The 59,999-nt window shown below is 31.6% G+C and overlaps 4 protein-coding genes and 2 long non-coding RNA genes across 8 annotated transcripts; all 6 read right to left on the bottom strand.

Annotated features, from left to right (window-relative positions):
- Positions 1-5,439: 5,439 nt before the first annotated feature.
- LOC108322075 (zinc finger CCCH domain-containing protein 43) lies at positions 5,440-9,730 on the bottom strand. The gene is made up of 6 exons (XM_017554043.2): positions 9,031-9,730; positions 8,341-8,406; positions 7,474-7,605; positions 7,082-7,354; positions 6,056-6,325; positions 5,440-5,832 (listed from the first exon to the last, which is right to left on the bottom strand). The coding sequence occupies exons 1-6, from the start codon at positions 9,532-9,534 to the stop codon at positions 5,629-5,631; spliced, it is 1,449 nt and encodes a 482-aa protein (XP_017409532.1). The 5' UTR covers positions 9,535-9,730; the 3' UTR covers positions 5,440-5,628.
- Positions 9,731-15,665: 5,935 nt separating this feature from the next.
- LOC108344973 (uncharacterized) lies at positions 15,666-18,227 on the bottom strand. Of its 2 annotated transcripts, XR_001833601.2 has the most exons (4): positions 18,018-18,227; positions 17,738-17,909; positions 17,296-17,420; positions 15,666-15,828 (listed from the first exon to the last, which is right to left on the bottom strand). It is a non-coding gene; the product is annotated as an uncharacterized LOC108344973 (long non-coding RNA). The 2 variants fall into 2 exon arrangements; XR_001833600.2 differs by lacking the exon at positions 15,666-15,828 and having other exon boundaries at positions 17,153-17,420.
- A 457-nt stretch (positions 18,228-18,684) lies between these two features.
- LOC108344960 (lysine-specific demethylase REF6) lies at positions 18,685-27,039 on the bottom strand. 2 transcript variants are annotated; one of them, XR_001833599.2, is made up of 8 exons: positions 25,920-27,039; positions 25,767-25,845; positions 25,607-25,674; positions 25,319-25,469; positions 23,408-24,099; positions 21,946-22,575; positions 18,911-21,392; positions 18,685-18,823 (listed from the first exon to the last, which is right to left on the bottom strand). XR_001833599.2 is itself a non-coding variant. In XM_017583506.2 (7 exons), the coding sequence occupies exons 1-7, from the start codon at positions 26,695-26,697 to the stop codon at positions 19,180-19,182; spliced, it is 4,611 nt and encodes a 1,536-aa protein (XP_017438995.1). In that variant the 5' UTR covers positions 26,698-27,039; the 3' UTR covers positions 18,685-19,179. The 2 variants fall into 2 exon arrangements, 1 of the variants encoding a protein (XP_017438995.1); XM_017583506.2 differs by having other exon boundaries at positions 18,685-21,392.
- A 5,161-nt stretch (positions 27,040-32,200) lies between these two features.
- LOC108345357 (MA3 DOMAIN-CONTAINING TRANSLATION REGULATORY FACTOR 1) lies at positions 32,201-36,200 on the bottom strand. Its single transcript, XM_017583959.2, has 3 exons — positions 35,952-36,200; positions 34,562-34,656; positions 32,201-34,315 (listed from the first exon to the last, which is right to left on the bottom strand). Exons 1-3 carry the CDS (start codon positions 36,169-36,171, stop codon positions 32,522-32,524), a joined length of 2,109 nt encoding a protein of 702 aa, XP_017439448.1. The 5' UTR covers positions 36,172-36,200; the 3' UTR covers positions 32,201-32,521.
- A 6,527-nt stretch (positions 36,201-42,727) lies between these two features.
- LOC128194742 (uncharacterized) lies at positions 42,728-43,256 on the bottom strand. Its single transcript, XR_008246079.1, has 2 exons — positions 43,046-43,256; positions 42,728-42,976 (listed from the first exon to the last, which is right to left on the bottom strand). It is a non-coding gene; the product is annotated as an uncharacterized LOC128194742 (long non-coding RNA).
- Positions 43,257-43,263: 7 nt separating this feature from the next.
- LOC108325208 (protein STICHEL-like 2) lies at positions 43,264-48,100 on the bottom strand. Its single transcript, XM_017558238.2, is given in 7 exon segments — positions 43,264-43,375; positions 43,378-43,986; positions 44,991-45,209; positions 45,347-45,532; positions 45,670-45,889; positions 45,984-47,613; positions 47,879-48,100. Coding segments are annotated over 6 exon segments (2,850 nt in total). The 5' UTR covers positions 47,562-47,613; positions 47,879-48,100; the 3' UTR covers positions 43,264-43,337.
- Between the last annotated feature and the right edge of the window lie 11,899 nt (positions 48,101-59,999).

Below are 59,999 nucleotides of genomic sequence, written 5' to 3'. Positions count from 1 at the left end.
TAGGAGGAGCAAGCTGTGCAATGGATGACTGAGAGTGTTGAAAAAAGGCCTTGGTAATCGTTTACAATAGCCTGGTAAACGATTACCCGAGAGGAAATTGGATTTTGTACAGAAAGTCCAACTGAGGTAGTCAGTCAGGTAAACATGGGTGACCATTGGAAAAAACAGTGAGTTTTAGGCACTTTTGCACTTGTCTTTGGCTGGTCCTGGTGTTTCAGTGATGGGAGAGGGTGGTTAGTGATGTGATGATGTCCCAAGAAGTGTGAAGTGACCCCTCATCAGTAGGAGGAGCAAGCTGTGCAATGGATGACTGAGAGTGTTGAAAAAAGGCTGTGGTAATCGTTTACAACAGCCTGGTAAACGATTACCCGAGAGGAAATTGGATTTTGTACAGAAAGTCCAACTGAGGTAGTCAGTCAGGTAAACAGGGGTGACCATTGGAAAAAACAGTGAGTTATAGGCACTTTTGCACTTGTCTTAGGCTGGTCCTGGTGTTTCAGTGGTGGGAGATGGTGGTTAGTGATGTGATGATGTCCCAAGGAGTGTGGAGTGACCCCTCATCAGTAGGAGGAGCAAGCTGTGCAATGGATGACTGAGAGTGTTGAAAAAAGGCCTTGGTAATCGTTTACAACTTCCTGGTAAACGATTACCCGAGAGAAAATTGGATTTTGTACAGAAAGTCCAACTGAGGTAGTCAGTCAGGTTTACAGGGGTGACCATTGGAAAAACAAAGGTAACAATTAACTTCAAAACTTTTGTATGACATAAACAAATTCATTATAACACACCATTAATAGAGATTCAGGTACACAACATACACAACAATAATACATTGTACGTTTGCTAGCTATTTTACTGATAACTTTTCCCACCGACCTCCAAATGATGTGATTCTTTTTTTATTAGAAACTAGACTCAAAAATCTTTCCAATGACTACTAATTTGTAATTTTTGGACATCTGAGTTGGTACAGTTTATTCTTTCAAGTTAGCGTTTCATATATTTTTGCCAACTCTGACCTTTGCTTGTTCTTTTGCTCATAACTTTCTCCACCGAACTCCAAATGAGTTGATTCTTGTTTTGTTGGAATCTAGACTCAAAGACCTTTCAAATTATGCCTTGGAAATCAAGTTTACACCTTTTTTGACACTGTAATCGATTACAAGGACACTGTAAACGATTACACGAACAAAATTCAGGATTTGTACAGAAACTTGTACTTGAGGAGTCAGTTGTGGTAACCTAGGTGACCATAGTCAAAATTTTTAATTTTTTGGCATAAATCCCATGGTTTTCATTTTATTTTGTTGTTAAGTGTGAGTATAGGGTGAGAAGTGATGTTTTGGCACCCCATGATGGAGGAAAAAAACAATGTTTATGAGATGAACAACTTGGGTGAGATAACATGCTCTCAACTTTGACCTTTGCTGGCTATTTTACTGATAACTTTTCCCACCGACCTCCAAATGATGTGATTCTTTTTTTATTAGAAACTAGACTCAAAAATCTTTCCAATGACTACTAATTTGTAATTTTTGGACATTTGAGTTGGTACAGTTTATTCTTTCAAGTTAGCGTTTCATATATTTTCGCCAACTCTGACCTTTGCTTGTTCTTTTGCTCATATCTTTCTCCACCGAACTCCAAATGAGTTGATTCTTGTTTTGTTGGAATCTATACTCAAAGACCTTTCAAATTATGTCATGGTAATCAAGTTTAGGCCTTTTTTGCCATTGTAATCGATTACACGGACCCTGTAAATGATTACCATAGTGTTTTTTCTGCATATTAGCTCTGCACTTGTCCAACTTGGTCCCCTAAGTAAGAATGACTTCTTCTCCACTTCTTGGGGTCACCTCCCATGACTTTCCACTCTCTACCACCACTGAAACACCAACACCAAGTAAATACAAGTGGACTTGTGCCTGAAAGTAACAATTTTTGCCAATGATCACCCATGACACCACAGCTGACTACTTCAGTTCAACTTTCTGTACAAAACAGTGATTTCTCTCGTGTAATCATTTACCAGGCCACTGTAAACGATTACAACAGTGTTTTTTTTGTAGATTAGCCATGCACTTCTCCAACTTGGTCCCTTCAGTAAGAATGGCTTCTTCCCCACTTATTGGGGTCACCTCCCATCACCTACCACCAGTCAAACACCAACACCAAGTAAATACAAGTGGACTTGTGCTTTAAATTAACAGTTTTTGCCAATGATCACCCAGGACACCACAACTGACTACTTCAGTTCAACTTTCTGTACAAAATAGTGATTTCTCTCGTGTAATCGTTTACGAGGCCACTGTAAACGATTACGACAATGTTTTTTCTGCAGATTAGCTCTGCACTTGTCCAACTTGGTCCCCTCAGTAAGAATGGCTTCTCCCCCACTTCTTGGGGTCACCAAACATAACCTCCCAACCAGTAATGATCCTTAAATTCACTTGTATGGTTTTTTGGTCAACAAATTCCACAACTTATATTCATTTCTGAAACCATTGCCTACATTTTAAATACTTATTAATATTCTGCGTTCTTTTTTCAATATAACACCTTTATTCATTATAACACACATAACGTAAAAATAATTAAATTCATGACACCCAAACCGCCACCAGACTTCGAATCAGAAAAAAGATACAAGAATAGGGTTAGAGAAGATAGAGGTTAGATCGAGAGAGAAGATAAAAGGGATGAAAGAAGTGTAGAGGTGAGAGCGAAAAAACGAAAACCGTGAAACCAAAAATGTTAAACTTGTAAACTTTTCTTCCAATTTTGCCCTTAGTCTGATAATCTCTCTCTTTTTTCTTTATGTTAAATTTGACCAATGCAAAGACGCCACTTGGCGTTGTCAAATTATTGGCAAAAATTCGTTGTTGACATATCATTTTCCTATATATAATAAGAATGTATAATCTTATGCATATGAAATACTATATTTAATTCAATGTTGGTTTATATAAAGTTTCACCTAGAGAATAGGTATTCTTTTTAAGTAAGAGCTTATTTCTTTGCTAGTTTTAATTAAAACTTAACGAGAGTTTTAAAAGATGCACCTAAAACAATAAACATACCCATGATTGTGTTACCACTTATAATATTTGAATAATAATTTTTAAAAATTTTCACTAAGTGAAAATTAATATCTAGTGTATCAAAAGTCAATATTAACAAAAAAAAATTGATGTTAAATAAAAATCATGGAAATTAATTTATTAAGCATTGATACCGATTCTGATTAATATTAACTAATTTATTATTATTATTTTTTAATTAAAATAATTTAACATCAATTTAGTTGATTTTAAGTCGTTTTTATTACTTTTGTAAATAATGTTTAATTAATATTAAAAATTAAATAATGTTAATATTCACTAACTCAACAATAACCTTATTTTTAAAAATTTTATTTTAATCTTTTGAATAGTTAATTAATCCACGTTGATTTAAATAAAATAAATATTAAAAATAAATAAGGTTATTAAGTCAAACAGACACTAATTTATTTATTTTATTTAGTATTTAAATTCCAATACAAACATTTATTTAATAAAAAATTAAAAATAATTTTGCGTTTAATTTATCGTGATTAAGTCATTTAACTCTAACATAAATATATATTTATGAAAAAATTTAAAATAATTTGACTGTTTTTTATTTTTTTAAAATTTATTGTTTCATCATATTAAAGTCGATTAAATCAATATCAATAATGTTGCAATTTGGCTTATGCTAATATTTAGAAGTTAAATTAACATTTTCTTGTAATATTTAGAAAATTAAAATATATTAAATTTTAACTATTTTAATTTTAATGCTTTGTCAAATATTTTGTATCGAACAAGTCAATTCAAATATATTGAGTTTAATTTTATTGTTTAGATAAAATATTTAATTAGTATCAAATTTAAAAGTTATTCTAATCGACATCCATCGAAAAGTAGTTTTGTTGAAATTGGTTGAGAAATAATTTTAATTTATTTTTTCATTAATGTTGGAAGAGAAACATTACTAACTAACATCAATTGAAAATAACTCTAATTGAATATATGATATTGTGAGTCTTTGTACATGTTGACTTAAGAGTTACGCGTTATTTTGTTTCTGAACTTGTTCAACACTTGTCTTGTAGAAGACATCAAATCATATAGTTCTTTGACTATAACAGTAGGTATTAGAAAGAAAATGTTATCTGACATAATTTCTTAATGACTAAAGTAAGAATCAGAATGGAGATGGAATATGACACAGTTCCTTCATTATCAAAGTAGATATTAGAATATAAATGCGATATGATTGAGTTCTTTATATTAAAAGTAAGTATAAGAAACAAGATAAGATATAACGAAATGGTTTTAGTTTTTCATGATTATATTTATTGCTATTATCTATTTGCTTATTTGCTATTGCTGTCATTTTCAGAATGATGATATTTAGTAATCATGTTCATACTAACAGTAATTTTTCACAAAACAATAAACTTTTATCTACGTTAAAGACAAATCTATTATTGAAATCATTCACTACAAAATATTCTTTGCTTCCCAATCTCATCATATAAGGAAAGAATCAATTTTTCATTCACTACCAATGTTAGTTTTGATAGTAAATATATTTCACGACATTATGATATTCATTCTTCAAAAAACTTGCTTTCACGACATATAAGTATTAATCTATATATACTTAGATAATCTTGTATTAATTCTATGACGTAATTAGAAGTTTACCTACTCATCTTAAGATAAATTTTTTACTCAACATTAGCAATGGAGAAAGGTAATCAAACATGATGTTATACTTCTATTTTACTAATTGCAAAATTTCGTATGTGTAGGAGCCTAATTGAATTTTTTTTTCTTTTATAATAATAAAGTATTTGATTGATAATGGATTAATTCTTTTTTTGCTTATCTAATAAAATAAACATTTTGTTTTTACTTTTTTTATCTTTGTTTAGAATAAGCAGTTTCAGATTTATTCTAATAAGAAAATCCTGTCTTTTTTTAAATAAATGGTTATTTTAAAAACAGTTCATTTCAAAAATCACTTCAAAAGAATGCAAATATAAGGAGAGAAAAAAGGATGATAAGAATAGAGAACTATTTTCAATAACTTTTTAAATGTGAGAAAAATAAAGTGTTTAGTTAAAAAAAATAGACGAAATGGAGGGAAATAAAAAATAAGTAAAAATGTAAGAAATAAAGTTTAAAAAATTATAGTAATACAACTTACTTTTTAATTATTTTTTCTATTTTTTTTTATTAAAGACCCAAACCATAAATCTAGCTAAAACTAATAAACTATCATATAAAAATAGAAACTTCAAAACCAAATTGACAAATGTAAAATAAAAAAACCCACAAGAAACTTTTCAAACCACACTAATTATAATCCAACACTTATCCAACAGAGAGAAACAAACGAAGAATATAAGAAAATCTACACATGCAAATGTTACTTGTGATAAATACATATAAACTGTTTGACATATATATGTTGCTATTCTTTGCAATGCTTGTGCTGCATTGGACAGTGCTAGAAAAAAGGTTAAATAAATTTATCATGTTTAAGAAGAAAACTACAGATTTGGTGATAGCTAGAAGATTCTCAAAGACATGTTTACACAGATTGCTGAATTGTTACATCAGTTTCAGCTGTACTTTCACCTATCCCAGCCACCTCCACACTAGCTGAATTTGAGTATGACTGGTCCCCAAGTCCAGACATCATCAAGGGCTGCAAGTTTACAGGGTGGTCAAACTTACAAGCTGGTCCAAATTTGCAAATTCCATAGCGACTGTAATGGGAGCAGACACTTTGGTCCTGGATTTCATCACAAATAAAATTGACATTAAATAACAGACACTAGTCAATCAAGCTTGTAGTCCCATTTGACTAAACAAATTAAAGGAAATATCTTTTCAGAATCAGAAACAATCATCTCGTTTTAACAATGCCATGCTTATTCCAAATATTTTAGATTACCACAACCACATGATAAACAAAAGAAAACAATTTTTCCAGCTTTATAGATATAAAAACTTACAGGTCTCAAAGGAAGACCCTTGTCACTGAGGTTGCATGGAGGTAATCTTGCAATCCGATTCTTTGGATGGTGAAATTTACAATTAGATTTGAACTTGCAATCCCCAGTTTTTAAGAAGTAGCTGCATTCAGGTTCACCAGGCCTTTCTGGAAACTCTTCCACGGACATCTGCTTCTGATGGTGCAAGTAAACATTTGTATCGACTGCTGGGTTGTTCAAGACAAATGTAGAAGGTGGATGCATGTTCCTCTCAGGTAGGTAGACAGATGCCTTTAAAAACCACAAATGGGTCAATTTAATCGGAAAACAACCTTTTGCATGAGTTCAGCAGACAGAATAGTTCGTTAACTAGGGTGAACAAGACCACTCAGGTCTTGCATCGCATACCAAAGAGTAAGATGCTTCCCCATAAAAATCAAGGCAACAAAAAAATAATAAGAGACACTAGGGAGGAAGGGAAATGGGGCTGTAGAATGATTACAACAAATCTAAAGATTAGATGCCATAATCATATTTTGATTCTTAAGGATCGGTAATAGGTGCAACTTCAAATTCACTTTTAGGCATAAAGCCAAACATACATTGCTTAATATGCATGATTCTTCAATATATTTGCTAGTGGCAAAATAGATCACACACCAGATCAACAAAACTGCACATTCTAAATCACAAGAACTGTTTTTGTACTAATTGATTTGGGTATATATCACTCAAACCTCAAATGGCTTAATATTTATTTTATTACAGTATTCAGTGTGCTTATAACAAAACATGTAAATTAATGATAAGTCTGCAATAGTCAACAGGTGACAATGACATTATCACACAATTTACGAAGTTATTTAAAAAACATAAGGAAACCAATGACAGGACAATATCAATTTGCAAAAAGGGAAAAAAAAAGTGAACGCAACAATGCCAAAGTATCTGCAGCAACAGAGAATTAACATTGCACTACTCCAATACTAATTATATAATAGATTGCACCTTGCCAGATGCTTATTGGTATTGAATCTATCTATTTACCTGGTATCCATTCCAGTCAGAACTTTGGGTAGAAACTCCTTGAGTAGGTGAAAGCATCATTGGCACAAAAGGAGATGCTTCGTTTAATGATCTTGGAGAAGACCAGGAGGGTACAGATGGTCGTGATACACCTTGTAATGAAATAGGTCCTCCATTACCAAACCCTGAAGGAGGATCACATCCTCCAACTGTAGGGTCAGGATGGTTGAACTTGCAGTTTGCTCCAAATTTACAAGAGCCAGTGCGCATGTAGTAGGGGCACTCCCTCTCCCCCTATCATGAAACATGACCTTATTAATATCTAAGAAACAACTATTTTAGAATACTGCAGAAAGAAGCGAACATCACACACATATATATCTTTTGTTATAGGAAAGTAACTAAAATTTTACCTGACGAATAGGCAGGCCAAGAAAGTTAAGTTCAAAAACTGGTACCGGTGCTGGTGTTGTTGAAATTTTTCCTCTTGTGTGGTTATATTTACAAGATTTTCCAAACTTACAACCCCCAGATCTTTGATAATACTGCCATTAGATCAGGAAAATAATTGTTATGAACATGTCATGAATGGTGAAATTTGTTGATTTTACATGGTTTGAGCAAGAGAAAAATCATATACAAACTTGCTTTTTCCCATCAGTTGCCTTTGAAGTTCCAATAATTTTTTCAACCTAACAATTGATATCATTTACTTATAATTTTTTTATCTATTCATTTAAATAGAATCAATGTCATTGTCAGGGTAAAATAAAGCAAACCAGAAAGAGCTAATCAACAAAAATGCCACAAAATAAACCAAACCATCCATCCTGACAGATATTTCACCGTTTTCCCTATCCATGTCTAATGGAAACTATTAAGATAGCATACACCATCACAATCCAAAAACAAGTGATCAAATATTTATTCCAAAAAAAAAATCTAATTTAGAATACAATCTATTTATATTACCGAACTGACATCCCACAAGTCCAGAAATGACAGAATATGACATCACCCAAAATTGAACATATAGCATATAAATGATCAATGATCTCAAAGTCGCGTAAGGAAATGAAAAATATAAATTATAAATTAGGTTGAATCACCTTGATTTGACCTTACAGTGACTAACAAACAATCTTCCATGGCAATTCAAATAGCTGGAGGAACTTGTATTTAAATAGTTACAATATGAACATTAAAGCCAAAATGATAATATGCTGAAATGACAGACGTGAGAATTAAAATTTGCTTAGAAGCATAATTGTGAGAATAACCTTGCATTCTGTTGAGCTTGATCTGTCTGTGGGTTCTTCTCTTTCTCCCGCCTTCTCTCTAACAGCCTTTGTTGATCGTTAAAACATCCACACAAAGAACAGCATTTTAAGAAGTGAACATTGTATAATAAGTCTCGAGGCATAAAATGGTGAAGAGAACCACATTGATATTGATATACTCAATCACCAACACCTTATTAAGTCTGAAGAGGTCATAAAGGAGACCTCACAAAAATAGGCAAATTTTGAAGCCTTAATAAGTCATTTTGCAAAGCTATAGAGTAAAAAGACCGACCAAAACAGACACATTACAAAATCATAAAAGCAAACTACCAAAAATAGCACTGCCCCCCAAAATTACAGTTCAATATCAAGTACCTACCAGCCACGATGTAACAGTTCTGACCATTTACCAGTCACGCCAATCAAAAGTATGCCTTCAGCAAAGGCAAACTACTCTTGTTCTCAATCCAGCACCACAAATAATACAATGTCACCGTAAAGGAAACCTCGGAGAAAAGATAACCATTTACACAAGTGAATTGTTCTAAAGCTTAACCTCCAACAATGCAATATTGATCACTACTAGATATCAATGCAAACAAACCAATCATATAAAAACAAAAAGCATCACTAACAAACATAACATCTAAACAAGGAATACATAGAAGACAAAGGCACAAGAAGTACCTGGGTTTTCCTTCTAATGGGGTGATTAAACTTGCAGTTAAACCCAAACTTGCAATTCCCAGTTTTCATATAAAATGCACAATCCTCAGCTTCAGGCCTCAAAGGGTAGTGGTGAGTAACATCACTGTTTCTCTCTTCCTTCATCTCCTCTCCATCATCACCATGAACATCACCAATACCAACACCATCTTCATCAGCACCAACACCCACTTCCTCATTCCAACTATTTGAGTCCGAACCCCTACTATCTCCATCACCCTTAGCAGTTTCTTCGTCGCAAACTCCTCCACCGTCGTTCAAGTCGGAAACTTTGCCCTCACTTTCATCCTCAGCCTTCAAATCCAACTTGCTCTGAAGCTCCCCAGAGAGTATCTCATGCTCGGCGGCGTGATTGAGATCTGAAGATTGAGGAGGAGGAGAAGGAGGGGGAGAAGAAGCCCCCAATTGGGGATCTTCGCCATTGGAAATGGAAAGTGGCGCAGAATCGGATTCAGAGCCTTCCATTCTCCCTCCACATTTCAAACCCTAATAACAGAAGGTGGTTTTTGTTGAAAAGAAGAAAAGAAAGGGAATAAGTCGCAAAGAGAGAAGAGAAGAGAAAGGAGAAGGAAAAAGGTTGCGTTTTTATATGAGGGGAATCAAAAACCAGAAGCAGTGTAAGTGAATGACTGAGTGTGAACATAAAAAGAGAGAAAAAAAAGTGTCCTACTTTGTAATCTTGATGTGCTCTGTACTGTTTCTGAAACCATATTGCCCTCTGTTTTATTTTACTTCTTGTTAATAAAACCTACTTTTATTTAGATTCTCATCACCTTATAATTATCAACTATTTACATGTTTTGATTTTGATTAATATATCATTTGAGAATTTGGTTGATTTTTTTAGTAAAATTATTTTACCATCTTTTCTTTTTCTTTCTACAATATTCAAACATGGATAATGTTTATATAAATATTGAAATAAGATAGTTTAGAACAAAAACAAGTGTTTGTTCTAGTTTAAGTCCTAGTTTGCGAATCAGGATAATGAAAAATGAGAAAAATTGAAGAAAAAAATAAAATAAATTATAACGTTTATTTTGTTCATTAATAATAGGGTGGATTTTTGTATTTTTACCAATGGAAAATGTGAGAATGTATGATGTAATATTATTACATCAATATTTTCTTTTGGGTCAAGTTAAAATAAAATGTGTCAGTTTTACATCCAGAACAATGGAAAGTATTTGACAATTGTAAATAAAGAAAATACATAGGTGGATTTATGGTCTAAATTCATAGTGGCTTCAACAGAAGTAACATCCAACTCAGTTTTATTTTTTTTATTATTTTTTTTGCACACTTCATTTCTTTGTATTATAAAGTCAAGCATTTCATTATTAAATTATATGATATTATATGATATTTTTCAAAACAATAATATTAATGATTATTATTTTGGTTGTAGGTGAGAGCATCTCAGTGGTTGAGTGTTATTTGGGCATGTCAATTCTATTTTTTTTAAAACAAAATACTTATGATTTTCAGTTTGGGGGAACAGTTCATAGTAATTTCATGTCCATTTAAAACTGCATTTGTGTGATTTCTGAATGACGTCTGAAGAAGCAAAACAATGAATTGGGAGTGTTTGATTTGATTGGTGTGCTTCCACCCTTAATTTAATTTACCTATCATCTTTAATTAAGATATAAAATTAAAATTAAAATTTATTTTATAACATATGCTTATTTAAAAGTAAATAATTTTAATATAAACATACTATCATATCATATTAAATAATATATTGCAAATAAATTTTATTATTAATATATAATTAATTAAAAAAAATTAAAAGAATATAAACCAATAGATTTCAAAAGAATATAAATATAGCTCAAACCAAATCTTAAAGGGTCAGAAAACACAAATCCAGAGTTTAATCTATCAAAAATATATAAAAAAAAATAAAAAACTATTTTAAAAATTTAATCAAAATTATATTTTATTGAATGAAGTATTTTAGTTAATTCATATTATTTGAATGTTAACCATTATGTTAGTAACATTTTTTTATTTATTGATATGAATTGAATTGACAAAATATATATACAATGTGATTAGTATACCACCAACATATGCTTCTTTGCATTAAAGAAGCTCTTTGATTTACCAATACTCTTAATAGGAACCTTGACTACTTCCCTTCTAACCTCTAAGTTTGACACATATTAAAAATAATTTTATGCAATACCCTTAATATTAAATAAATTGATGTGAATTGTTCTAAATTCTAATGAAGTTGGCTGACTTTTTGGTATTGAATATGACATTTAATGTGTTAAATATTAGTAAATGGTGTCCCTAAGAATAACTATTTTACATATCTAACAGACCAATTTAAATATCCCAAAACTTTTGTATTTTTATTAATTAGATTCAATTTTAGTAAATAAATAAGTTGTTATTGTTATGTAATACATAAGAAAATTGTTATATAAGTTCAAAGAAAGTTAAAGAAAACATGGTATCTCAAATTTATATACTACAATTATCATTATTTTATTATCACAGTAAATTCCTGACTTGATAAAAAGTGACTGAAAAATGAATACTTAAAAAAAAATCAACATTTTTCTATTTTGATACGTGTAACTGTCAGAATGATAAAACAAAATATTACTTTTCATTAACTTTCCATATTTCCTGACACCCATATAAAAATATAAACAATTAATAGTTTTCAAAATTATTCTTCTTATTCCTGCTGAACAACAAGTACTTAAATTTAATATATTTATTTCTTTATTATTTTAAAAATAATATTTTTTTCTTTGTTTGACTTCACTTTTTACTCTACAGAACATAATAGTAAGAAAACATATCAATAAAATAAAATGTATAAAATAAGATGGCTAGTAAAAGGAGTCAGACAGTTTCATTATGACTGGTGAGCAGTTTTAACAATTACTATTAAAATATAATAATGTATTTACTTATATTTTGGGTTAGGAACTGTGAAAAATAAAGATAGAAGTATGGGAAACTTGACTTGGTATATTTTTAAAAATTAAAAAGTGAGCAGTTCTTTCATGACTTTAAAAATTATTTTACAGTTATTTGCATATTTTAGAGCGTTTAAAATGGGAAAGTTTTTTTATTAAGAGTGGTTATGTGTCAGAAATATTTAAGACTAACTAGAAATAAAAAATATTGATATTGGAAATTATAATTAATGTAGTTTTACCAAGACTATAAACTGCCCAATTATGATAAACTTCAACTGTTCATGTAACATTACGTTAAAAAATGAAAAACTTAAACAGTTCATGTTACACTACGTGAGAAAAAAAAACTTTTCAACCACATACGTACAAACAAAATAATATCAAAAAATATTTATAATTAACATTTGTTTTGGGTGTTCACATGAATAAAAGCTTAAAAACAAATTTAATCCTAATATTTTTTCATTAAATTAATTATAAAATTATATTTAAAAAAAGTTTCAAAACATATTTTTTAGTACTATTATATCTTCATTAAATTAATTATAAAATATGTTTAAGAAAAAAAAAGTTTCAAATTCTTTTAGTAGTCATATATCTCTATTAAATTAATTATAAATTTATGTTTGAAAATAAAATGTAATTAAATTAGTATCATGTCTTTTAATTTTATTATATTAAAAATGACATTTAGTGAATTAAAATATTTTTTTCAATAAAATATAATTTTGTTTAGAAAAAAGAAAATATTATAAAATAAAGTTATAATAAAAATAAGAAGAAAAAGGAATAAGAGATATAAGAGATAATTGAAATTAATTTATATATGTTTTATTACTAATAGAAAAAATCATATTTATAGAAAATGTAACCAAAAATAGGATAAAAATCAAATAGTTAATGCAAATATTTAAATATCATACAAAATAAATATTGTAAATATTTAAATATCTTATAGAGTAATAATATTACAAATATTTAAATATCATAAAAAATAATCAATATTACAAATATTTAAATATCACAAAAAGAGTAATTATATGAGTAAGTGTAGCAAATCAATCAATCATACGAGTAAATGTAGTATATTTATGGACAATACATAACACTTCCCATTAGGTGTCCAATGATCATAGAATGTCCCTTGTTAAAATCTTATTAGGAAATTTTTTTTGAAATAAAAACCTATTGAAGAAAAAAAAAGATCATTATTTATTCTTCAATACAATATTATTCATCACATATTTTGTTTCTCTCGATGAAATTGTTGTGCCATCACATGTGAACAAATATTTTATTTATGAATAATCATTGTGAGATATGATAAATAACATGCACTTGCATAACTCATTAGATCTGATTTTTACTAATTTGGATAAATAAGCTCATATTCACAGTACCTTTAAAATAACGAAGTATATGTTTTACTCTAGTTCAATGTCTTCTTGTAAGTGAAGAATCATACCTTAGTTAACAAATTTAGAGCAAATGTTATATCAAATCGAGTATAATTAACAAAATACATTAGTGTTCTTATTGCACTACTTATAGACCAAGAAGTTTATCATCCTTTTTCTTATGTTTTAAAAGGCATTTATCAACATCTAATGCCCTCATAGCCATTAAAAGGACGTGACTTGTCCATGTAGAACCTCTTTAAGTACCTTTTTTATATAAGCTTCTTGATACAAAAAACACCTTTATTTAAATACTCAAGTTCTAATCTCAAATAAAAATTTGTATTTTCAAGATCCTTCATCTCAAATTTTTTCTTTAAGCAATCAAATGTCTTTGTGAGCTTATTAAGAGTTCAAAAGATCATCTACATAAACAATAATTATGGCAAATTCATTTTGTAATTTTTCATATAAATATAAGAACAAATATCATTCTTTTAACAAGTACTCACTAAGATGGTTATACTATAATCGTCTTTATTGCTTTAATTCACAAAGGAACTTATTCAATTTTATTGAATAATCCTTTTTAGAATTTGTTTTGTTGGGCAAATTAAATCCTTCAAGAAATCTCATATAAATATGATTTCCAAGAGAATTGTACAAATAGGTTGTAAGATCATCTCTTAGATGTAAATGCACACCTTTTTGTACAACTAGGCTAATCAAATATCGAAATATTGTTGTATCTCATACTAGTGAATATATCTCTTAACAAATCAATATCAGGTCTTTGTGAAACTTTAAGCAACTAATTGTGCTTTGTATCTAACAATTTACCATTCTCGTTTTATTTTTGCGCAAAACATCATTTGTATGCAACGAGTTTTACCCATAGGTGTGCGAACTTCAGATCCAAAAACCTTTCATTTAGCAAACGAATATAATTATGCTTCTATTGCATCTTTCTATTTTGACCAATCATTTCTTTATCCACAAGCTTCAATGGTCATTGGTTCTTGATCTTCATTGTCACTCATCGCTATATTAAATGTAAAAGCATCATCAATGTTAACTTCACTTTAGTTGCATATTATCTTATTCGTGACATAATTTATTGAGATCTTATCATTTTTAATAATTATGTCAAATAAATCTTTTGGAATTTTTACCTTTTGGATTATATCATCTTGTCTTTTATTTTATTTTCTCATTCAAGATTTTTTATCTTTGGAACAAACAAACTTACTACTCTTCAAACAAATATGAATAATAAATATAGCAAATCATTAATTCATAACAGAGAATAATTAGTTATTATATTCTCTTATAATCAAATTTTATTTTTCTTTTCTTCTTTTATCTTTATATGATTTCATTCCTTGACTCTCCTTATTTTCTTTACTATTATAAAGTTTTTCTTTTGAGAAAAAAATCATTATTTAAATCTCATACAAACTATGTATACTAATATTTTTATTTTTATTTCTGGTTAGTATATTGTGAGGAAGTTTTTCTATTTTACTTTTTAGTACTTTTCAATTAATGGGATTAAAGAGTTTTTCTATATATATATATATATATATATATATATATATATTAATGAGAAACTAAAACTTTTGCTTGAATTAAATATCAAAACTATTAATTAGATTAAAGTTTAATTTTTTAATAAATAATGAATAAACTATTAACACAAGTTGAAATTGAAAAACGTGTCAAAATTAAATAAAATTAATTACGATGATTTAATAAATAATTTTATATAAAAAGTTTATAAATAAATTGTAACTATAAAATTTCATTCTTAAATTTGTTTTAAGTTTCTAAACCCTTGAACCACTCATATATGTGTGTGTGAAGTTAAAGGCAAGGAAAAATATATACCGAAAAGGTTTGAACCAAAATTTAAATAATTATGAAATACAAAACAAAATTATTTCCTTTAGGAAAGGCCGAAAAAAAAAAGGAATTAAGAAGCGTTGGGAAATAAGTAGCAAATTTGTAGATTTTAAAAATTAAAGTAGGTAGTTTTAACAATGGTTTTAAAAATTGATTTATTTAAAAATATAACAGGGCATTTCTAAAAAAAAGTTACTTGACCAGAAAAGGATTTAAGATTGAATTATAGATTAAAAAGTGGAAATTATCAGTTAGCTGTTACATTTTTTGCAAGAATATACACCATCAACAACTAGATTATGTACAACTTACATATAGCTTATTTAACATTATGTTAGAAAGCAAAAGCCTTAATTTACAAATATAATATTATAATAATAAATAGAAAATATGTATTCACATATCAACACATAATTGAATCATTAAAACCTAGATTTGAATGCAAATGAACAAAATAGAGCATATGGCTGGCGAGGACAAAGAGCCAACTAATTTAGGAGCTAGTCTTTCAAAATCTGCATCCGAAATCACAAAATCTGAAATTACGATTTATTCCGTCAAAATGCCGACGGGCATGACACGAATAATCAAAATAATTCAACTAAATCACCCTATATCCATTCAAATGCTAACACTAAATTATGAAGGCATGTAACTCATTATAAATAAAATTCAAGAATAACAAGTTATTAATATTGAAATGAGATATTTTATTAGTTAAATTATAAATCTAATATAAAATATTATATGATTAGACCTGATTTATAAAAATCAGATACTATAAGAATATTAATCAGATACTATAAGAATAGAATATTCTGTATATAAAAATATATGAATGAGAAATCATAGAATAAATCATATTTTCCAATTTGTTACCAGAAGTTCGAATATTTTTTTCATTCCATAAATTATTGGATCTCTTTACTTATAGTTCAATATAAAACTATCTTTAACATAAGTATCATTTTAAATGAATTCAACTATGACGAATTATCACAAATAAATGAAAATGCACATTGGAAAGGAAAAATTGTCCCTTATCCTTGGAAAGTGGAGCCTCAAGAAAAGAAAATGAGAGATAATTGTATGCTGAAAATCAAGAAGGATATCTGTCACAATCCACAAACCAAACAATTTTTCAGAAGACCTCGATATATTTTTCCCCATATCTGAAATTTAGGGGAAGAGTTATGATAAAATTCAGATTTTTCTTTTAGAAGAAGTAGATAATGAGTTCAGATTAGAGAAATGGGATTAACAAAGTATATCAGAAGATGATGAGAGCATGTAACAATACGATGAAAGTGCAATAATTTGATGATCAACAACCACGTAATGAGAAAGAACTTGAGGATGTCGAGATCGAAGGTTTGCTTGTTTGATGCCTGATAATATATCACACCAGTTGTATCCTCAAGAACCTAATATAATAAAAAAAAATTGCCTAACTGTGTCACTATATATTCCTAAGCCTACTTATGATTATAACCTCACCATACCCTATCAGTAACTACATTTGTAACTAAAATCTGTCTAACTCAAATATTATATTTATAAGTCAATTATCTACTATATTTATTTCTAAGTAAACTTTAGCTGACTCCACGTGAGAATTGATATATTTTCTAGTTGGAAAGAACCAGCTTATGATAGTATAAAGCATGTGAAGGTTGTTAGTTTTTCATCCAAGAATAACTTGATAAAGAACACTTTGGAATTGCCAAATATTGATCTGAAAACCAGTTTGCAGATATTCTGACCGGAAAGCCAAATTTTTGAAAGATTATTAGACAAGTTGAAAAAGTACTACGACCATTTACCAACTTGAGAAAAAAAGAAGCGGAAATGAAAATATTTATTAGCTAAATTATATATTTGTATGGTGGTACAAAATATTGTATAATCAGATCGGTATAGAAAAATATAAATGAAAATCATATATTTTGTAATTATGGTAAAAACTATTATTAGAAACATACACAACTTCTTTAGTGGAGGATGGCAGGTGTACTAGTCTTTCCACACCTTGGCAGCTTATCGGTGAAACCTGCCAGTGAATCCCCGTCATTTTGCATCCTTAAATTGTTGCAAACCTGCATTACACCTATGAAAACAAACAACCATTTCAGGCGACTCTATCACTTTAGTGAAACTTTAAAACAAATTTTTCGAAACAGTGACAACTCAAAGAACAGAAACTAAAATAAACTTTAACCATTTTGGCAGACAGATTATCCATGATGAAGGGGCAATAACACAAGTAGAAGAAAGGGTCCAATTAAGAAATTTGCACCATAAAAAGAACACGGGTCATGCAGGAGACATATCAACGAAACAGCTAAAATAATTGTTAATTCAGACAGCTCAGAAGTTTTGTTGCGTTAAAATCTAAGACCTGAAAAAAAAATTGGATTACCCTACCTTAAGGTTTACCATCTCCTTTTAGGAAAACGTACAACATGATCTCCTCTGTCAGGAGCAACATGCACAAGTTCACAGAAATAGTCTCATCCTTCGATAATAAAGCCCCATTCTCAGGCTTAAAACGTTTCATTTAATAGCACATGAAACAACTGAATCCACATTGCCGCTCCTACAAGACAGACAGCTCTTAACTATACAATACTTACACTTAATAATTGAACGGCATAATTTCAAATAGGAAAAAAAAAAGAAATTCTGAAGCTAACGGTATCCTCACCTTTAACTGATCATTGTGATTTGAAGTGTTATTGATAATGAATATGAAGAACAGCAGCAATCAACACAAAGAATAAGCATCAAGCACACCATCAGCAGCACTGAATCCAACACAAAATAATGGTAGAAGTGCAGATACTTCTTCTGTTAAAGTTCTCTCTCCCATTGTCCATGACTCGTGTAGGAATCTACAATCACCTACCAACAGGGTCCTGATAAGAAAGTTCCAGGAAAAAGTATCACACGGTCACACGTGATCAAGCAGAAAAATGTAATCCGAAAGAATTTACAGAGGAAACCAACTCCTACTTGATCAATTTATCATCATTAATTTTACAACAGATTCAACACAATTTTAATTAAGAAAAGAGAGAATCAGTGAAATAGAGAGAAACAAAGGCATAGACACTAGCCTGGTTGTTTGAAAGACAGATTGTTGGCCAAGTGAACTTAAAAACACTCAAATGACATTATTAATATTGAACCATTTTCATGTATCTTTATCATCCTCTTCTTTCCTCATTTAAATCGCCATCACAGCTCTTTTTCTGTTTCTGTAATTCAAATAGAATAGGGGTCAAAATAAAGTACTAAAAGTAGTATGAAAACGGGAAACATGGTAAAGAAAAAGGAACTGTAAGCAAAGAGTATGGACGAGAATAGATTACTAAAAATGACCACATGCTGATCTTAAGAAGATTCTCCATATGCCACTTCCACTTCAATCTATTGGTGATTGGAAATTCGTCATCCAATGAGTTGGTGTAGGGTAAATAGAAGTCATGACCATGCTACAGAAAAATGTGCCTGCTACCATTCCAAAGATCAGACCCATAAAATTTTGTGAACAGTTGGAATCAAAAGAGCATGACTTAGGTATCTCATGAGTAGGACCTTCTAGCTTGGAATATGAATTCCGCACCAAGCAGGAGAGATATGCGATGAATGAGAATCATGTTTCTATATCTAAGAAATTGCTTTGCTTGCTACTATAATAAATGGGTACAAAAACACCTTACCAAGCAGAATTAATAGTTATTCCCAATGACAGATTCAGGGAATATATCCTAAACAGTTAATTAACACCTAGTCCTAGACGACATTGAGCAATATATTAATAAATTTGTCAACAATGCTAACATCTATCACTAGCGCACATGCTATCAACAATTCTTTTTGGTTGCATGACCAGTCTTTCGCTTATGACGACTGAAATCAGAAACAAATCTAAATGTTTGCCCACACCCTGGCTCAGCGCACACATAAGGACGAGCACCAGTGTGGACTCGAATGTGCTCAGTGCGTGCCCATGCCCACTTGAAACTCATCTTGCACCCTTTCCAAGGGCACTTCAATGGGCGGTCATCCTCATGAACTCGACGATGCTGCACTAGATATTTGTGTGAGAAAAACTTCTTTCCGCATCCTTTCACAGGACAAATATTTCTCTTGTGTTGCAACAGCTCCTGTTTAGACCCAAAACTCATGGTACATCCCTCGATGTCACATTGATATTCTGATTCCTCATCCTTTGTTTTGGCATGGCCAACTAAAACCTTTGCAGCAGTTGTATTCTTCTCCTTTTCCCTTTTGGTTCTCTTTTCTTTCAATTTTCCTTCTGACTCTTTTTCTAGGACTCTCTTCCTAAGTCGCGTGCGAGGTCCACCATCTTCCTCCTCTTCCACATGTAATGTTAAGTCTTTGGAGTTACCAGATTGATTCTTTGTCTGCCGAGCAGCCTTTGATTTCATTTGCGTATGAACACCTTGTTTCTGTTTGGCAGGATGGGATGTCTTGTTTCTTGCATGGCGTGGATTAGTTTGTTTCGTTTGTTGAAGAATCTGTGCTTTAGACTGCTTACTTTGAAGAGTTCTTTTGTGCTGCTGATGCAAAATATCATCCATTTGATCATCTGAATCTATATTGTCCTCGTCCATACCTTTAACTTGCTTCCTTTTACGAGTTCTATACAGTATATGAAAATTATTTTCTGCCAAGTCATCCATAACATCTTTATCATTGTATTTATTTTGCCTGCTCCTTCGAGTACTTCTTTGGGGCTTCTGAAAGTCATCCTTCAACTGGTCATCAGACATTACATCTTCCTCCTCGATTAACTTCACTTGCTTGTTTTTAGGAATCCTTCTTTGACACTTGAAAAACCGACCCTCCATTTGGTCATCAGATGTAATATTCTCTACTGCAAAGTGCTTGTCTTGCCTGCTTCTCAGATTCCTTTGTTGCTGCTTCTGCCTATGGTGCTTCAGACCATCTTCATTTTTAGCAGAAAGTGATCTTTGTCTGCCTTTAGATATCTTCCCTCTCTGCTTCCATAAACAAACCTCCCTTTGGTCATCAGAAATCACGTCTTCTTCAGTAATGTATTTATCATACTTGCCTTTGGGAGTCTTTCCGTGCAGCTGAAGAGAACCAGCACTCAATGAATCGTCTGAAATAGCATCTTGCTCATTGCTAAGCTCCCCCCTCCGCAACCAATCAGAACCATAGTCCATTGTATCATCTGAAAACACATCACTGTCAATTAATTTAGCTTTGTTGGTGTTAGCCCTCCCCCGATGCTGTATACAAGAATCATCATCCAGAAAATCATCAGACATTGCATCATCTTCACTAGATTCTGAATGCTTGGTTATAGGCTTTCTATGAAGTGGCAGAGGAGAATAATCCCCTTCCGAAGCAGTATCATCTCTCTCAATATGCCTGGAGCGCTTACCCCCAATAATCCTCCTTTGATATTTATTGGATTTATCTTCAATGGAGTTATCTGAAAGCCAACCTCTCTCAACAAAGCTTTCTTCCCAGATTCCTCCTTTCTCAACAGATTTTTTCCATTTCTTACCAGATTTTCGAGTTGAGGTATTGCTTTTGTGGTTGCTTTCTGATCTCTCAATTTTCTCATCAGGCAATGGCCACCCATGTAAGCTTGTTTCATCCTCAACATCTTCAGAATCTCTTTTGGCTAAAAGAGGATGGACTTGATTGGACATCCAAACTTTGCCACACCATTTCCCAGCAACTAGCTTTTTCTGCTTGATGGTCCTTCTCTGATAGACCTTGGGCTCTGTAGGCGAGCTTCCTGGAGAGCTTTGACCAAATGCTTTATATATAACAGAATTGTAAGGAATCTGCTTACTGTAAAGTGCTGAACGGCTAAGATTGGCACTATAAAAGAGATTGATTCCCAGCTTTACAGCCCAATCCCCATTTCCAGGAATAGCTTCCTCACTATCCAGAGCTGATTGGATCCTCTCTTCATCTTCCCTGTTGGCCTGCCTGTATACAGTATTCTTCCACGTATAACCAATCCCCAGTTCTTCTGCCACAAACTTTGCTTCAGCCTCTATCTTTGGATAATCTGTAGAAATAAGCAAAACAAATCATGAAAGATTGGCAAGGAGGGGAAAACGAGTTACAGTATGCTTTAAACACTGTAAAGACAAACTCACAAATATGAAAAAATGCAAATAATGACCGAACATCAATCAGTAGCAATGAGTTCAAACACTATACACAAATTACTATGGATACTAATGGTAGCAAATGTTCACTCAAACCATGAAATAGGTACAGTTTGTCCATGTAGAACCATAAACATCAAACTTCATATGTGTTTACATCTTCAAGGATAATGGATCAATCAGACCACTTGAAGTTTCCTTATTAGCATACTTGAACAGACTTATCAACAGGGGGAAAAACTCACATTTATTACCATGCAATCTAAATTGAACAAATATTCCAACAAAGACTCCCGTGCTTAATGACCAAGGTGGACTTCAGACAAACAAGGCAGTGTATTTTTCCGAAGAACTTGGGCTTGAGATAAAAATGCAGTACAAAATGTGTTCCATTTTTTATAAAAAAAAAAAAAAAAAAAAGGGGAGTACTAAATTATTGAAATATTAGACCTGGATGACATAGGAGCAATATGTGTGCTCCTCCGATTGGACGAAGTTGCTGCTCTGCTTCTACAGCATGCTCTAAACAAAAGATATGCATTCTAGACGAGTCTTCATCAGTGTGAGTATCTTGGGAACAATTCAAGGTGGGATGGGGCACAGCCCTAGTATTTCTAAATGCCACCCCTGAAGTGTTGTCATGATCTTCTGACTTAACAGAATAGTCAAAAGGAGTCATAATTTGCTCAAGTCTCTTATGCATATAATACTCATAATTGTCTTTTCTTCTTGAATGAATATCATCTCCTTTATTAAGTCTAATGACTCTAACCATGGGACTAGTATGGGGATCTTGAAAATGAGAAGGCATACTAGACATCTCCTGAGATCCATTAGAGGTTGAATGGTTTACTGCATTCAATTCATCATCATCAAGTGCAATATCTAATCCCCCCCGATCTTCCTCAGAGTCAGAAGAATTTCCATACGCTGATGCCAATAATGCAAGAGCTGTATTGCCTTTTTCTCTTCCAGAATTTAAAGCCTCCTCATAATTTTGATCAGCAATCTGTGCATGGTGCTTAACAGATTGAATGGGAACACCATTTGAATCATGTTGGGCATTTTGTTTACTCCATCCTGCATTGTGGAACAAGTTGTGTCAGTGGTAAGGAAGATTGAAACTAAGAATTCATATACAGAAAAAACATGTTAGAGAAAAAGTAAAAGAGATACAAAACAAAAGGCATCTGGCTGCTTAGAAAGGTAAGTTGCTACTTTTCATATGCACATAATAAAGGCTTTGCCATATTCATGCACATTTTTTCTCTCTCATTATGTAAAGAATGATAAGCACATGGCAGGACCACTCTGTGATTCAGCATTCAAGAGACAAAATGTATAACTAATCAACTCAAGGATCTCCCTTGTCTACAAGAACACTGCTGGACCCATACCAGACAGGACTAAAGCCAAATGACTTTGCCCTCAGCTAATATGGTACTATCAAAGGAAATATTTGTTTTAAAGAAAAAAAGAAGATGAAGATCATGTTTCAAAAAATAGTTGCAAGAAAAATCTACTCACACCACAACCAGAAGAAGGGAAACAAAAGAAAAGAACAGGAAATTATAGTGGCATAACAAAACTCGGTAAAAGAATTGATAATTCCTCTATTTATTGATAACAATGGAAAACATCTCCCACTTTACGTTCTCTCTTCACTCGTAAACTCTTCAACTCGGGTAAAAAAGGTCAGGAGAAAACAATCATTAAACCCCAAAAAAATGCACATAACAAAGCTGGATGGCTCTAGCTCATGCTAATGCAAAATGTATGATTTTTCTACAGCAGAAAGTAGTCAGTACAAGCTGTACATGAAGCTCAGCTTTCACATATATTTCCTAATGGGCATATGACACACCGTAGTGAAAAACCCAAGGATGTGTATTCATTAATAAATAGAACCTGCCTGTATATGTTCTTGGCTTGGGAATACTTGCATCTTCATGGGCAATTGAAAATTTATTGCTAGTTACTCCAGAACCAACAATCCAATCATTAAAGAAACTACAATCAGCCGACATAAGGTACGTAGCTGCTGGTTCTCTGGGCTGCACAATGGCAACACAGGAAAAGCTTAATATTCCACATGTGACACATGAAAATAGTCTATGATCTGACAATCCATCTCCTTGATCTGTTTCCTTTTCACTGTCTCGTTGCAGTGTTTTTGAACTTGAAGTGTATATGTTCCCATTTGAACTTAATGGCAGAACCCTGTTCCTTTCACACAACGTAACAAACTTCTCTTTTACAGAATAAAAACTTTTTACTTGTTTGATTCCATGATTCCTGTTGAACATAAGGTCATTAGAAATAAAATCTGAGGAATCCATTCCCTCGTAATTGTATACATTGAGAGAAAAGTCAGGGTTCACTTTTAGTTGTCGTGACCCAACGCGTAATTTTGAGCAAACAGAAAAATCAGAAGAGCTACGAGGGAGAAGTACTATATCAGATCCTTTGCTGAGTGTGTGAAGCAGATCATTGTTCTCTACCACGTCCTGTACAAATAGTTCTTTAATTACAGTTTCTCCTTCACCATTTCTCTTATATTTAAGCCGAGAACTCCGTGGTTCAGCTCTAATGCCTCCAGGGATTCTGTATGAAGATTTCACAAGAAATTACAGGGTGCATCTATTACAGCAATAAAAACTAATGCTTCTAAAATCAGACCGATCATTGAACTAGTCAAGGTTAAATGATTCGATTGTGGTTGAATCCATATCAAGCCGACATTAATAAAATAATGGTAATAATTCATAAAATAATATTGATGAAAGATAATATCATAACTTTATACTAACAAAAAATGAAAAGTAAAACATGGCTTTATTGGTTCTTAATATTTAAAGTATATATAAAAGTTCAAATACATTATATTTCCTCTAGTCCTATTTATAAGACCATTTTCAGAAAATTTGTTAGAATAATGCATTAATTATTTATTTCCTAAAATACCCAAATCAATTGAACTGTTTTCCAATAAAAAAAATTAACAAATATTTGAAATAAGTAGCATAAAATTTTTCTGTCCTTATATGAATTGAGAAAGTAGTCACGGAAATCAAAGTCTCATACAACAACTTTAGCTTTAAATATAGAACTTCAGAACAACAATACAAATTATTGACCAATTTATTGTTTTCAACTAATTTAGCTAATTTTTTTTTTTTAAAAAAGAGCAAATTAGTTGAAATGGTGTTATGAATTTCAACAACATACATCATTATTTAATAATGATAATAATAATAATAATACCTTTATATTCAGAATGAAAAAGAAAATAGAAAACATTTTAAGTCTATCTTTATTCTTTTTAAGAAAAAATACCGATATGGTATTATATTAAGCATTTTCCATCGACCCACTATAACCTGATTTTTCTTCATGTTTTAACCTTTTAAGAAAAAATGCTAACATGGTATTATATTAAGCATTGTCATTTGACCCGCTATAAACTGATTTTTCTTCATATTCCCGTTTCATGGTTTATTTGAAGCATTTACCCGACCAATTCACTGTTTTCTGGTCTAACTGAATGATTTTCGAAACACCAATAAAAACTCATGCCACCAAGGTCACTGAGAATATCATATCTAATGGTCACCATTACTCACTATCAATAACCTAATCAGATATTATACATATATGATGCAGATTTTCAGCTAGTGGTACACACAGATACATCTTCATCAAGTTAAGAGCATTATTAAAGATAGCATCAATCAACTTAATGAAGTCCAGCCCATAAAAAAGAAATAAACAATTCTGCTAAGGTATTTGTATTAAGTCCAATAGGTAATTCGGAAAGACAAACCTAGAACACAAGGCAAGGCCAAGGTCATAAAGCAACTGGAAATGTGACACCATGGGAGGATAGTTAATGGAAGCCCTTCGAATAGCAGCATCCTTAGCAAACCTTAACCATTCAGGCGTCGCAATGTTAGCCGCTTCTCCACAGTTAAACCCTACAAAACACATCCAAATTATTTTAGAACAGGAAACACAATCATCATTACCCCAGAAACAGAGAGAGATAGAGAGAGAATCTTTAAGGCTGTGGTTCCATTAGTAGATTGTGAAGTATGAATATGAAGAATCTTACCATGACTAAATCCTGTGTGATAAGCTCTTGGAAACGTCACTATAAATTCCCCAGCATTTTGAACCAGCCTGACTCAATTCAGTGAAAAATTAAAGTTAAGATACATACACAGCTACGAAGTCCTCTATATATAGTCCACTCCTACACAAACACACAATACCTGCAGCAGGGAACACCCGCACCAACAAAAACCTCCGGTGACATCACCGTGGTTTTCTCGCCAAGAATAGCAAAAGTAACTGTTGAAGGCACAGTAACCAGATAAGTTAAAACAATAATGCATGGCTACGAAAGAATTGAGAAAGATACCAACCAAGAGGATTGATCTCGCCACCGTAGCCATGAACTCTGACAACCTCCTCGAATGCGACGGCAGCATCCTTAGGCACGCCATACCAAGTCTTGGGAGCGCCGAAATGGAGGTAATTCAAGCTATGCAAGTCGTGATCCTCCACATGCCACGCGAACCAGCTGAACAACATGGCCACGTAGACCATGGGTGACGTCACGCCGGGAATTTCCTCTTTCATGAACCTAAGAAGCGAGTCGCTCCCCCGCGAAACCGTCCTCATATTCCATGGGGTGTCACCAACGTGATCGACATCGCGCAAAGCACGGAGGGGACTAAACGCGGAGCCAGGGATGTCGTTAGCGTATTCGACAGAGAAGGGTTTGTCTAAAGTGGCTTTCCAGTAGAGCGTTTCGAGTTCGAGAGGGGAGGGTTTGGGTTTGCTTTTCTTGAGGTAGGTTTTGTGGAAGGCCTTAGCCTTGGCTTCGAATTCCCGAAGAGAGTAGTGATGACCGCTGTACCATACGCGGCGGCGCACTGGCTGCACACGTCGGGGGCAGAAACCGATCTGCTGTTGACGCGTGGTAAAGGTGGGCTGGGAGCGCGTGAGGTTGGCAGTTGCTGTTTTCTTAGGAGAAGGGGGAAGCGGGGGAATGATCTTGCAGATTCCGTACTGAGAGGCTTCTTTCTCAATTTTAAAGATATAGGCGATCGGGTTTTGAAACTCCGCCTCGGTTGGGCGGTACTCCGGCGCCACCGGCAGCGACTTCAGCCACGGCAGTACTTCCTCGGAAGCTGCCATTCTCGGGATTCAGCTGAGCTCACTGTCTCATTCACTCACTGCTCTGTTCTTTTCTCCAAAAACTTGGTTTGATCAGATTCTTTTTTTGAACATTTTTTGTATTCCTTATAGAAAATGGATTTTTGTGTGGTGGTTTTGGTATGAGTGACTTTTTGAAGTTTTTAATTTGTTGTTAGTATTAGCTGTCTCTGTTTTTTTGATGTTGTGAAGGAGAGAAAAAGTGAGAGCAGGGGAGAGGCAGAGAGAAAGTTTGTGCGTGGGTGTGAAGATCATTTGACCTTGGTGTGAAGTGTTATTTACTGGAAACGCCACTGCATTTTTTATGAAATAGTGAGTGTCAATTTTAATTGCCCTTTTCTTCAGGAGCTTGCCTTGCCCTTCCTTGTGAATTTTCGAAGACAGAGAACATAATTGAACAGAGTATTTTTTATTTTTTATTCTTAATTCATTTTTACCTTTTATTTTTTTTGAAACATTTCACTTTTAATTTGTTACAATTCATTGACTCATTCTATCTATTTCTTTATTTTATTTTCTCTACGAACCAAACCTGAGGATAGTGTAAATGTAACATTAAACAAAATAAAGTAGTGTTTATCATAATTTCAGAAAAATTGAAAAGACAATTACTTTTGGAAGCGAATCTAGATTATTTTAAGAGTGGATTATATATATGGAATTACTCTATTAACATTCCCTATTTATTTTTAATTAATATTTAAAATTAATGTAAAAAATATTTATTTCACTTTTTGAATTAAATAAAATATGAATTTATTTATTATTTATTTATTTTTTTAAAAATAATATTTATGAACTTATTTATTTTGGTTCCATGAGATCAAAAACAAAAATTGCTTATCTCCTTTTGTATAAATTCTTTTGTTAGTTGACATTTTTAATTATTTTAAAAAATTTAAAAATGTTAATATCACCACCTTCTTAATATTTAAAATTAAAATTATTTTAATGAATATTTTCATATATAGATGAATATGAGATTGAATATAATGATTAATAAATTTACCAAATTATTATAATTTACTTAATTGAAAACTTTAATTATTAAATAAACTCTGAATGATAATAAGTCATTTTTAGATTTTATCATATAAATAAAAATTCTAGTTATTAAATAAGTTAAAAAATTAAATAATAATCAATATTTTAAAAAAATATTTTAACTTTCAGTAATTTGTGCAAAATTGTAACTAGGATATGATACATATTTAACAAAAAATATTAAAATGATGTAAATAGGGTTTGAGATAAATTTATTAAAGATAAAGAAAAAAAATCAAAGAAAAAACGAGAATAAATAAAAAAACATGACAGAAAAAAAATTAAAAAAATGTTGTTTTAAAACTTTCATGAGAATAAAAGAAATTTGGTAAAATATAAAACATGTAAATTTCAAATATTATAAAATATTTTAGCAGTATAAAAAAATTACAAATATTCTAAAATTACAACAAAGGAAGAATAGAAAAAAAAAACAGATACATATCTTTTAAATTAACTTCCTTAAATGTCACTTTTAAATAACTGTTTTTACATATTATTGTAAAAGGTTAGCTAATTTACATAACATCTTTTTTTTAGTTGGTAGAGTTTAATCAAATGTACCAAATTTTAGTGAAAAAAAAATTTAATTCAAATAAAAACATACTCTAAACACAAGGATATTTTAATAATTTTAATATTTATCGTCTATGATTGTTGCCACATGATTATTAGTTTTTTTTAAAATAAAAGATAGTTATTAAATCGTAAATAACTAACTTTAATTTTTTTATTTTAAATTAAATATTAAAATATCTTTGATTTAAAATATGTTTTTTTTGAATGGAAATTTTTTTGTCCATTTGCTACACTTTATTAAAATATATCAACTAAAAAAAGACTTTACCTAGATATTAGCAAACCCGTATTTTAAATGCATATAATGATGATAATTATATTTTATGTTTGTTATAGGTGTATTTGACAAAATTAATGAGAGAAACAATACATGAAAAATCTCTTTTAACACCTTAAGGCATATATTTAATGTACCTGCTTGAATATGTCACATTCAAGTGTGCTAAACATGATTAAAAATTAAATTTTATTAATCAAATTAACTCTATTAATCATCAAATTAATGAGATAAAAATATTATTTCTACAAATTAGAGAACAAATGAATTTGAGAATAAATGAATTTGAAAAGATTGACAAACCATTTGTTTGGATTAAGGAATTTAAAAGAATTGATGAATATATTTGAAAGAAAAGTCTACGAGAAAATAATGTGGTAGGTATGATAAATTAAAAAAATATTTTACTTGATAAAAATAGGTTATTACTTATGTATTTTTATATGTGATATAAATTTCAATATAAGTAATGAAAATTATATTAAAATATAATTAAATTTTTTGTTTATAATAAAAAAATTAAAATAGGAAAAATGAAATTAAAGTTTATAAAAAAAATTATGAGAATAAATTTCAAATACATTCTCTTAGATAATTTATTTTATATTATTAGTAAAATGATGGTTAGTATTAATATTAATATTAATTGTAGTTATTAATATTAATGTTATTATTAGTAGAAGTATTATTATTAGAATTATTTGTATTATTATAATTATTATTATCATTAATATTAATATTTAAAATAAGAAATATTGAAAGCAACATTAAGAAGTATTTTAATATTAACAGAAATTACAAACCCGAGATAACGAAAAAGAGAAAACAATGAAATTTATGGTACTTTTATTTAAAAAGATTTCAAAATAGTGGTTACTACTGAAAATAATTAGAATAATTATATGAAATATCTATATTAAAGAAGATAATTAAGTATCTTTATACTATTATAACTATTATTAATGGATGGTGGTCATTATGAAGTAGTTGCACTCTTAAATCAGGAAAAATAGTTAGTTATATAGTTATTTCACTTTTTTAGTGATAATCTCATCGTATGAATTGGATTCGATTATAATAGAATTGATTCTAACAACATTAAAATTATATCATCTTTCAAATTTTGGGAATTGATTTCAACCTTTTTTTTTTAATATTCTTAATCAATTTTTTCAGTCATTTTTTAATACTCAATCAGAATTTATTCTTCTAACCGCTTTTTAACATTCAAAATTGATTCCATCTGCTATTCAGTACACTTAAAATTAATTTCACATCCTTATAAACAATTTCATAACTAACACAATACATCAAAATCGATTTTCTCTCCCCCGTAGATAGTTAAGACTCCATGTCCACTCCCATCAACAATATAATTCTCATATGTTTTCCTGACATCTTTTTCCACATTTCATTTTTTATGTACGGATGCGAATTTCCTTTCCTCTTACAAATCTTTTTAAATATTCTGAAACAAAAATGTTTTGATCGAGACGTGGAGGTCCCTTAAAACATTTTTGATAGTATTGAAGACTGAGTGAAGGCTAAAGACGGGACGGACGAACGAGGCTTAGGGTGGACAGACACTACTCCATACTCTAGGTTGAGGACCGAATGTTTCGGTCGAGACGTGGAGGTCCCTTAAAACATTTCTGGTAGTATCGAAGACTGGGTGAATGCTAAAGACGATCCAACGCTCAAGTTAGTAATGTAACCGAACGGTAAGTAATGCATGTATATATTGCATCCTCGTGTGAAGTCATACATGAGACCTTATTTATACGGGTTGTAATGGATTTTTACCTTTCGTGGGCCTGATGATGGCCCAATTATACTTTAATTCTCCATTAAGAGCTTTAATGAGTCGTTTATCATTTACATCAGGAGAGTTGGCCAGAATGATTGACCTAATGGTTGATTCGACCAATCGGCTAGACTAATTAGGCTGACGGCGCACTCAGACGATCGGCTCGGAAGGAGATTGTACGATAAAAAAAACATAACCTAAGTGTTATGATTACTCTCGTGTTGACGCTTAAAATTATATATTTCAACTCTTTTATAAACTTACACTTGATTGTTTAAATGCATATGGAATTTGTGATTTAAGTTTGATTGTTTTGAGAGTGTTTTACTCTTGTTTTATATCTTATCCCGGATAACTTTTTCTAGTAAAGAATCATCCCTGTACTTATCAATTGAGATTCCATTTCAAAAGTGGTGTGTTATTCCTATCTCTTTCATTAATCAATTTTCCATTTTCCTGTACAACTTGTGTTTCTACTTTATTTTTCTTGAGTCTCAAACCATGGTTACGCAATCAGACACAACTTTTATTCTAAATGAAAAAACTTGCTACGAACTGTAATAAATAACAACTAATAATGAAGGTAGGTTGGTTCCTGTCACACATGATGACGAAGGGACTGTGAAATTAGTCTCTTATCCCACAACACTGTGTCACACCACGAAACATATCCCATCAGTAGATTTAGGACAAAGACTGTCTTGAACCGCTAGGTAATGATAGGCGCACAAACCCAACAATTAACCAAGAAAACCCATCAGCCAACCTCCTTATTTTATGTTTCACTTGTTTCTTCAATTAATAATTAAGAAAATATACAAGCTTTTCCGGAATACAAGTGAACATGACACCTCTACCACAGTCATAGTCTCTCTTTTTCCAACTGCTTGTATTTATCCCTTCAATGAAATTAAATATTATTATTTGATGTAGCCGCCTGATAGGACAATTTATTAAAATTCCTATTTATATGCCGTAAGAAACAGTTACGATTTAAAATAAGGCCATTACAAGTCGATTACGAAAAACGAGTCTTTTTTTTAGATTTTTGCGAATGTAGACACTTTAATTTGGAAGCTAAGTACACCTTACACACAAAAGAAAGGAATTGGAGATTAGAATTATAATTTTGGAATTTAGAAGTTCTTTTAAAAATGAAATTATAACTCTAAGGTACAATTAATAAAATTAAACTAATCATTTGCCGTTTTTTATTTATACTATTCGGATCATAATTTTATAACAAGCCTTGAAAGACATTGAACAAGTTTTTTTCGTAAAGTGTTGGTGAAATGATTCAACTGTAAGACCAGGAATGTGTTAAGGGTCTTTCATAGTGCTTATTAAGAATTTAATGTTTTAGCTTTTCCTCCATGTTTAAGGTCAAAGAGTAGGAATGTCTCAAAGATGTCTTTCCCACAGAAATTCTCTTCTGATCGGTGATAGTGACTTAATAGCCGCATTAGTACATTGATAGCTGCTTACTAAAACATTAATTGTATTATTGTATACCTACAGTATAGTTAGCATTATAATGAGACATGAATAGATACAATACAAAAATCGATTTTAATAATTACGTAATAAAATGAATTTTGATTGTTCTGCGAAAGTCCCTCTTCTAATATCTTGCGTCTAAAGAAAAATAACATACTTTAATAACTTATTTACTGATGCAGTCCTACAATCATTTTGGACAAAAATCAATTTAAACACAATTTCTACCGCCACGATGCAATAGCCGAAGATTTGACTACATGAAAAAACGAGATCGGTGCTGAAAAATACAATATATGCCCTTCTAAATTACCTCTTGATGCATCATCATCATCATCATCATCATCCTAAGGAGCTGTTAATGGAATAAGACCAACTTTATACAATGGCTGAGATAATAAGTAACTCTGTCGGTGAGATGATTCGGGGGGTAAAAAGAGTAAGTGAAAAGAACATTAAAAAAGGATTACCAGAAGAAGTCCAAGTGTCCCAAATTTATCCATCACCCAAACTCACTACTCAGTGGGGAGCTAAAGGACAACATACATGAGAGAAACAACAAGACACAAACGTCTCAAAAGCTGGTGCCCGGGATGATTAATTTAGGCATCTGTAGTAGGCGAGTCAAATGATGGTAGAAGCCAGCCCTTCGACTGAGCATGCTCCACGTAGAAGCCAAATTTCTCCTTTGCGTTTGGAATGTCCAGAGCCAGATCATCAAGACCATCCTTTATTCGGGTGAAACCTTTAGTCATCTGATTAATGGTGATCAGGCCCTCACTATAGCACTCCTGCAGCAGATCTAGCATTCGATCATTCTTTTTCTCCATGGCCATAATCAATGCTTTCTTCACTACCTCGTGGTTAAAGAAAGGCATTCCCAGGTCACGGATACATTGGCAAGCTTCACTGACAACCCCTCCACTTTCGTACTCTTCCAAGAGCTTCATGATCTTGTCCTTCGCATCCTCCACAGCCCATCCCGTGCCTCCACCCCAGCATCTCAACAGCCTCTCTCCAGCATGACGAGCAGCTATGAGTGACCGAGCCATACGCACAGTTTCACTACCGCTGCATTTTGGTGGCAACCTGCTGCCAATTTCTTCCAAATTCAGCGGGGCCAATACATCGTCAATAACAGCCCGAGCTAAAAACAGAGCAAGCTCATTTGAAGCGTCCAGTATATCCAGTGCTGTATCTTCCGCAGTTTCCAGAAGCATGACAAAACCATTAACTATATCCTCAGTTGAGAATATCTCTATGTGAAGTGCGGATAGAAGTACCGATGCCATTTCCTTTTCTCTGTTCTTTCGGTCCATAGCCAGAGTAATTAACTTCTTCAAAAATATTGGGTTATATTCAGGGGCTCCAAGATCTTCAAGACTTCGAATCAGTTCAGGGATGTCATCAGAAAGAAAATACTCATGAATCATAGTTACACATTCCTTTTTGTACTTCCTCACCTCCTCGTCTTCAACTTGTATTTCACCATCTTCAGTTGCAGGTTTGGTAAGTGAAGCATCAAGCCATCCTTCAGATATTGCCTTGGGGACAAATGACTGAAACAGTGCCTTAGCTGATGGAATATCAAGAGCAAGATCATCTAGGGATTCTGCTAAACGAGAAAAACCCTTCACCATTTGGCTGGAACTAACAAGTCCTTCTTCTGCTGCTTCTTTTAATAATTTTAACATTAGAGGTTCTGCTGAACGAATCTCCATGGCAAGTACCAAAGCCCTCTTAACAACCTCATGATGGAAGAATGAAACCCCCAACTCACGTATACACCTACAGGCTTCCAATGTGTCACCACTATCCACATATTCTCTAAGTAAATCAGTTATCTTCTTCTTCACTTCTTCAACAGTTATATGAGTGCTACCACCCCATCGCCTTTCCACAAGCTCTGCATGGTGTGGAGCTGAGAGATAACTCTTTTCAGCTGTCTGGATTACCTGAACTCCCTTGGAAGACTCTGGAAGAGCCTTCATTGCCCTGGCAAGAAAGGCTGGAGGAAGAATGTCATCAACAACAGCCCGTGCCAAGAATAATGCAAGGATATCAACTGCATCCAGTATATCCACAGCAAGATCATCAGCAGATTCAAGAAGAATAAAAAACCCATCCCTGATCTGTGCAGGGCTGATGACGTCAGCATACAATGCAGAAAGTAGAACAGAAGCCATTTCTTTCTCCTTATCGTGTCTGTCCATTGCCAAGGACACAAGGCGTTTAATGAAGTATGGATAATATTCACTTGAGCCAAGTTCTCTGAGGTCGGATGCTGCCAATTCCACATCCCCATTACTGAAATATTCCTCTATGATGGATACCACTGCTTTCTTGAATTCATCCAAGGGGTCAGTAACAGTAGATCCAACTAGTTGATAGGGTTCCTGTAAATAGTAAGAGTATGTAAACAAATTTGTGTTGTGAGCTTATTTATGCAATCCATTGGTAATATCCACGCAAAAATTGGAAAAAGTAAAGCAGGAATCAAATACAGTTTAAAAGAAATTAAGGAAAAAGGAATGAGGGAACTAAAGTTCCACTACTACAAGCATTTATCAAATTTCCAAGCATCTAATTTTGTATCATAAATGTTGTCACAAACAACCAACAAAACATAGAAAGAAGTTTACCTCGCCGCTGTCATAATTTGGATCATTCCGATCTATGTGAGAAACAACATCAGTATCAAGCAATTTCCCCCAAGTGCCCTTACCACCGGCACCATCTGCATCCCCAAGATAAAGAGAATTAAATTACCAAATGAAGACCATAATAAACCCAAAAGCAGATTCTATCATCAGATATTGATACTGCAAAAGAAAGCTGCAAGCAAGGAAAGGCTCAAATCACACCAACTGATATCATGATCTTCAACACAAAATTAAAAGAAATACATTTCATGCAGGAAAAAAAAAGAGTTCACTCGGTCATTTCATGCAGGCCACTTTCTTTTTACTTAGTTAATGAAAGTCAATATAGGTAACATTTTGTAATTCTATTCATACCAAAGATATTACTGAATGTCAGGGAAAACTTATTTCTACTAACGTAATACTTTTCTCCACAAAAAACTTCCAAGAAATCCAGGGAAAATGATAAATTTCTAAAAGTAAGCATAATCCAAACAAGTAAAACTATAAGCTGAGATAGTTGAGGCCAGTGCTGTTGGAAATTTTAATTAATTAACAGAAGTAAAATGAGATCAGCCCCAAATTCTGCAGAAGGGAAAGGAAATAAATATTGTATCAAGACGAAGATACCAGCAAAACCCCTTTTTAAGCACAAGTATCATTGGCTGTAATTTATTCTAAAATTACAAATTTGTGAAAGTCTCATTCTTTATTTCAGAAGCTCCAGCTTATGATTTTGTAGTTTGTATTAGAGTGTAGGTCAAAAGCTAAAGATATGAATAAAAAGCACAAGGTATACAAAAGTTTATCAAAATAAGATGCAATAGATAAATGTAGGAGGAATTTAGTAACATTTGAATGTAATTGCAATATATTTATTCAATGTTAAAATCTAATGATATTTTATTGTTGAGTTGCATTCATGTCTCCTCACAATATAAAAGACTGGCATCCTGGAAGCAAGTAACATAGTCAAGTAGGCACCTCACTTTTAAAATTTGTGCATAAAGTTCAAAAAAACTTTCTTTTGTCAATCGGGCCCCATAAGGAAGGCTAAACCACAGCAGCTAGATCCTAATACTTATAAAATTAATACTTAGCAACCTACAGCCATAATTAGAAAACTTTTAACAAGGACTAGCAAACAAAGTATTAGCCAAGAAAAAATAAACATGCGCAGCATCAAAAAATTAAAAATTAATCATCTCTCAAGCAAGCTAAATCCCACAAATAATTCAAAAACCCAGACCTGTTGACCTTTTTTACTGAGTAAATATTCAAAAGTCTAAGCCTATATATGATGTAATTAACTCAACAGAGCAAGCGTACCCGTGATACACATAGCATGCTAATCCACTCAAAACAAAACATGTAAAGGACATTAACTCACCTTTCTTCACCCGCCCATACTTCCCTGAGTGTGACCGACGCACATGCCTCACAGCTATCCCAGAGGTTTGTGCCTTACCACCAGCTGGGGCTTTCACATGATGGTCGGAAATCAAGGACGACGGGGATTTTGGAGACGAAGACAGATTCTCCGCATTTTGGCTCGCAATTTTTAGCATTTCCCTCTGCCCGTCCGTCAGAAACCCCTCGCTCGAAGCCATTTAAACAAAAATCCAAAAACAAGCCAAACCTATAGACATGCTATTTCAGTTAATCCCATCACTTCACAACGATACACTAAGCGCGCTTCAGTTCAAAACAACGGCAATTTCGCAACGAATTGAAAACCACTCTCAACTAAACAATGCACATAACCAAATACTAAATATCGAATATTCTCGATTAACTCCAACTTACTTATTACAAACTGCAAGAAATAATAACGGATAGAAAAAGAAAAAAAATAAAGCACATCCGTAATCATAAAGCATTTCCGTCTTCGCCAAGGTCACTTAACAATATCAACGCCAAACAAACAGAGCCTCTCGTTTTACTTTCAATACCAAATAAACCAAACATAAGCATGCCAATGAATCACATGAGAAAAACTATAGCAAATCAAATAAAAAACGGAAACAAAAACGAAAAAAGAGAAAGATAAACAAGTAAAGAAGACAAACCAGTGACTACAAAGTGCAAACAGGAATCGGATTCTTCTGTTCTTGGCCCGGATCTCGAGCCAAGACAGGAGAAGCAACCGGATTTTGCGAATCGAAACGTAGGAGGGGAAGTGAGTAAGATCCAGAGAGGAGCGAGGTTGGGAGAAGAAACCCTAAACGGTTACGCGGCGCGGTGGTGTAATCGGAGAGAGTGAGTGAGTGTGTAGAAGTGAATCGGTGGAAAGTGAGACGCGAGAAGAGGAGAGAAATGGATGAGAACGAAAAAGAATGGGTCGGAAAAGAGGAGGGTTATATAGGGAGGCTACGATTACCTGTACACGTCACCAGTGGGCGAGGTTTTTGGGTTTGGGCCTTTTCTATTCAACTATTGTTGTTCTGTTCTGTTTACACGTGGCGCTTGCTCTACAGGCTAATGCCAATCTTCATTATGTGCCCTCACTCCCTTCTTTCCCACTGTGCTATTCTTATTATTAACCCTAACCTACTCTGCTCCGACCACATCCATTTTATGCATTTTGTTTGCACAGAGTCGTGTTCAACTAGCATACGCATAAATCTATTCATGCCGTTTTTGTAAGGAATCTTCTTCTCACATGTTTAGCTTTTCAAGTCTTTACACATATCAAATAATTAATTAATTAATTAATTAATTAATTAATATATTTCTAAAATTCTAATAAATTACTATTATTATTACAAGTACGTTACATTTTAGATTTGATTGGACTATACTCCTTACTTAGAGAACTATCGCCCTCGGAAAAAGGATATAAACATAAATGTTTTCCATCCTTGGCTAATATAAATATGTGGATATGATCTTCTGTGATTATTTTTTTCTGTAGTAAATTGAGGAAGACTTGGAGAATAAGCGGCTTATCCATCTTTTAAACATATATCACTTTATTTCTATTAAGATACACTACAACTCGCTAAGCTAAGCTAAACGCTTTCATCATCTTACTCTGGTTTTCATAATACGGTTGGACCAGTAAATTCAACCTATTCCCTCTGTTCAAGTCTCGGTTTTGGAATATTAAAACTCTGTCCCGTAACCTGGGTTGTTCCATTCTCATGATTCTTGAAAGTTCAAAAAAAATTATTAATTATTATTAGTGATATATTTCATAATTTTTTTTCTATTTAGTGTTTTTACATTAAAAGAATGTTGTTTTTATTATTTTTTCTCTTTTCTAGTTAGTATATTTCATTGTTTTGTATATTATTTAAATAAGGAATTATTTTCACTTGTTGTTTGTGTCATTTTTTCAACAACTAATATCAAAGCTTTAGTTAGGAACTTTGTATTGTGTTTTAAAGATGGAAGGTAGTGATGATTTTGAAAGTATTATTAAATTGGATTTTATCAATTATTTATAATGGAAATTTTATATAAAAGATTTTTTATTTTGTAAAGATTTGTGTCATTCTATCAAGAAATAATGTTTTAAATCAATATAAATTTGAGAGATATTGGAAGAAGAGATAAATAGGAAGATTATTGACATGATATAATAATGCATAGATAATTTTGTTTATCATGTATTATGTGAGATTCTAACTTATAAGAAAGAGATTAAATGAGTTGTTTTAGTCTAAAACTTAGTTGGATAAAATATTCTTTATTAGGTAGTTAGTAAACTTAAAATACAAGGATGATATTTAGTGATTCAACACTTAAGTAGTTTCCAGAATCTGGTAAGTCAGTTGATCATTATGAAGATTGTGTTACATGATGAGCTACTAGTATTGTTATTACTAGTATTATTAGACAATTAAGAGATTTTAGTAGTATCTATAAGCAATTCTACTTCTAATGGAGAACTAACTTTTAACATGGTCAATGACAATCTTGAAGGAAGAAAAAAGAAAGAAACATGTTTAGAGATTATCATAAGTGTAATGATCGTAACAAGTCAAGATCAAACAAAAACGTCATGTATTTCTACTGTAATAATTGGAGACACGTTATTAAAGAGTAAAGGATTTTTAAGAAAAACGAAATGAATAGAAGAAATAATAACAATAAAAGATAATATACAATTGCATCACTCTTGCAATTGTATTTGATGGTGACGTTGTTATTGTTTATGTCTCTGTTTGGAAACTAATATTGGTTGTTAGCTCTATTTGAAAAATGTTAGACAAATTCTTACACCTGAGCTAATTCTTTTTTTTTTCTCTCCCTTCCTTTTTTAATTTTTTTTCTCTTTCCCTTCTCTTTTTTTGCTTTCTTTTGCCTTATCTTCTCCATTTCTTCCTTTCCTCCTCCTTTTAAGTCCTTGCATAACTTCAATATTTATTATTGTAATCTTTTGTTTTACTTTTCTTTTTTAACTGTCATGACATACAATTACATTAAAAATTTTGAGGGATTACAATTATCTTATTAATTATTTTCACACTTATTTTGTAAGACCATATATCTTGAATTTAATTCATATTTATATTTATACTATGCTAAATCAATTAGTTGTTGCTTTTATTTTATCACTTTTATTTATGACAATTTTAGAAAAGCTTGGGTTTTTGTTTAAAATATAAAGACAAAGTACTTAATGTGTTTAAACATTTACATGCAAGCATTAAAAGAGAAATAAATAGATTATTAAAATGTGTTACACTAGATAACAACGACAAACAAATGAGTCTTTTTGAGCATTATTGCAAGGAGCATGACATCGTGTTTAGGAAAAAAGTTTCAAATACAAATAAACACAATAAGATTGTAGAGGAAATGAACCAAACTATTAATGATAGAATTATATGCATGTCACCCGTGCAAAATTACTTGGGATTACAAATCAAATGTTGAGCTAAGTTAGTATGACCAAAGGTTGAGACCAGTTGACTCGAGCTAGAGGTTGAGATAAGTTGACATTGGCTGAAATTTAAGCTAACAGTTGAGACAAGTCAGTTAAAGTTTGAGACAATTTGGCATTAGCCAAAGGTCAAATCAAGTAAGTCCACGAAGGTCAGGTTGAGTAGGTTTGGACCAAAAGTAAAGCCAAGTTTATTCATGTCAAACTCAATTGACTAAATGGTTTGAGCCGAAAGTAAAGCCAAGTTTATTCAGGTCAAACTCAATTAACCAAATTGAAGGTTCTAATTGAGTTTATTTAGGTAGAATGTCAAACTCAGGCGGCCAAATAGAAGGTTGAGACAAGTCGCTCCTGACTATAAATAAAGACTAGTCAATTTTGACCGAAAGACAAATCAAGTCGGTCTAGACTCATAGTTAAGTCGAGTTGATTTGAACTAGACGTTGAAATTATTCAGTTCAAGTTGAAGGTCGATATGAATCCACTTTTTGGACCTGGGAATTTTTATCACTCTAACTAATAAAGAATTCCACAACTTGTAGAATTTCAATTTCCTTTTTTAAATGAATCTCAAATTCTATTATTTTATTTATTTGAAATACATTCTTAAATTCTTCAATTTTTTTTTTAATTTCTTTGTCCAAACACATTATTTTAGTTTAAAAAATTTTAACCTTTCTAAATAAATAAATTATTTTCTTAAATTACTTCATCCAAATACAACATTTAAGATTTTGAATTCAAGATAATATTAATGTTATGGAGGTTAAAATTGTTTAGTCTTTGTAACGAATCATTCTCAAAATACATCATGATATCACTTTAAAATGTCTCTTCTAATTAATCACTTGTGTTTCGGCAGGATTTAGAACCCTAATCCAAAACATTCAAACTTGTCTGCTCCGATGTCCAGTTGTGCTGTCTTCTCTCTTCTCCTTGTCCAAGCCGCGGGGGAGGGTGCCGGCAAAAGACACTCCGACACTCAAGTCAGTGACCTCGCGTAGTAATCTTGTAATCAAGATTAGTTATCAGAGCTCTAAGTTCACTACAATTATTTTCATTAACTCCCCGACAGTTATTACTATTGATTACCTTAACGGCTGGTTTTACCGATCGATTCATTGACCTGAGAGGTATCATCGGTCGGCCAACTCTTATGCACCTTTACCGTTCGGTCGGTTATAAGCCCATAGTAACAACTTGTAAAAAACTTCTCAAAGATACATTTATATGGTTACCAAGAATATGACTAAAACTCTTTCACTCTAAACAAATTGTTACGAGGATTAATTCGCTCAGGAGTTTAGGCAGTATAAATGAGATCTTAGATTTAGTTTCATCACTGTTATAATAACAAAACAATTAGACGAATTGTTATGTACGGCGAGTACTGGTTTTGTGTAATATTTCTAACTAGAAATGAGAAAGAAAAAAAACAAATCAAATAGAACAAGTAAAAAAATCCACACTGATGCATATGGCTGGGAAACTTTGGAGTGTTTTAAAAGAACATTATAAGTGAAACAAGTGAATAAAACATGTGTGTGCTTCGAGTGTTGGCTGTTGGTGTGAAACTATGTATGATGGCCACCACTTATATACACTTCAAACTTTGAAGTGAGTGGATGTTATGACGGAGTTCTGGTGTACAATAAGTGTCTCTAACTACTCTCACGCTTGTCCTTGCTTATGTGCAAAAAGTAATTCCTGAAACTACAACGTGGGTTGCGATTTTGAAGGATCGGAAATGAATGTGTTGTCTAGTAAGTAAACATAATTAAAAGTGCGAAGATAACAGTAGTAGCTTGTACTCATTCAAAGAAATGCTCACATCCTTAAATTCCCCCACACTTAAAAACAACAAAAACAGATAAGATTACGAAAACATATCATTTATGAGTCTCTTAAGAATTTTATTTTATTTTAATTAGATTTTGATATATTTATTACGTTTTAATGAATTTTTCTTATGGGATTTAGATTTAAAATTTAAGATTGTAATTAAAGTAAGCTTCTAAAAATACTAAAATAAAACACGGGCGTTGCGATAACATTTGCAAATATCACTTTATAAAATAATAAATATGGAAAGAATAAAAAAGAGTTGTCATTTTGAAAATGGGATATGATAATCTGGTAGTGATATTTGTGCTCTGTTGTAAGACATTAAAAAGAGGAAGAAACCGTATCATCAAACATTGTACCACCTCCATCATAGGTTGTTGTTTGTTTGTTGTATGAGGACCAGCATGGCAAACCGTAGGTCAGATAGCCCAAACCTAATAAATTTGTGAAGAGGTTGGGATGCGTAGTTTTGTTGGCTCTTTACTGCCCCTACATAGCCTAGAACAAAAAATTATCTCAGGTGACTTTCTTCTCTTAAGTCCTCCTTAATAAACAGATCTCTAGTACTAAACTCGGCAGTTGTTCCTCAAATCCACACCCCTCTATTGTCCTCTTCCCCTTCTCAGCTTCTCCCTCTTGTCATCATTCCTACTGTTGCTAATAGTCCCACGGAACATGCTACTCATCACTCTCCATTTGTTATTAGCATTATATTTTCTGTATCTTTATTTTTAGTATATTATATTTTTGCTGTTTTATAAGACTCATTCACTCTCTCTCTCTCTCCGTAGACTAGTTTTTCTAACGTTTGTACGAAATTGTGGGATCCATTTGAACTTTTTGTGCACATTCTATTTAATCTGCTATCCATTCACCCAGGCTCCACTTATTTGATAAGGAAGTTCTAGTTATTTTTACCATTTATATAGATATCTTTACTCAATATGTTCTCATTTCCTATCATACGTTATCACTTTTGTGCTTGTTAGTCTGGATGGTTCTCGATGACTCACCTCATAAGTTTCAGATAAGTGCTTAAAAAGAGTGTTTATCTATGCCCGAAGAAACCGCCTTATTCGTACTCTTAAATAACTCAAATACAAACCCCACATAGAAGGAGCCAAATTTTACACAGATAAGATTTTAGTGATAGTTTAATATTTTTTGGAAAGGCAAACCAGTCACTTGTATACGGAGATAAGTAATGATTTAGATCTGTTCCTTCTATTTTCGACATTTGTTGTAATGAGTATGTATAAATCGTTGTACGATCATATTGGACCTTAGTTAAAATGTTTTAGGTAAATGGTGTAAGGATTAAAAGCACGATCACGAGGGAAATTATATGTTCTAATTTGCCTTCAACAATGTTTTAATTACGTTAAAAGCACGAGTGCATAAAACATTCATTCTCTTGGACATCACAAGACTCAGAACAGCTCCCAAAGAATCTAGAATTGCATTTTGAAGCTAGAGATTGCAATCCTCCACGAGATTACAGTTTCTTTCAAATAATGAAACATCGCATGAAACTAAACAACAGGTCACCGGAAACAAACTATCATCACTATGCATATAGCAGTTTCCTCTTCGATTGTGAAAACAGTCAGATCACTAGCTTCAAAAGGAAACGATCATACTTACACGCTTTCCTTCTCCCCTTTTGTATGAGCTAGCACCTGCATAGAAAGTCATGTTAATAACTGTTTCGAGAGAAGCTAAAAGCTTAATATAGTGTAAGACTTAACCTCAAAGATACATGCATGAACTTATCTTGATGGGTTTTCAACTTATATTCAGTATGTTGAATGACGGTTTTAACTGATTGCATTCAATTAACCAAGGTCTATAAAGAAGAGTGGCTCTGACTATTAAGTAAACACTGATTATACCCTGACAAAAAATTGCACAATACAAAACAGTCATAATAAACAATGATAAAAATTTGTATGTAAAACCACCTACTTCTCCGCAGCTGCTTGAGTGCAGTTGTTAGAACGGTGAGAAAAGACACTGGGTTCCAGATCATATCTGCAAATCTCAGAACAATTGAACTTGGGCATAGATAAAACAAAATCCTTCTGCTGTGGTGCATAAGAAGAGCCAAACTTTTTATGAAGCCAGCGGGTTCTAGGAAAACAGTCGGACTGATTATCTAAATCAGGGGTTGATGAAGCTATGTGTTCATAATTGCATCCCTCTTCCGTGCAAGAATCAACTCTCGAACAAGAAATTCTTGGAGTCTCTTGATCTGGCCTTTTCAAAAGCATTTTCCCTGAGCTTAGCAAATTTCCTTCACTACTTCTCAAAGCTGTTATAACCTGCATTCCAATTCCATTGCCGGCCTCGACTGGTGGCACCCGGGGTTCATAATCAGAGGAACAGGTTAGCGTTTGAACATTCATCGTGGGCTTTTGAGAGGTGTATTCAGCATAGTCTGATTCACTTCCTTGTTCATTAGATGATAAAGATTTCCAACGAATTCTGCGAGAACAACCGAAGAAATTGATGGATGACCTCTTCAATTTAGCATAAATAGAATCTGAGGCACATGAAGGAACATAATTGATTCTGAGCTCAAGGTTACAGCCCAATACGAACTGCAGAGAACTTGCAATCAACTTCCACGACTTCTCAGCCCTACTTACATAGTCTCGATGCTGGAACTCCAGCTCCGCAACTGCACGGCCTGAAAATTGGAATTCATTGGATTACTTCGTACATACTAAGAACTTTGAGAAGAAACATTTCACAAGTATAAAAGTATAATTTTTCTTCCCTAAAAGCAAAAGCTAGGTCAAAATATATGTAAAACCATTCCGTACTGCTATTGATAGTTAAAAGGAAGTTGAATTTTGTACAATTTGAGACCATATTAAGAAGACTTTAAACTTAATTCAATCTTACAAAAACTTAATATAATGAGGTTTGAGCCTATTGATAAATTTGAATTATTTCTAGTCAATGTCAGATCTTCAGCATAATATGCTAATAAAACTATGTTTGATGTAAATAATTTCCATACTGTCCTTCGAAAGAAATCAGTTTTGATAATAATACTAGGAAAAACTCTTAACAACAATCATTAACAAAAAGGAGAATGTTGGCAACACATTCTTCTATACATTCTTCCCAACATTATAATGGTGAGAAATTTACTGATCCCACTAGACCCCTTTGAAAGAGTTTATAAACAACTTGATTGGACTCTTATCATAAGACATGAACACCTGTGTACATGTTTGGTAGAACTTACGAAAATAACTTATGATATGTCTATAAGTTATTTTCAACTTATTTCAACAACTCTCGAAGATAGTTTATGAAAACCAGCTTATAGCTTACGTAAAACAATTTAACTTATTTCCCGTTTCACTATAGAAACGACTTACTCATAAGTAACTATATAGTAGATAATTATTCAATCAGACCTGAATCAAGTTGCTTACCCAAACAGACCATAAACAACTTACCCCAATTTCTACAGGGATTTCACCCTATAATAAACAACTTTGAAAATAAAGTTTCAAATAATATGTTGCAAGCAGTTCTGTTGACAAAAAGAAGCACAAGAAGAACACTAAGCATATCTGTGGGAAAGTATTAGAGTACATATTATGCCAGTAAGTTAGAAGAAAACAAATTTAGTCTCTGGTAAAAGAAAAGACACTGTAAATGAAATACAATATGTACCTTGACTAATACAAACTGAAGACAACTTCCCCTGTTTCCTGAGAAAAGTTCTGAGCCTGCTAGATTGACACATCTCAGTAGCTTTATACCATATAGAATCCAACGTTCCTTTGTGGTCCTCCTGCACTTCTAACCTATATGACTTATCATCACATTGATCTGTAGTGGCAAGATGCTCCAAGCTGTCACCTTTAGGAGATGTACTGCAGATATCACCATCTGCATCCATTATGGACAAGTTTAGAATGGTTCAACCAGATCAAAAACCACTCCAACTCTGCCTGCTCCATCCCAGATACTCGCTAAGGAAGATGGGAATAAAAAACCATAATTCGAGAAAAGAAAGTCAAGCCCACCTCTAATGGAAGCAGGTCGTGTACACAACTTCGTAGTATTTGCATCAGCCGATGAATATTCAACGGAGCTCAGCTGCAGAAGAGCTGCAGTGAACCATGTTGTTTGATTCTTGGAAATTCTCAACTGCTTCTCTGATTCAGACAGTATTCTTAATGCATGACTTAGTTTCTGCAGGTCTGCTTCCGCTGTGATAGAGAAACAGAAATAAGATAAAAGCAGTATCGTGTTTGCATGGGGAAAAACACAAATATGGCCTTCAAAAACAAAGAAGCGCCAATATGCTCAAAGCAAAAAAGGATATAATACATTTTAAAACACTTACATGTATATCTATTATAAAATCCTGTTTTTATTTCAGAGCCACGAAGTTCACATTTCCCTGACAGAATGTCCATAATAAGATTTGCCAACTGTGATATAAGTTGTAAAGGATCTATCCTTGTTCTGACAAGTTCCCGGGCTCGTATAACTGTATTTGAAGTGTCAGAGGATAAAGCTAGGTCCAACAAATCAAGCAATTCATCATCAGAAATTATCCCAGTCTGCAGAACAAGATGGGTAAGACATAATGCTCAGAAAGAGAAAATGAAGACAATTGCAATGGCATACACGCAGAGAACAAAGCAAAACACTCACTAGCTCGTGGACTAAGGATACTGTGATCTTTTTACCAAGCAAACTCAGTTGATCAAGCATAGTTTCTGCATCTCTAAGAGAACCACAGGATCTAGCAGCAATGAAGTCCAAAGCAACTTGTTCAGATTCAAGACCTTCTTCGACACATATTGTTTCTAATCTTCTTACAATGTCAACATCTTTAATCTTTGCAAAGTGATACCTCTGAGCCCGTGATGCTGCACTCCGAGGAACGTTATCCAAATCAGGAGTGATCATCACAAAAACCACATGAGGAGAAACATTCTCTAGACTATTCAAAAGGCACGCCCATGTTTCCCTATGCAATAACTGGCACTCATCAACAATGAACACTTTAAAGCTTGAAGAAACTGGAGGAACGCATGCATGCTTAACAAGGGATTTAACTTTCTCTGCACGATTGATTCTCAAAGAATCTACTTCACTAACATTCTTATTTCTTCCAGAGAAGAACAAAACGCATTCTCTACACAGACCACAAGGCTTTTGCTCCACAGAGGATAGGCAATTCAGTGCAGCAGCAAATATCCTAGAGGCTGAGGTCTTGCCCGTGCCGCGTGGACCATGGAAGAGATAAAATGATGCTATCCTTCCTCTACAGATAGCACCCAAAAGAGACTTACCTATCACATTTTGTCCAACCAAATCATCAAAAGATTTTGGCCTGAATTTCACAGATAAACTTCTAGGAGTTTCCATATTTGGACTAATTTCACCACTAATGTGTCCAATGTTTCTACGTCCATTGAGATCCGTTTCATTAGCGTGCTGCAATATCAAGGGAAGACCTTCTATTTCGGAATAATGATTTGATTCTCTAAACCTTGGTGACTTTGACCAACAACTCCTTAATCCACATCCATGGCGATTATCTAAAGCGTCAACATCTTGAGTGACAAGTTCCAAGCCACAACGAGCTGAGATAGAATCATAAACAGAAAGGCACTGTTGACTTCCTACATGGCTTGCTATATCACCCACCACTCCAGATGGTTTCATTTGATTCTTGCGTAGTGATTTTCTAGCTGACTTTGAGTGATCTACTCTCAATGCAGTTGATAAATAGCATAACTCACCATCCCTCAAATGATTACATGGAGGCGTAATGGCAACCAAATCCAATCTTTCACCTTCATGGTTACTACAACTGCTTTCATTTGGCGATTTATCTCCAGAAATACCTTGCTGCTTAGGATTAGAGTACACATGTTCATCATCTCGTTGCCCTTCCTGACGAGAGATCCCACAATAGTTCATCTTATAGTTCAACATTTTCAATTCTAACTCAGCAGTTTCCTGCTCTCTCAGATCCTTAAAGTCTAAACTGTTTGATCTTGAAAAGTCATTACCGTCGCAATGACCAGCATGAGAACCGTTGAGAAATCTCAAACTTAGAGAAACCCCATTACTAGAACCATTGTCCCAATCTCCATCATGAATCAAAGGAGAGAGTTTGCTGACACCATTAGTTGATGGATCCCTCAATGACCTTACTCTCCTCAGTGCCACAAGAGTTTTAGAAATAGGAATATCAACAGAATGTCTCCTACCATCCATCACTGCCTAACTCTTGCATAAGCAGAACCCGCATGAAACAGCGCTAACCAACCTAGAAAAGAAATAAAAGGCCATAAAAATAGCCATATAAGAACGCAGTTGGCACAGAAAAAGAGGAAACAAGGATGAAATGAAATAAATAAGCACAAAATCATAGGGTGAAAACTACAGGCAAAGTTCAACGAAATAAATAACTTCAATAGTGATTTAAATGTCGACAAAAGCTAACTCGTTCTTCATTGAAAGCTCTGAGGACATTTCAAGCGGGAAATGAACATAAACATAAATTAAACAAAGAGAAAAACAAAATGAAGTACCTTTCATCAGACTACAACCAAAAGCAACCCCATTACGACATTATGGTTAGTTCTTATCTCAACAGCAAAATGTACTGTATCCATTCCGTCAGCATTAGAAAGAAAATAGGACAGGGAAAGAAGAAGAGAATCTCCAGTTCAGATTATAATATTCCAACACATGAAAAAAAAAGATTGGCAATGGACACGAACATTACGTGTGAAACGACAATGCGGGTACAAGAACAGAGAAAAAGAAAAGAACCTGAGCAAATGAAAAACAAGGAAAATGTTGGAAAGTGACAAAGAAGAATCCCTTGAATGTAGCGCAGAAAAGGGGTTGTTGAAACAATAATAAAGGTAATAATGGTGGTGATTGGGGAGACGAGGACAATAGAAGAAGAGAAAGAGAGGAAAATGGCAAAGTAGTAAAAAGCAGTAAATGAGAGGGGGTGTTAGAAAGGACATGGTGAAGGCTGAACAAGTGTCAAGTGATTGCTCTGACGAGTGAACAGAGGAGAGAGAGAGAGGAAGGGATCAAGGAGGGAACTTTTGGGTTTGGGAAGGTTGTTTTGTTCCCTTTATGGCAGAAGCAGGTGGTGTGACAGAGCAATGTGATGATGAATCAGTGTTCACAGAAAGTGGGGATGGCATTGCATAGTTATGGGGTGTTTTGTAATTTGAGTTGAACAGAAGAGAGAGTTCGGTTAATTTAGTTGAAGGGAAAAAGCGTAACCGTGTGTGTTTCGATTTTACTTTGAGGAATCTCATTATTGTTTGTACAAAAAAGGTGGCCATACACAAGAATTCACCGAAAACTATGGAGCTCTTAGATTTTCGACAAAAATATACGGACAAACCACCAAGAGAGAAATAGAATGCCACCAGCCATATCCATGAAACCAATTTATGATTAATGTACATTATTATTAACTGATCATATAATTAAACATTGTATATTATTTACCAATTGAGATAAATATAGTTTAAATGTTTTTTTTAGATGTTTTTCAGATATAAAACTTTAAAATGTTTAAAAATAAATAAGATAAAAAAATGTTTAAAAAAATGATTATTATATATTTAGGATGCCACAATCAATATATTATTATTTTTCATTTTTTGTGTTTACTATTATTTATTTAATATATATTTACAAATTGATTTTTATTTTGGAAATTGTTACCTAAAACTGCCTTATTTATATGGTAAGATTTTTATTGTTTTCCAAAATTTAGATTTTAAGAAGTGCGTTACATTTAACATTTTTTTGTCCCTTCTTTATTATTTGGTGGCGACGATAAATTCTAATAAACATATTTTAATGTCATTTTCCATTTTTTATTATAAAATAATTATTAGTATCAATATTTTATTGACGTTTAATTTTTATATTTCTTAATTTATTTATTTAATATATATTTATAAAACTAACCTTATTTAGGTGAATTATTCACCCAAACTTCCTTTCTTTTATATAATAAGACTCTGTAAGACCCATGAAAAATATTTATAGTAAATTTTAGTATTTTATTAGTAATAATAATTTTAATGGATAGAAAAATATAAATTTTGGATATAAAATTATAGTAATTTTATAAGGAGAGGTTAAAATTTTTGATAACTTATTTAGTATTTTTTTTTTTAAGAAAATCGAATAGTAAAAAGTGAATAGTAAATAGTAAAAAGTAAATAGTAAATAGTAAATAGTAAAAAGTAAATAGTAAAAATAAATTTTCAGCATTTGGATTCCTTAGCATGGAAGAAAGTAGTAGGTAGAAATTAGGATCAGATTTGGTGAGAAAGTGATTGAAATATTATTTTTAAATAATATTAAAATAATAAATAATATTAAAATATTAAGGAATAGTAAATTTTTTTTTACTATAAATAGCCATGGGAGGGAAGGGTATTTGGCACCAAGAGAAGAGGAATCAAGTGAGAGCTTGAGAAATAGAGAAGAAAGAGTTAGGGAGAAATTTTTAGTTGCAAGAAGAGTAGAGGTTCTGAAGGGTTTCGGGGGAAACAAATTCGGAGCAGGAGATTAAGTCTGGAATAGAGGTAGGGGAGCTAACTTTTCTAAGCTTTTATATTATGATTTAGTACTGTTTTATTACTATTCATGTCTTGAAATTATGTATGAATATTGTTAATGCTTACTGTATGTTTATCTATATTGATATTCGGTATAAATATTATATGCTGTTGTTTTGAATCTGTTAATAAGAAATTTGTTAAAAACTAGTTGAGGAACACTTTGGCTAAGGAAAGACTTGGTACTTAAGTTGTCCATTGTGACGCACCTCTCTTTCCTGGAAGTCTACTCGACAGGTTTTTAACTTAAATCTTGTGTACAGATTATGTACTGTTAAATTATCATGTAATATATCTTGTTGGAATATATTCAGTTTGTATGATTTCTGAAATGATTGAAGTTTATTTGATTTGAATTTATGCATCTACACATGTATGAGTATTACGGGGAAATGTCGTAAGGGTATAATATGAGTCGAGGAATGTGAGTATGGTATGAGTCTCGCGGAGAGATTCTGTAATGTCAAGGTATGTGTATGAGGATTAGGGGTAGATTTCGTAATGGTATAATATGAGTTGAGGAATATGAGTATGGCATGAGTCTCGTGGAGAGATTCAGTAATATTATAGTATTTGTGTATATGTTGATGTTGAGGGTCCCGTAGTTGGAGGTTATCCTGATACTCTAATAATCATCTAGTCTCAAGTAGAGAGGGATGAATTATGTGGTGAGAGGAGCAGGAGGTCCTGGTCTATGTGCCGGTTTTGGACATAGTGAGGGGACTAACCTTGTGAATGGTATGAAGTATTTTGGAAGTGTATTTGTAAGAAGAAGTAGAAGTCATTCCAAGTGCATAACCTCCCGTGACCGCTCATCAACGTATCATCCGGATGAGTGTCTATTGGGTATTGTGGTGTCTATTGGGTATTGTGAGACGAGTGTCTAATAGGGATTGTGGTATGAGGGTGTCGAACATAATTATTATATGATGTTTATATCAAGGTAATTATACATGTTTTAAATGATTTGTTGCATGTTAGCTCACCCTACTTGTTTGTGTTTGTTTTGTGTTTGGGTATGTGCGATGATCGTATAATTCGTTATACGGGAGCAGATGAAGGAATGTCGTCTGATCCAATGCCAATGAAGGGAGAGACAGAAGAATAAGTTAGAAGAATTCGAATTATATTTATGAGATTATAGTTGAAATCTAAGTTTAAAACATGTGTAGACATATATTAATTATGAATTTATAAGTGTGAGATTACGGGATATTACCGTAAATGTAATGTTACAATATATATCTGGCGTGAGATATTGGGATGTTACAGACTCGATGTGTATCCGAGATTAATTATATTTTTAAATATTTGTTGAAACTCATTAAAATAAATAAAAAATATTATATTTGTTATTTTTGTTTTAAGAAAAAAATTAATAAATAATTATAGTAGAGTATTTATGGGTGCTCTAACCCTTTTATAAAATAGACATCATAGTCCTCCACATAAAAAAAGATGCCGAACATCTAAAAATATGAATCACCAAAAAAAATAAAACTTTAAAAGCAATACTCTGTTTATACATGCTGTGTATATATAGTCATTTAATAAAAAAACTTTAATGTATATTAACTTTATAGTTCTCTGTCTTAATTGATGAAAACAACACAAATCTTATATCTAAATGGTTATGTAAAAATAACTTTTAGTCAAATTTACAATAAATTATAAACATCCTAATATAAAATCATTATGATTAAAAAAAGAATTTATCTATTGTTAAGCACAGTAAGTATTTTATAAAATTTTAAAAAAAATATTTTTCAATTGTTAAATACAATAACAATATTATTTTATTTTAAAACAACTATCTCTTAATCACTAAAAGAACTTTTTTGAATGCAATAAGAAAAATCATTGGATTTGTTAATACTTTTTTATTTATTGAATTTCATAAATTATATTTGCATGGTTATTGTTAGATATATTAATTTTATTTTATATTTTTTTTTATTTTTAGTTTGTTTGTTATTATTTCTTATTTGTATTTTGGGCTTAACCCATATAGATGGTTGTATATTCAACACAAGCGGGATTAATCTCATACATAATTTTCACTATTTTATTTTCAACATAGTATCTAGAGTCAAGTTCTTTTGAATAAAAAAAAAAAATTGTTGCTTCGGCCACTACATCCGTCGTTGTCGTGACGGCGCCATCGCCTACGGTTGTCACTATTGGAGTTATAGTTTCAATCAATGATCACATGGTTTTTATTGTTTCGTCTAGGCGACCATCATGCCATCAATGATGCCTTCATCAGAGCTCCTACGTGATCTTAGCGCATTTTAAAGTTGTGAATCTGCTCCTTTTTCCGTCATGCATGATGGCACGTCTCACAATGATCTAGATCGTTTATGTTGCTCTTTTTCTTCTTTCAGGTTCATCGTGTGTTATCACACGTCTCATCTCCTCCACTATTCAGAGCATCGAGGTTGCTCTTTTTCTTTTTTTAGGTCCTTGATTAGAGAATCTTGGATTTTTTTTAAATTCTGTTGTTGTCTCTTTTGACTTCTCTTTTGTCACCATTGTGTTTGACCTGTCTATATATGTTTTTTTTCTCATGAAAAAGATGGTTTTTGTTAGTTTATTTATAGTCGTGGTGGCTCTCCTACAATTACCTATTTATCCAATGGTGGCATTCCTCGATGGTGATTTGCAATAAGAAATTTACATTGAGCAATCTTCCCGATTTGTTGTTCAGGGGAGTCTTTTGGGTTAGCATTTCGTCTTCTATGTCGTCTTGCAAATCATTAGTAATTTGGTGTCACTCGAGTGCAGAAACAGATATTTTCACTAAGTCTTTATGGATTATATTAGTAACAAGTTTGGTACATACGATCTGTATGCACTAGTTTGAGGGAGGGTGTTAGACATATTATCTTTATTTTATATTTATCTTATATTTTTAGTTAGTTTATTATTATTTCTTATCTGTATTTTGAGCTTAACCCATATTTCTTCTATTATAAATAGAGGACTTTATGTGTATATTCAACATTCATACGAAACTTTCACTATCTTTAATGTTGTGTTTACATGCATGGATAGTACTGTTTAAACATATCTGTGAAGATGAAATTACAAGATTTACCATATTCGTTTTCATCTATTCAGAAGGATTGAAGAGTGATGATTTGCAAGATTATTAAAAATTCCAACCTTCCCATTTTGTGCATATTTGAAAGGATTTGCAATAAAATTTCTATTTTACTCTTATGCAATAGTTACATATAAGAGAGAACTGAACACATCCATTTTCATTCATAAAAGTGTATTAGCTTCCAAATATAAAATCTAATAAAATTGTTATAGATAAAAAAGTTTTCTTTTTTGAAATCTTAATTTAGTTAACCATATAAGTATTCATCTATGTCCAATTTTTTTCTTTTAAAAAGTCTTACTTTATTTTTTTTTCTGTGATAATTCTTGTCGTGTTATTTTAAATGTTTTTGAATTTGAAGCTTTATTAGATAAGACAGTAAATTTTATAAAATTAACATGATTAAATAATACAAAAGTGTATATTATATAATGATGGTTTATGTGGATGAAGTTTATTTGTAATTATTTTTTGTGTTGGTGAAGTTTAAAAAAAATAATTTCACTTTACTTAATTTTTTTTATTAATATTTTTTTGTTTTTAATATTTAAAATTCATTTTATCAATAGATATATTATTAATAAATATAATTTTATATTACTTTAATAACTAGGGATATTTTGATAATCTTTGAATTCTATTAATTAAACAAATTTTTTTATCTGTCACATCAATCAAATTTTACACCAATTCTCACAAACTTTTCTCCCAAATCCACTCTCACTTACCTCCAAATCCACTTAAATAAGTAACAAAAAAATCTACTTCAAATCCATTCACTCACTCTCTTCCAAATCATCAGTCTAACTGTTATCATAATTTCTTTTAATCGTTTCTTTTAATCCAACAAAATTATCATCTTTAGCGGAACTTATAAATACAATTAAAAAATTAATTATATTAACAATATTATTCTCTGATACCTTACTTTGTGCCTAAAATATTTCGAATGAAAAACGTGATAAGTTGCATTTCTTGTTAGAATTTTGAGGATTTTAGCTTTAGTTTACTATTTTATGCAATAACGGATCCATCAATTAACTTCCATATTCTTCCATATTTTATGTTTGATTTAATAATTTTACATTTTTCATCAACTATATTTTTATTGCTGTCAACAATTTTATTTATGTACGTCGCTTGTATTTGTTCCATTTCATCGTAAATATCGTTTTTAAAGGTAATGTTTGAATTGAAATTAAATTATACAGGAGTGAATGGTTAAATTTGAAAAGATAGATAAATGATTATAATATTGTTTGGATTAAGAGATTTAAATAAATGAATGAAACGATTTAATGAAAAATTTATAAAAAGTTGTTACTCGAAATTTAATTTATTAAGAAAATCATTTCATAATAAAATTTAGTAAAATAATTATGACAAGATTCGAGTCTTAAATGATCTCATTCATCCCAAACGATTCTGAGTTTTATCAAAATTTTAGCAACAATTAAGTCTCCCTATCTTAAAGAAAAAGCTTTCATTTGCAATATACAAATTCTTCAAAAAATCTTTTGAAAGAATTTGGATTTTAGATCATTTTAGAATTCATCAATCTTATTAGTCCATAAAATGCTTTGTGTAATGGTAGGAGAAACTAAACGTACTAACTAAGAAACTACCATATTGTTAAACCTCTTTGAAGATTAGTACGTAAGATCTTTCCTTAGCAAGTTCATTGGGAGTAAGTTTATTCATTGTGCTTGTTTATTCCATGTAATTCTTTGAATGGTAATTGCTTATTTATTTTGGTATTATGAAATTTTATTTGTGTAATTCTAAAATATTTTATGTAATCATTTCACTTTGATTATATTATTGTTTATTCATTTGAAATTATATAATCATAATTTGTTTTTTTAATATTAAAGAATTAATAATATGTATTTTAATATTGCTTATTTTATAAATTTATTTTTAATCTTTTTAAGTAATTTTATTTTTCTTATATGATTATGAAATAGAATAAATGTTATGGTGAGATATACATATATCGAAGTAAAAAGAAAAGGAAAAAAAAAAAGAAAGAGGATGTTTTGCGAGTATGTTCTGTGACTACATTATTGGAGTTGAATGGTTTGAAGAGTTGTCATAGTCACAGTCAGAGGCTGCCATTTCCATTTACTGCATTTATGCATATGGAAACACCCTTAAATTCAAGATCACCGGATTTAAAAAATAAACAAAAATCCTGCATTGATTGAAAGATAGAGAGATATGCAGTCTGCAAATTGCAACTTGGAAAAGACTGTTGCAGGTTAGTCTTTAGCACAGCCCCACACAAAGTCACTCACTCTGCAGTTTTGCCATAATTGACTTCAATACACACAACACAACCAATCTTCGCTGGCTCTTCTCATATTTCTGCCATCTCTACCTCTAATACCAACACCCATCACAAATCAAAAACATTTGACTTTACTTAAATATAAATTTATTTTATTTTTAAAATTATTTTTTATTTTTATTTTTTCCTTATAATATAATTTACAAATAAATATATTAGTAATAAATATCATTTTATAATATTTTAATCATTAAATATATTTTAATAATCTTTATATTTTTTTAATTAAAATATTTTTTATTTATCATATTCATTAAATTTTATTTAAATTTTCACAGACAAATATATTATTTATCACTTCTAAATCCTCCTTTTTAAAAAAATCCCTTAAAGAAAACAAGTACTTCCATAAATGGAATATGTTGTGGAACATCATAGAAACAACTATTTCATATTTTTCAAACTTTTCAATGTGTATTATAATAATTTATGGAAACTAAATCTTTTATTTTTTTTATAAATACATGTTTATAAATAGTAAAATATAAAATTAAATATAGGAAAAAGTAAAATTATTAAGATGCTTTTTTATTATTTTTTTCTCACCATTTTGAGTTATTTAATGTTTATATTTGTCTCTCACTCTCTCGTCTACTCTTTTTTGTTTTCAAAGAGAAAAAGAAGGTTAAACATAAAATCATTATTTTTTTTAACCTGTTGTTTCATTTTTGATAAAAAAATTAACTCTCACTTATCGTACTTGATAATAAAATATTATTTTCTTAATATTGTATTTTCTTTATCTTGTGAACTCTTTGTGTACTTTTTTTTCTGTTATGAACATAATAAAAAATGTTAATTATTATGTATTTTTTCGTAACTCTATTTTAATTCTAACAGTTTATTTTTAAAAATTTTAATTTTTTTAAACAAGTATATTGATAAAGAATAAAAAAAATATATTTATTTTTCAAAAGTGATAAAATGGAAACTACATGCATAAAAACAACATAAATTCAAATTATTTATGTAGTCTAAAGCACGACACTTATAATCAATTGTTCAATTAAAGAGAATATTTTTTAATATTAAAAGAATAACTTAAGAAGGATTTTATATTATTAATTATTTGAAACGTAATATCAGTTGTCAAATATGGAGTATCATTTTTGAAAAAAAAAACATTCAAAAAGAAAATTCAATACTAAAGAATGTGCTTTTGTTATATGATTAAATTTGTAAATTTTAAATGTATTGTTATTTTGGCCCTTCTAAAAAAAGTGATTAAGATTCGTCTCTAGATAAAACAATAATAATTTAGACAAATTTTATTAAAATATTAGAATGCGAGTTTTGTTATTTTATTTTTCTCACTAAAAAATGTTGCAATATGAGTTAAGACATAGCTTGATTAAGAAGTAAATGAAAATAATCTAATATTAGTATATATTTTATCGGAACATATTCTCATGAAGTTGTACAAGTCTAAATTCAATCTTCTACGATGATCATCTTTGTAGTCATTTAAAATTATGAGCTTCTGTCTTAAGTGATTTAGGTTTAATTCGTTATTACGAAACTAATTTATAAAAGAAAGATCAATATTTATTTTAATGAATAAGTTAAAAATAATTTCTACAATATATTACTATTTTCTTATGAAGGAGAAAACATAATAGAAAGCAAAAAAAAAATGTTGAGTGGTGATTTTCTCATTTGATATATTTAATTAAAGAGAAGTATGTAAAATGTTATTGTGGATCCACTCCCATAAATAAAGACAAAGAAAAATATATATTCTTTATTCTCTCTTATTTTGATAGGCTAATGAGTAGACATAACACGAATATATTTTTCCAGGGCCGAAAACCCAAAGAACAGCCCGCAGACCCAAGAAAATAAATGTTACAATATGGACTTGGGCCTCCACCACCACAGCCTTCCTTCTGCACCTCCCCAATTTATTTATATCCCACAAATGTCCTTAAATTTATTTTTTTTATCTTTAACTTTTTATATTTTTAATTAAAAACTCTATTTTTTTATTCTCATTTTCCAACGCACAACACACTCCCTCCCCTCCCTCTCTTCTCCTTCTCTTTTCTCAATTCCGTCACCCACCACCCCCCTCCCCTCTTCTCGTTCTCTTTCTCATTTTCATCACCCATCCTCACACCCATCCCCCCCCCCTCTTCTCCTTCTCTTTTAGCAAAAAATTGTTAAAAAGGGAAAATAATGTGAAATTTGAATATAGAGAAAAAGATAGAGATACATCATGATTTTATTCCTTAACGAAATTCTTAAACTAGCATTTCACATTACCATCTTCATCCAATGATCATTATTGAAGAAAGACATGAGAAAAGTAATGAACTCGAAACTATTGGAAAACAAACATTAAAATCTACCTTGGTAAGTTGCAACCTTTGGGCTGCCACCTCCACTTTGTGTAATACAAATCACGTCTTCCATTCTCCGAACATTGAAAACCTTCGTCAAGAAAGCTGTAATCTTTTGAACGATACAAAGAGTAGTTCTCATCCCAAACCCATTCTCCATCAAACAAATCACACCCTTCACCCTCACCTCCAAGAAACTCAACTTTGTGTTCCCCAATTTTTATCCACGACCAATAAAAACTGTGATTGTTTCAAAATGGATGTAAAAATCCTTAAAGCCAAAATGGATGCGAAAGAAATGTGTGTGCTGTGAAAGAAATGAAATAAAGAACCCTTAAGACCAAAACGAATGTGGAAATCCGTTCGGCTTTCAACGTACATGAATATCCCTTGACGGATTTCGTTTATTTTTTTAATGTTTTAATTACGGTAATTTAATTTTTAATCAAGAACAATTGTGAAATAAGGTAGCATAAGAAGAAATTTGTGGTGGTGCAGGGATCAACGCTGTATGGACTTTTCATGGCCCGATCTTTTTTGGACCCAATAAACCACTTAATTTGTGGGTCCACACTTCCGAAGTATATTATCCACGCAGAAAGCCCAAATCCTCGCACGTGCTAATCAAGATGATTGTGAAGTTTTCCATTAAGAAAGGTTTTTTTGATTGTCATTGTCGACCTATAAAACCAATAGGTTTGAAGTTACTAAGTTATCCAAATTCAAGATCACAAGCATTTTATTCAGAAGATAAATGGATTTTTATAATTAAAATTTATGTCATTAAATACTTTTGAATATATAAATATATTGAAATTAAAAATTTTAATGTTTTAAAAAGATATTTTATATTTTAGATTAATGATAATTTTTATTATATAAAATAATGATTATTTATTTTTAAAATATTAAATTGAATTTAGGAACAAAATGCAATGGGCATATTTAAGTAGCTAAGATATTATTAAATAAAAAAAGAATCGTTGATGAAAAAAATCTTAAAAACACTTTTGTGAATATAATAATCTCTAAAAGAATATTATTCTGATTTATATATTATTGGAATTTGTTGCTGAGGAAATTTTCAGCGAAGTCAGAATTTTCTGGGTTTCATTCAGAATTTTAATTATTTGCTGTTATACATGTGATGAGTGTTATAAACAACGAGTCCTAATTATTTAGTGAAGAAATATGTAACATCTCCATTGTAAGTTTTAACTCGTTTGCCATAAATGAAATAGATTATGGTAGTAAAATCCTTCCTTCGTGGATTACACTTTAAAATTCCTCATGAATAAATGAGAATAACAAATTAGATTGAAACTCTTTGAAATAGTTTAAAATTTTTAAATTTAATCGACCCCGCTAATTAACCTATAAAATAAATAAATATATAAAAGAATATTTGAATGTGATTAATTAGTTAAAAACCCATCAAAACATTCATCTGATTGAAATATCAAACAAATACATATACCAACAACAATAATAAATAATTTGGAAATATAAATATTAATTATTTATTTGATTGAAGTAAGTCGAATTTGAAATGAGTTTAAAACGCTCAATCCATCCCGTTTAACAATTAAATAAGTCAAATCGAATGAACTCATCTCACCATCTAGATATAGTGAATCCCAAATGAGTTATTTTTCATATTTTTTTATCATTTAATGATAAATGTTTTTTTTTAAGAAAACAATATAATTATAAATATCTGCTTTAAAATTATTCTACAGGTAACCTAATTCCACCTCTAAATCCGGAGTTTTTTTATACGGTATTTATAAAACAAATTGTATTAATCTTAAATAATTTAAATTAAGAAGAATATAATAATTTAAAAATAGTTGTAGGAGTGCGATTCAATATTTATTTATGTGAAATTTATCCCACAAAGTACAACACGTCCTTCTCAGGAGATCAACACAGGAAGATCGATTCCTTGAGAAAACCGCGAAGCGAAAACGAAAGTGTGGTGTGGGTGGGAAATATTTAATTTTTGCGTGTTTATTTAAGAGGAATGGAACGGAAAATATGCGAAAGTTTGTCAATTGTAAATAATGGCGTAGTAATTACTCAAACAGTTTGAGGAAAACAGTTTAGTTTTCCGTAAGAGCGAAGAGTAGAGTTTAAAATTGGAAATAATGAAAGGATTGCATTAAATAGGAATAGAAGAAGTTTAATAGAGAACGTGAACGCAAGCTATTTGTGAAGAAAAGGTGGGAGGGAGTAATTGATTTAAGTTAAACA

This window comes from Vigna angularis, chromosome 1 (assembly GCF_016808095.1).
Source record: "Vigna angularis cultivar LongXiaoDou No.4 chromosome 1, ASM1680809v1, whole genome shotgun sequence".
Taxonomy (NCBI): Eukaryota; Viridiplantae; Streptophyta; class Magnoliopsida; order Fabales; family Fabaceae; genus Vigna; species Vigna angularis.
This window is presented reverse-complemented; position numbering and strand designations above follow the sequence as displayed.

Excerpts from the sequence above, each read along its gene's own strand:
- LOC108322075 (XM_017554043.2), bottom strand. The coding sequence starts at position 9,534 with ATGGAAGGCTCTGAATCCGATTCTGCGCCACTTTCCATTTCCAATGGC. Across the intron at positions 8,407-9,030 it reads CCATTAGAAGGAAAACCCAG|GCTGTTAGAGAGAAGGCGGG; the intron begins GTACTTCTTGTG and ends CGATCAACAAAG. Across the intron at positions 7,355-7,473 it reads TTGGCCTGCCTATTCGTCAG|GGGGAGAGGGAGTGCCCCTA; the intron begins GTAAAATTTTAG and ends GTTTCATGATAG.
- LOC108344960 (XM_017583506.2), bottom strand. The coding sequence starts at position 26,697 with ATGGCAGCTTCCGAGGAAGTACTGCCGTGGCTGAAGTCGCTGCCGGTG. Across the intron at positions 25,675-25,766 it reads GCGGGTGTTCCCTGCTGCAG|GCTGGTTCAAAATGCTGGGG; the intron begins GTATTGTGTGTT and ends GAATTGAGTCAG. Across the intron at positions 22,576-23,407 it reads CAAGCCAAGAACATATACAG|GATGGAGTAAACAAAATGCC; the intron begins GCAGGTTCTATT and ends TCCACAATGCAG.
- LOC108345357 (XM_017583959.2), bottom strand. The coding sequence starts at position 36,171 with ATGGCTTCGAGCGAGGGGTTTCTGACGGACGGGCAGAGGGAAATGCTA. Across the intron at positions 34,657-35,951 it reads GTATGGGCGGGTGAAGAAAG|ATGGTGCCGGTGGTAAGGGC; the intron begins GTGAGTTAATGT and ends TTGGGGATGCAG. Across the intron at positions 34,316-34,561 it reads CAAATTATGACAGCGGCGAG|GAACCCTATCAACTAGTTGG; the intron begins GTAAACTTCTTT and ends TACTATTTACAG.